Raw genomic sequence first — 58,009 nt, forward strand, 5'->3', positions numbered from 1 at the left:
ACAATACAGTTTCCTTACCAGTAAAGTAAGGATAACATTATGTCATAGGATTCTTGAGAGAAGTAAATGAGTCGAAAGGCCATCCGTTATTATTACTTCCCCCTCGTGGGTTCCTTCCTCTGGGAAGCCCTCCTGGAGTCAGGGTTAGATGACTTCCCTGTGCTTATCACACATTAGCACTCATCTTGGTGTACCATAACTGCCTGTGCACGTGGCTATCTTTCTTACAAGACCGTGAGCTCCTTGAGGGAGGGACTGCTGTATTGGTTTCAATATTCCCAGGACTGAGCATGATGCCTGGAGCCTGTGTCTGTAGGATAAGCTCATGGATGAGGTAGAGAGGAAGAAGATGGGCCAGGCATTGGAGTTTCCAAGGAAGGTGCCCAGGGAGGAAGAGAGCAGCGGGTAGATAGGTCCAGGAGCTGAGGTTGGCGGTGGGGGCAGATGCTCCAAGAGAGAATGTCTGAGCCCCTTTCCTGTTTTCCTGATCCGGAGGGAGAGGGAGTGAAGTTTACCCCGAGGATAGCCCTGCCCCATTTACTGTTCTGTGGTGAGAGTTCTGGCCATTGTTAGGTGACTGTGCTCCTCACTGTTGTGTAGAGAAAGCAGGCCTATGAATACAAGGAGTCCTTGAGAGGGCTCAGCTGGTCCTCCCTGGGGGCCCACAACCCTCTCTGGTCTTCATTAAGTAATAGGGCTTTGGGCCCTGGTAGTAGATCTGGACCTGAGGTGCATTCTGTTGCTCTTCAGTGGCAGCAGAGATTACTGTACGGCAGGCTCAGTGGCTGCCCATAAGCCAAGGTTGTTGGGGAGAGCAGGGCAGAACAGAGAGCCATTAAAACACCTTCCCTGGTGTGCCCCTCTTTCCAGCCATCAGATTTGGCTAAACCTGCTGGCCTCTGCAATAGCCCTTTCCCATCTGTGTTTCTCCGTTTCACCCTCCCTCTTTTCAACAAAGAAATCTTTGGCTCCAGTATCACCAGGCTGGCCTTGGAGGGCTAGGGAGGACCCCAAAGATTCCTTACTCTGGAAGGGATGGCTGGCCACCCAGGTGTGGCTCTCCACCTTGTATGTCTGGACACCACCTTCTGCTCATTGCTGCTGGTCCTCAGGACCCTGATGCTCTGTCATTGCAGAATTTGTCAATTAGCTTCCCACCAGCAACGATCTGATGCTATCTGAGATATTCTCCCTGCCCCTGGATGTACAGTCTCTCTAATGCTGTGAGGCTTATTGAATTGTATTCTGCTGCATTTGTCCTATTAAAGCCACAAGGTAAGTTTACACATATGTGAAAATGGGGGGTATTATCTAAAGATGTTGGACATTCTTTTTAACAATTACCTAGGGAAAAGGTGGATTCTCAGAAAGTATTCTGGCAGGTGGACCTAAGAGAGGAAAGAAAGGAGGCACCTGCCTACCTCTGAACTTCATTTTCTTTAGACTTCTAGGGGGGCGGACACTGAAATGTGGGTTCCTGGCACTGGAGACTCAGGTGGTGTGTGGGCCTAGGGCTGGGATGGAAGGGCCTAGGACACTGAGTGTAGAGCCAGACCTTTTTGTGGCTGGACAGGTTTTTAATGCCCTAAGTTACTTGCCCATGTCCTTTAGCCAACCTGGCAAATATTGAGGCTATGGTGCTGGAAAGAGGGTCATTTGTGATGAAATTCAAAGCTGAAGAGATGTGTTAGTTACCTCTTGCTATGTAATCAATCACTCATACATTTAGCAGTTTAGAACAGCAAACATGTATTATTTTACATAGTTTCTGAAGGTCAGAAATCCAGAAGCAGCTTCGATGAGTAACGTTGGCTGAGTCTCTCACAAGGCTTTAGTTGAGGTGCTGGCCAGGGCTGCACTCATCTGAAGGCGTGACTGGGGCTGGAGGTTCTGCTTCCACAATGGTTCCCTCCCATGATCGTGGGCAGGTCACTCCCATGCCCCGATGCAGTGTAGGAGGAGAATCCACAAGAATGGGAATGCCAGGAAGCAGGGATCATTGGGGGCCATCTTGGAGATTGGTCGGGTATCATAGAAATAGACATATTATTTTAGTACAATAAATGCCGAAGACCAATTAGTAGGAAGTTATTTTTGCTACGTATGGTTGTTTTCAGATGCATTAACCTGAAGCCAGAGTGCCGTTGGGGGCTCTGACTCTCTCCTTCACCTTAAGACCTGAAGGGCTCCTTCACTCATCCCCACCAAGTAGCAGGACCATACAGATCAAAGTACGACCTACAGGAGACCAAACACCAAAGAGGTGAGGCTTTGGGAAGAAAGCAAAGAGTTAAAAAGGACCAAGAAGCTGTCGAGAAGGAGAAAGGAAGAGAAGCAAGGAGAAGCCCTGAATAGAATGCTTTTTCCAACCTAAGGGACAGTAACCGTAGCATGAGTCTTAAGAATCTAGGACAATCTGGGGCGCCTGGGTGGCTCAGCCGGTTGAGCCACTGCCTTCGGCTCAGATCACGATCTCAGGGTCCTGGGATCGAGCCCCGCATCGGGCTCTCTGCTCAGCAGAGAACCTGCTTCCTCCTCTCTCTCTGCCTGCCTCTCTGCCTGCTTGTGATCTCTCTCTGTCAAATAAATAAATAAAAAATCTTTAAAAAAAAAAAAGAATCTAGGACAATCATCCCAAATCAACAGATTGTCTAAAGGGACAAGTTCAGAGGCTGGAGATTCCAGTTCCAAATCTCCCATGTCCCATGGGCTTTGTGTGGACTTTCAAGCCTGAAATAAAGTCCTTTAGTAAAGAACTCTTTAAGCATACTGTGTGTGTGCTTTGCTTGTTAATAGCAAGCCTGTTCTGCTGTCTTCTGCACCATCCCTTCCATCCACAATGAGTTGATAGGTGAGGCTGCATTTGTACCTCAGATAATTAACTCCTATATTACTCTCTGTTCTATTTCATTTTTGTTTTCTCCAAGACTTTCCTAAGCTCTTATTTTACATGGTTCACCTTTGTCCGATCTGTGCTACTCAGCAAGAACTGAGTGGTGGGGAAGCAGAACAGGGCGGTGAGTGGCAGCGAGATGGGGGTGGGCAACTTGAAGAGAGAGTGCTCTGTGATCTAGCTGTTCCTTCCCAGGTTGGGATTCTTTCTCCCGCGGGGGCCTGCAGGATAGACTTCAGTTACATGAAGGATGACAATTTCCTGACTGCTGGGTCAAGAGCAGGGAGCAAAGCTGTTCTAAAAACAGTGGGGGAAAGAGAAAGGAAGCCAAGGGGAGGCTGTGGGTGTGGAAGTCAAGATAGTCATAGAACATCGAGGCTGAACAGAACGAGTTCTGTGGCACAGAGAAATGAAATAATTTGCCGGAGATCACACAGCGAGGTGGCAATAAATGACTCCTCAAGTAGTGCTTTTAGCTCTGCCTCGCCTGTCTGCTTAGGTCAATGAATACCCACGGCTATTGTTCTGTGCATGAAGGAAAGAGAAGAGCAGGGGCTGGCTCTCAGCAGTCTTGTACAACAGGGGATGAAAAGGCCCACATGGGCAATACACACACCTCTACCCACACACTGTCCTCCGCGGAAGAGACATTGTGAGACAGACTCAGGAGGGATGTGCACGTTCGCGTGGAAGGAACACTGCCATTAATGCTGCCACGACCCTCCTCCTCCTGGCTCATCTGACGGTCAGCAGGGCTGCGGAAGCCCTACTGAGGCTTGAATGGAGCGGTTGCTGGGGCTTCACCAGTGCTCCAGGAGGGTCTGAAATATTCTGCAGGGGACCTGGGGCAGGTGGATGGAGGCCTCTCAGGCAAAGGGGAAGCATGAGAAAAAGCCCCAGGGCAGGGGTGAAGGTGCTGGCTGGTTTTGGCATCCATAGGCAAGAAGAGTGAGGACCGGGGTTGGGGGGGCGGTGCTCAAGGGAAAGCGGCCGCACCTGCAGCTGGCCACCGGAGGCTTCTGGAAGCCTAGTGGGCAGAAGGAGAAGTAGCCGTCCAGATTCCAGCACTGGAATGGCCCAGTCTGGGATGGCCCATTTGTCCTCATGGGGAGGAGGGGGACACAGGACAGAGGGAGAGGTTCTGGTTCTGGAACTCTGGAGTAGACCGATGTTTTATCTGCCTGAATAGCCAAGGGGAAGGTGATACTATCTCTAAATCTTTGGTATCACTGAGCACTTCGGTATAAATATAAGCCACTCCGTGACCTCAGAGGCACTGGCGGAGACGCCTTTTCCTTTGCTTCCAGTTAAAGAGAATTTCAATCAGCAAGTGAAGAGGTAAGAGATAACAAAACTAATAATAGCCAAGATTCATCAGTTCTTTCTCTATTCCAGGCATTATGCTGAGTGATTTTACATGGAATCGTCACAAAATTCCTCGGAGGAAGGAAATGCTCTTGGAATTGCTTTGTGTGACCAGCAAAGGTGTCTTTTTTACTGCAGTGGCTTAATTGGTGCTTGGAAGCTCATACAGCTAGTAAGATGGGGCAGTTTGACACCAGAGCCTACTCCCCTGACCACTGCATAATACTCCTCCCCAGTTTTTGGGTGTGGTTTGAGGCTGACCTAGAACTTCTGAGTCAAGTGATTTATCCACAAACTTAATGGCCTGGCTAGGCTGCTGACCCTCTCTGCTTAGGCACTGGCCATAGGGGACAGAAAGGAGGCTCCCAGGGCTGCCCCTCTTTTCAGGGGCCAGAACAAAAGGGAGGGCAGAGGGAAGTGAAATGTGGGACTGGGTAGGTGGAGGAAGGCAGGAGGTCTATCCCCAGTTAGGTGGTGGGCTGGGAAGTCCTGGAGAGAACAGTGGTCTCCTTGTTCTTTCTGGAAGGCCAGCTCCATCTCATGCAGAGGCCAATTAGAATTCAGATGCCTTTGGAATCTAAATGGCCTCTGGTGAGGGTGGGTGTATAGTGTGGAGCGTAGGTACCCACAGAGCTGGCCCAGAGTCATCCTGTTGGCAGAGACCTAGAGGAGGAGGGAGAGGGCCTGATGGGTACTGTTTCTGGCCCCTGGTCCGGCAGGGTCACTGCTTGCACTTTTGGCCTCAGTGGCTTTGGCTTGCTCCTTCCTTCCTTCCTTTCTTCCTTCATCCCTTTCTCCCTCTCTCATCCCTCCACCTCTCTCTCTTTCCTTCTTTCCTTCCTCTCCTCCTCCCTTCTTCCCTCCCTCGCTCCCTTCTTCCTCTTTCCCTCCCTCCCTCCCTCCCTTCCTTCCTTCCCTTGATGCAAACCCAGGTCAGCCTTTCAGAGTCCTTCACAGAGCTCCCTGATTTGGCCATCGAGTCCCTTTCACACCCTGCTATACCTACAAGGTCTTCCCCATCCTCACCTGTCCATAATCATGGGTCTAGCACTAGGATGACTCCAGATCAGTCCTTAGGGGCCCTGATGGCATGGGTCCTGCTGTGGTTGAGGGGCTTATAGCCCAGGAAAGTCAGGGGAGACATCTCAGAGAGCTGAGTGGCGGTGCTAGAGGTGGTTCCCAGGCTGGGTAGGAGCAGCACTCTCCAGAAGAGGAAGAGCCTATGGCACGGAGAGGCAGGAGGGAAGGAGCAGATCATCCTTAGCTATATTGGGAACTTCTGGCCTCATAGTAGCCTTTGGGTATGTGAACCTAGGCCAGACGTTGTTCCTGCCTTGTAGGGGATAACATTTGTGTTGGGGAAAGGGATCAACATGGCCAGGCCTCTGCTCTTTTTTGGGATCCCAGGATTTGCAGTGGCTTCTGAGGGTCCCCTGCTGCCAGTAAGGGGTCCAACCGTGTTATAGGTTGGAGCTCCTGGCTGGGATGGCCTTTGTGCTTTAGAGTTGAGGAATGTCCTCTTTTGCCTGAGTTTTCTTTTCAACATGCAGGACTGAGCATGTGGGGTGGGGGGTCACATGGGAGATCGTGGCTCAAGGGGGGAGGCGCAGTGGGGAGGGGTACTTGGCTAGACTTTGCTGCTCCTGCCTACTTCCTGGTTTCCTACCAGAATGTGGAGCCCGAGGCCTTGGGCAGCGTGCGGCTCTCTGCTTCAGCAGGCGTGCACCTGCTCTTGGTGCTTCCACCGTTGCTCACTTTCTTCTGGGAAGAGAGATCTGTAGTGACATAAGGAATCGAGACCAAAGGATCATCTGAAGTTCGGGCCAGAAGTTTGTGAGCATATGGTGCTATCTGGGCCTGAGGAAGAGGGAGTGAGGTAGGTGCCTGGTGTGGGGCTGGCTTAGAAGGGTGCCATTATTCCCTCTCACGTGGAAATAAATATTTTGGATCGCTGACCACCTCCCTGGGGGCTAGGACACTGGTCAACAAAGTAGTCAAAGTTGGTCCTGGATCTGCAGTGTGGGGTGCTCCAGGACAGGCTGGGGCCGGGGAGGGCTATTTCCCTCCCTTCTTTCCTGGCTGATGCCCTAGTAATCATCTCTTCTACCTGAGGACAGATGGCGAAGGCTGATTGGATGAGAGGTTGGGGTTTTGTCAGGGTGAGTACGCGGGTTGGGAACTGGTGGTGGTGGTACGGGGTGTGTGTGTGTGTGTGTGTGTGTGTGTGTGTGTATTGGTGGAAATGGAATATTCAAGAAGGTGGCTGGAAGGAGGATTAAACTTGGTGTTTCTTTGACTCCCACTGCGGTGATCAGCGCCCCCCTGCGGTCCACAGGGGAAACAGCAGCGTGGGCTTACAGGTAGGTCCTTGCTCCCACCCACCAGCTTGGTGATGTTTCTGAAGCAGCTCAGTTCTCCTCTAATTGCTTGTGCTCCTTTGGGGGATCTCCAGACTTCTTGTGGGACCCCGGCTCCTGAGGAGGTAAGGTCAAGTGAAGGATGTGGATTTGCAGTGTGGATGGCTTGATGCTCATGTCACGGGAGATTTGAAGGGGTTTAGATTGGATCTGACAGTCACCATGGGGGCCTCCAAGCTTCCGGGTCAGGTCCTCTGGCAAGACTGCATCAAGGAGCGCTGGGCCAACAAGAAAGGCACAGAGCACAGTCCTGTGGGGAGAGGCTTGAACTCGCCCTGTGAACTCAGAGGGGCGGGGACAAAGCATTGCCCTTGTGACTCAGGCAATGGGTAACTACACATGGAGCATCTTCCTTTGGCTTCATTGTGCCTTGGAAAGGGTCAAGGTAGGATCCAGCAGTCCCCAGAGCTCCTGCTGGGTGGCTCTGTCCAGAGGAGGGCTCTGTCCAGAGGAGGGCTCTGTCCAGAGGAGGGCTCTCTACTCCTTACTCCACTGGGAACATCTGCCGAGAGGCTGGCGGGGAATGAGCTATTCGGTTCCATTCTGAGTTCTTTTCTTTTCCTTTTCCAAACTCATTTCAGGGCGTCTAGTAAGATCAGTGTTTCCAAATTAGTGATTGTCTAGAACGTGTAGGGGTTTAGCCATTGCAGGAAGAGGAGCAGGGGTGATCATGTAATAAGCACAGGCCAGGGACTTTCCAGCAATCCCTACCTCCCACACAGTCAGGCTCTGACCCCATCCCGCACTGAGCCCTCTTCTCCCTGACTCTTGCCCCACAGGACTTGTATTCTGAAAGGACCAATGCCCCTGGAGGTGGGGAGGTGTCCAAAGGCCCTGACCAGAACAGGCCCTGCCGTTTGGGCTCTTTTCCAGTGTATTCTGGGACCCTTAGGGAGGGGCTTTCCTCTTCTCCCTTCTCCCTCTTATCCTCTGTTCCAGCCTTGCTGGCCTTCAAGCAGAGGGTCGCTATAACCAGGCATGTCCTTCTTCTCCCTGCTTTTGCCTTTACACCCCCATGTCCCTCACCTTCCTAGCCTTGGCCTTGTGTTTTCCATCTGTCTCTCCTTTCAATCTTTTCTAGCCTTCTTGCTGCCTACCCTTCCCAAGGCAGACACGGAAGCCAGGTCACTGTTCTGAAGCTTCATAACCTCCTCCAGCACTAGACAAAGGTCTCGCCCTGTCCCGTCCCACTTCCTCAAAATGTAGCATGGAAATACAAGATAGCCAGGTCTGTTGAACTCTGTGTGGGTGAGGGCTTGCCTTGGGCCTGGTTCTGCTGAGCACATGCAGCTTTCTTGAGAATAAGGACAGGAAACACACAAAAGATTCTACCAGTAGTTCCTGTTTAAATTCTTGAACCCCGGTCAGTTTTCCAAAAGTTCTACCAGGACTGAATTCTCACTTGTCCCCAAATGCTCAAAGCTCAGTAAGGGACCACATAAACTAAAGACAGTTGAGATCCTTGTTCTCGAGGGGTCTTTCCCCTTTGCCTGGTTCTTTCATCCAGGAGGCCACACCAGGAATTGGATCTGAGGCCATAGTTGGGCAATGGAGTGTGAGGAAAAGGACTCTGGCCAGGGGGCTGCAAGTTATAGATTAACTTGGGGAGGGGGGAGGAGGGACCCAAGGAAGGGACTGCTGACCTGGGATACTTTGGGCTTCAAGGGGTATGAGCAAGAGGAGTCTGGGGACCAGTGCAGTCTGGAGGGGCCCTCAGTGCCTCTCTGGCTACTTGACTTTCCTGAAGACCTGTTCGCACGCTGCATCCCTTGCAGTCAGCTCCTGGGGACAGAGTGGGAATAATGAGAGAGAGAAAGAAGTTTCTTCCCAGCTGGAGATCCTTTCTCAAGGTCCTTGAGCTCTGTTTAGTCCTTCAGGATACAACAGCTAGAGCATTTGATATATGGGGAATTGTATCATTGTCCCACACCTTCAACTTTTCACCCCAGAGGAAGGAAGGGAGCTGGGTCACGGAATGTGAAATGGCTAGTCTCCATCTCTAGTCACAATTTATGGACATTCATCTGACTTGTAGCCAAGGCCCACCTGGCCCCTGGATTTCCTCCTCTCTCTACTCTTCCCAGGGCTTTGTTTTTCCTTTCTTGGTTGCCCTCCTTGGAGGGGGGCAGGGAGTAGAGTGAGGGACTGATTTGATTTGGACAAGGGGATGAGTCCTAGGTGGAGGCCCCCTTCCCGGCCCTCACCCAGCTTACCAGATACAACTTCTCTCCCTCGAGCCAGTGTCTCCAGCCTCGGTTGGGGACCTCCCCTTTCTGCACACATACCAACTGCTCCTCCTCCCAGGTTATAATGGTCTATAGGGAAAGCAGGAATAAGGGAAGATTTGGGGGCTGAACACCCCAAATGCATCCAACTCACTCTGGCTGGGCTGCCCTCTTCACACCACAGCTGATACTGTCTAGCTCCAGCCCCTTCATTCTGAATAAGATGGCTGCTCTGATTCAGCAGGACTCCCCTCCCCAACCCCCAAAGGGCACAGAAGGGGGCCCACAGTTTGTCTACAGTGACTGCTAGGGCAGATACTGCTAAGTATCCTGGAGCAGGATAACCAGGGGTAAAACTTGGGGGCGGGGGCATGGAGGGTGATGAAGAACAAAGACCTTGTCCTTTGGATACTTCCAGCTGGACTAGAGGGTCTTTCAGGAAAGAAGAGGATTGGTTGGGAGTCCCACCAGGCAATCTCTCCTCTTTCTCAATTTCTTTTTTTTTTTTTTAAGATTTTATTTATTTATTTGACAGACAGAGATCACAAGTAGGCAGAGAGAGAGAGGGAAGCAGGGTCCCTGCTAAGCAGAGAGCCTGATGTGGGGCTCGATCCCAGGACCCTGAGATCATGACCTGAGCCGAAGGCAGAGGCTTAACCCACTGAGCCACCCAGGTGCTCCTTCTTTCTCAATTTCAAGGACAGCTGAAGTGTCCCTGAGAGTAAAAGATCATCACCCACCCACCCCCGAATCAGAGTGGGGTGAGCCTGGGCATTCCAACCAGCATTTATCAAACCCTCCCATAGGATAGGCCCTGCTAACCAAGGAGCTCCGAATCTTGGTCAGACAGAGCAGGAAAGAGGTGCCGGTGATGCCAGGCAAGGGTTGGGGATGGGAGTGGGAGGCAAGGGCTGAGTCTTCACGGAAGTGAGGAGTTAGTTGGATTGGAGATACTGGGCAATTTCTAGCAAGGGAAGGAGTAGCATAGAGGTAAGAAAGAAGGGCACATGGTTGTAAGTGGCTCTGAACTAGAGTGTTTGTAGGAAAGACCCTTGTATGCCATGGACCTCATCTGGAATGTAAAGGATTATCTCTGAGAGGGTTTGCATTCATGATCACTTTTACATCTTCGGTAAATCCTTGTGGCTACAGTATGCAGAGTGGGTTAGAGAAAGATTAAGTCTGAGGGGCCAGATTCGGGCACCAGATGAGAAATGAGGGCTTGAATGAATGTGGCACTAGAGAAAGGCTAGGAAGAATCAACAATGTTCAGTGGAAATACAATGGGCCATGAACACAAGGTCCATTAGAAAATGCAAGATCCCTAGTAGCTGTGTTAGAAAAGGAAGAAGAAACAAATGAAATTAATTTTAATAATACATTTTATTTAATGTGGAATAGCTAAAATATTATCTTTTCAGCATGTGATTAAAATAAAAATTACTGAGATGTTGTACATTTTTTGGTATTGTCTCAAAAGCCCATTATATCTTTTACGCTTATAACACACTTTATAAGTTTGGGTTAGTTGCATTTCAAGTGATCAAAGGCCGTATATGGCTATACTGGGAGAAGTTATAAAGACTTCCTGACCTACTAGATGGTGTGTGTGTATGTATGTGTGTGTGTGTGTGTGTGTGTGTGTGTGTGGTTGTTGGGGTGGAGGGGTAAGGGGACAGACCTGTGACTCCCAGGTCTGTGGTCTGGCTGGTTATTGCCATTCATGAAGACAGTAAATATACAAGCAGGAACAGTGTGGGGTAGGAAGATAATAAATTTGGCTTTGAGTTTGGGGCATGCAGATGGAAACATATAGGCAGATGAAAACTTCATCGTGGAGCTCAGGAGGCAGCTCTGGCTGGAGAATCCATGTCAAGGACAGTTTATAGATGGTGGCAGGAAGCATGGGTATAGATGATTTAGCCCATGCTTTGGTGCACAGACAAAAGAGAGAAAGTCAAGAACAAAACACTGGGGGAAACCCCAGTGAAAGGGATTCATAGGAGAGCTAGGGTCTGCAAAGGAGACCAAAAGGAAGGCATAAGAAGCAGAAAGAAATAGAGGAAAGGGGACTCATAGAAGCTAAGAGAATAGAGACTCTACAGTGACCAACAGGGTCACAGGCTAGAGGGTGAGCCATTTCTTCTTTGGGTTGGGGTGACCTGCCTTCTTCGTCCTTTTGGCTGGCAATGAGCGGTAGGGGGACTGTAACCTTGGGGACTTCGCAGCCTGCTGTAGCGGTCCCTCTCTCTGGTTCAGGTGGGGGGAAAGGGCATTTCGTTTTGCCCTGGATTGTTAAGAGCCCCCTGCCTGCTCGCCCACGTGCCCTCCCCCAAGCCTGGGGAGAAGTACCTGGCATTTTCGTCCATCCACGATCCTTAGATCCTCCTCAAACTCAACTCCCACCTCGAATTCCAGAATGTAGTTGCGGAACGTGCTGAGGGTCTTCACTATCATGTGGTTGCCCTGGTGGTCAATCTCCTTGTCTGGCTTGAGCAGCAGGGCTATCTTCCGCAGAGCTACGCTGATGTCTGTGGGGGCTGTCTTTTAGTGGGGCTCCTACAAGCCGCCCGGGGTGGGGGGGGGCTCCCCCACCGGCAGCAGCACCATGGGGCTGCGGGCCACCCCTGAGCTGGATCTGGGACTGTAGACTAACTCTTACCAATGCCCTGGCTACAGATGGACCCCAAGTCCAGTGCTACCACCCGAATCCTTCCATAGCATCCAACCCCAGCACCCCCTCTTTTCCATGGGACAGAGAGGCAGGGAGGAAAGGGGAAAAGGGGAGGGAAAGGGGTCTGGGAGAATGAGGCCATTACTTAGGGCTTGGAGGTAATCCTCCATGTTCTTCTGGGAGACAAAGCGGTAGTAGCCGGTGAGGTTGGGAGGCATTGTCTGGGCTTCCCAAGTTGGAGACGGAGCTTTCTGGAGACTAGAGCAGGCAGGGTGCGGAGGGAGTGGTGTTGTCTGGCAGGTGAGGCTGAGAGAGTCCAGGGTAGCCTAAACACACACACACACACACACACACAGAGAGAGAGAGAGAGAGAGAGAGAGAGAGAGAGAGAGAGGCTGTGTGAAGGTCTATGCTTACCAGGGTTTTTATAGGGCTGCATCCTGCTGCAATAAGAGTTCCTACCAGACTTCCTCCCTCCTCCCATACTGAGTTTGGGTGGGGCTGGTGCCTGGAGCCTGAGGGAGGGGTAGGAACTTGGCCACTTGGTGCCGACCTCGACTTTTCCTGAGGAAGGAACCTGGAGCAGAATCTGCAGCTGTCAGTTATCCAAGACCTGACCCTTTTCGAAGGTCGGTTTTGGCTTCCAGCTCATTTTCAGCAGGCTTGGGAAATGTCTCTGAGCTCTGAGGTCTGGTCTTGCTGTGTGGAGCGGGGGCTTCCGGGCTCCTCCAGGGATGAGTTCTAACAATATCCTGAGATCCCAAGACTGAGTCAGGATCCCGAAAGGTATCAGGGGGAAGAAGTGGAAAAAGATGGGGGATAGTCAGCTGGCCAGGAGCCATGGTGAAGGAAATGCTAGAGGGCTGCCTCGCACAACTCCCTCAGACAGCTTCCCTGAGCTGGGGCTGCAGCTCTGGCATTCAACTCCTTGTCCTGTAGGGCCGTTAGGAAGGAGGCAGAGCAACTGCTCTTCCCAAGCACAGAAGGGCTTGCCAGCATGACAAGGTGTTGAGTTCAAAGTCTGGAGTAGAAAGTGAGAGAGTTTTGTTGGCTATTCTGGAAAATTTTGGCTTGGACCCAGGGATTTCCCTCTCCCTCTGAAGTCAACGATGGTACCATCACCTCCAGTCCCCAGTCTTTGGACAGCCCATGCTTACCAGATGCATTACCACGGTGGGGGCTGCCTAAATTATTGTGTACCTTCCCTTCACCCCCCCCCCCACCAGACCCTTCTCTCTCTCTCTCAAACATAGCAACTTCCCTGGCTTCAGAATCAGCTGGGTTGGTTCATCATAGTTTAAGATGGGAAATTCGGGGAGAGGGAGGCAGGGAGCCTAGGCAGTGGAAAAAATCCCATCTAGGAGTGAATCGTCTGGACAGGTGTGTGTGTGTGTGTGTGTGTGTGTGTGTGTGTGTGTGTGTGTGTACACACAAATCTCTCACTCTTCCTCCAGTCCCAGAACACTTTCCACCTCTCTGCTGACCATCCCATGGCTTTCTCAGACACCTGGGGCTGGGAACGGAAACTCTAGGATCTCTTGGGTTCAGGCTGTGGGTGTTGCTTCTAGGAGGCACGCAGCAGGGACCTGCTGATGGGCTGAGCTGTGAAAAGAGGTTAATGCAGAGTTGGTTGTGGTGGTGGTGGTGGGGGGTGACGTGATACTGCCCCTCCTTGCCTCCCTCAGGTCTCCGTTGACGTCTCCATTTCCCTCCCCCGGGGCTTATAGAGCTTCTCTATTTTCCTGATGCCCCTCTTATTTCCCACCCCCTCTACGGTTTTCCAGCTTCCGCCCCAGCCCCCGCAGTTTCCTTGCTCCCCCAAATTGCAGTCTAGGGAAAAAGCCCTACCACAGTCTCCCGCCCCTGCTCCCTAGTCCCATTGGTTGCCTCCCCCACTGCAGCACCTGGCCCCTCCCAGCCATCCGATTGGCCAGCGGCCCCATCAGTCCTCGCCTGGCCGTGCTGACGTCATCCTGCAGTAGCGGGGATGGGGTGGGAATGAGGGAGAGAGTGAGGACGCCCGGCTGGAGAGCGAACGGGAAGCCTCTGCAAGTCCCCCACCTCAGCCACACAGGTTGGGGTCTGTCTAGGTCTGCTCTATGGACTAGTGTGGGCGGCAGGCTCTTTTCTGTCCCTGCCCTGCGGCCCGCTGTCTTCCCTCCCCTCCTTGGAGAGCCTCTGCATCCCTCCCCCAAGGTGGAATCAGCCGGCTGCAGGCTCCTGGGGGCGAGCGATCGCCTGGCCCTGCCCTGCCCTGCCCACACCACACCATGACCCTCTTGCTGTTGCCCCTCTTGGTGGCCTCCCTGCTCCCCTCCAGCTCCTGTAACAAAGGTGAGTGAGGTGGGGGAAGGGGGGCACTGAAAGAGGGGTATCCGGCAGAGCCATGTGGGGGTAGGGGTGAGCAGGGACTGTTGAGCTCTCTGGCAAATGACAGGTGTGTGTTCTTCGGACCATTCCCCTTCCCATCCGTTTTCTGAGAGCTGCCCCTTCTCTCCCTCACATCCGCTTCTCCACATCGTCCTCTCTGGGCTGTTTCTACCCATGTGCTTCTCTGGCTCCCATTTGGTCCTCATTTTCATCCTGGGGTCTCCATCTCCCCCTCCTCCAATTTCTGCCTGCGGGAGATATCTCAGGTCAGAAGGACTTGCCCCGAAGGGTGAGACACATCTCTGGATGGTTCTCCGTGTTCATTGGGGTGTGCCCGCACTCAGGGTGTGTGACAGATCCATCTGGTTCATCTCCATCCCATCCTGGAGAGAAACAGTTCCTTGCAGCTCAGCGATTCGGAGCACGTATGTTTTGGCGTGTTGCTCCGGATCCGTACCCTGCATACAGCTGGGCTGAGGGTTACCAGAGCTGCCCTCTCTGGCAGACAGCAGAGAAATTCAGCTGGGTGAGGCCATCAGAGGGACGAAGGCGGAGGAGGGCAGGGAGAGAGGGGTTGGGGGAAAAGGGCTCAGGTAGGTGGAGAAAGGCAGGTAAGAGCAGAAGTGGGTGTGTGGGGGGGACGCTTAATGAGTGATGAGAGGGAAAGCTGAGAAGGACGAGGGAGATGGGGCGTGGGAGGTGGTGAGACAGAGGGTGAAGAGAGTAAATGTGGAGGCAAAAAAAAGAGAGAAGACTGAAAGGGGAGGCAAGAAGAACAGGTGAGGAGAGGGGGAAGGGAAAGTCAAAGAAGGAAGGGCAGGGAGCCAGGAGTGAGTGAAGGAAATGAACACCAGGAGAGTCTGTGGCCCAGACAAGAGGAGCAGGGAAACCTGGGGGCGAGCTGTGGAGAGGGTGCCCAGCATGGGCCTTGCTGCTCTGCAGGCCTTTCATCTTGAGGGTCCTCGCCTCAGTCTCTGACCTCAGCCCAGCTTCTTAGCCTCCTGCCACTTCCTGTGCTTGCTTTCTGAGCACCATCTTGTGGCTTTCTCCTCTGCCATTAGACAAGGGGGTTTTGGTGGTCATCTGTAAGAAAGGGGCAGGCATTCCGGTACCAGAAGGCTTTTCTGTGGTGTGGTTGGAGGAAAGAGTGGAAATCAGGCTTTTTTATTCACCGTCACACACTGGGCATGTTTCCTTTTCGTGACTCAGTTTCCCTCTGATGATATGTCTTCCTCCACCCATGTTCCACGGATAGGCCATCATGAATGTGCTTTGGGAGCCTGGTGGTTGGCATGGTGGGATTAGATAGAGCAAGCAGTGGCAGTTGGGTTGGTGGGGATTAGAGGGGAAGGGAACACACTGTGCCTTCCCCGTAGCCCCTCACCAGGCTAGTGGGAATTGGGTCCTGGGGAGGAGACATGATTGAGCAAGCTGAGTGTGGCAGGAGATGGGGAAATCTAGAGGCTGAGTGGGTCCCGCATCCCTCCTGGTTGGCTGGTGGTTGAAGGGAAGAGGGGTGGGGTAGGCAAGAAGTAAAATGAAGTCATGAGTCTGTATAGGAAGTGGGGTTCAGGGAGTGTGGGGTTGTGGGGGGACACAGAGTTGTGCTGGCTGTGAGTGTGCTCTCTCGGGTATAGGGATGAGAAGGGGGGAGGGGATCTGTCCTGTTTCTAGGCCAGCTCAATAATCCCTTAGGATGTCGGCTGTGCTGGGTCTAGTCATTTGGCATTGATTCCCCTGCTCCATCCCTGCCCCTCTCTGTCCCCCTCCTTCTGTCCTATATTTTCCCTTCTCTTAGGTTGAATGGACTTAGGTTGGGGCTGGGCTGGGAGAAGTGCAGAGTGGAGGGATCAGGACTGAAATGGGATGATGGTGGCCATGGAGACCGTAAACACTCATGATCTCAGGAAACATCTAGATCTTTTTCTAATCACAACTCTGCCCTTAATCTATGCCTTCCCTTTCCCGGGGCCTTCCGATGGCTCACCACCGCTCCCTGAATCTCCAGTCTCCACTCTCTAGCACTTGAAATCCCTAAAGAAAATTCTCCACCCTCTGACCACATTTCCCAGGGGAGATAGTGGTCCCCCACCTCCCCCAGGGCAGGCCGTTGCCACGGAAACTACCTATTCTGCCACAGAAGGTGGCTGTGACCTCTCACAGACTCTGACTCCTTTAATGCTGATTTCTTGTCCTCAGCCCTTCCTTCTGCAGGTGCTTCTGCAGCGGGTAGAAAGGGTGATAATGCTGGAGTGTGTCTGAGTTGCGTGGGAGTGGAGGGTCAGCTCACAGGTGTAAGTGTGTCTGGCTTGCGTGGGAGTGGAGGGTCAGCTCACAGGTGCTTTCTGTCCTCATCCTGGATGGGGGTCAGCCAACAAGCACAAGCCATGGATCGAGGCAGAATACCAAGGCATCGTCATGGAGAATGACAACACGGTCCTGCTGAACCCACCACTCTTTGCCTTGGACAAGGATGCCCCCTTGCGCTATGCAGGTGATTGGGGTTGGGGGATGGCAAGGTGGGTAGGGCAGAGAAAAATGGTTGGGAAGGCAGAGGGCAAAGTAGGAGAGGGGAGGAAGTCCCTGGAGGGAGAGCAGTGGAAGCGGGGAAGAGGCCTTGGCAAAGTGGTAGCAGTAGGCTTAAGGATGGTGGCTGAGTAAAGGGAGCCAGAGAGAAGGAGGTGGGAAGGCAGGGGTTAAGCACACTAAGATTTTGTCAGATCTCAGACCCGGTAGCTCTGAGAGGTTGCAGCTTGGGGGAAGCTGGTGTTGGAGCTGTACATCTGATGGTTAACACTTTCACATGTACAAGAGAAGGGCTGGGTTTGGAGGGAGAGGTGAAGCCAAACCCAAGGCAGGGAGGTTGAGGCTGGGAAGAAGATGCTGGAAGTGGTGAAGGAGAAAGACCCTCATCATCCCTCCCCACCCTGGGCCAGGTGAGATCTGTGGCTTCCGGCTCCATGGGTCTGGGGTGCCCTTTGAGGCCGTGATTCTGGACAAAGCAACTGGAGAAGGGCTGATCCGGGCCAAGGAGCCAGTGGACTGTGAGGCCCAGAAGGAGCACACCTTCACCATCCAGGCCTACGACTGTGGCGAGGGCCCAGACGGGGCCAACACCAAGAAGTCCCACAAGTGAGGAAGCCCTTGTCTCCTCCTCCCTGCTGCTGGGCCCCCCTCTCTTGTCCCAAGCCCCTCACTGTCCTCTGCCCATGCTCTCATTGATACCTACCCCCTCCCTTGTCTGTTCATCGGGTCAGGGACAGGGGCCATGTCCTCCAGGAGCCCTCACTCAAGGTGACAGAAACATGTAGTAGACTCATGGGATCTAATTCTGGTTCTGCCTCTTATGACCTTGGGCGACTTACTTAGCCCTTCTGGATCTGCTTTTACTTCTCTGTAAAATGGGGAACATGATGATCCCTATTTCCCTAGGTTGCTGTGAAGGGTAAAGGAGATGGTTTATGTAAAAAGTGTGTAACAGCACTGATACATGAGAAAGGCTCAGCACATGGGAGGTATGATGATGAGGAGGGTAAGGAGAAGGACGATAAGCACCTCGGCCCACGTCCTGATTCCTTCCACCTGCCTCACCATATACTCACACGCATGGGAAACTCATGCATAGTGCTAGGCGAGGGTGGGCAGGAGAGGGCTCCGGCATGAATGAAGCCGGGGCCTGAGAATCCTATGACTGTGCCCGGCTAACTTCTCATCTGAGAATGGGAAAAAGATTGGTAGTCAGGGTTCCTGGGCCGCTAAGAGGCATTGGTGATAAAGGGCTCCTTGGGATTCAGTTTCCCATTTGGAGATAGGACCCTGCCTCTGAGACCTGAGCACCTAGATCTCGGCAAGAGGCAGGGCTCAGCATGAAGGGCAGAGGGCTGCTCGCCCCATGGGGCCCAGGTTGCGGGGAGGCACACTGGATATGCACCTTGCACACGGATACACAGAAGGCAGCACTCCTCTTGCGCTCATGTCAGATGATTTATGGCTTTTATATAAATACCACTTCCCTTTTCCTGGTTGGTCTTAAAGATTTTATTTTATTTTAATTAATTAATTTTTATAAGGATTTATTTATTTAGAGAGAGAGAGCGAGCATGGACACGTACAGCATGCAGCTGGGAGGGGCAGAGGGAGAGGGAGAGAGAAACTCAGGCAGACTCCGTGCTAAGTGGGGCACCCAGTGTGGGGCTCGATCTCAGGACCTGAGATCAGGACCTGAGCCAAAACCAAGAGTCAGCCACTCAACTGATGGCGCCATCCAGGTGCCGCAGAAGGATTTTTATTTTTAAGGAATTTCTACACCCAATGGGGGCTTGAACTCACAACCCTAAGACCAAGAGTGGGTACACCCCTGACTGAGCCAGCCAGGCACCCCATACCCTGGTTGGTTTTAACTTGGCTTTTATTCTGTGTCTTCCTTGATCATCCCATTGGATTTGATTATTGTGGAGGAAAAACCAACTGGATGTAAAATTCTGTTTTACCCTGTGTCTTAGCATCCAACCTATAGCATTCTGTACAGGAGTCCTCCAAGTCAGCTGCTGGTGTCCCCTGGTGTCCCCTTCCTTACCCCTTACATCAGTCACCCCTTCCCTCGTGGGGCCTGGAGTCCCGGGGGGTGGGATGGGCACGCCCGTGGCCCTAGGCTCAGGGCACACTGGTTCCTGCCAGCTCTGACTCCAGTCTGCATTCCTACTTGTGCCTCTCTTCGCATTTCGGGGCTGGCTGACTCTTCCCTGTCCCTCCGCCGGCTCTGGTACACGTAGGGCGACGGTGCATGTGCGGGTCAACGACGTCAATGAGTTTGCCCCCGTGTTTGTGGAGAGGCTGTACCGGGCTGCCGTAACTGAGGGGAAGCTGTATGACCGCATCCTGAGGGTGGAAGCCATCGATGGCGACTGTTCCCCCCAGTACAGCCAGATCTGCTACTATGAGATCCTCACCCCCAACACCCCCTTCCTCATCGACAATGATGGTGAGTCCATCCCCTGCTGCCCCAGCCGCCCTGTCCGGTATACCCCACATCCATCAGAATGCCCTGGCGCTGAGCTCTCTACTTGTGCCCCTCAGATCCTCATTCCAGAACCTCCTTCCCAGTGTAGAGTCCTATTCCCCCCAGACACCCCCTTCCCAACTTCCTGCTGCCTAATTCACCTGCTGCCCAGTTGACTCGTGAACCCTCACCTTGCCTCCCTAGGCTTTCCTCTAGTGTTCCTTACCCTCTTTGTCTTCCCCCCACACCCATCCCAGGAAACATTGAGAACACGGAGAAGCTGCAGTACAGTGGCGAGAGGCTCTACAAGTTCACGGTGACGGCTTATGACTGCGGGAAGAAGCGGGCAGCGGATGACGCCGAGGTGGAGATCCAGGTGAAGCCTACCTGTAAACCAAGCTGGCAAGGTGAGGAGCTCTGCTCTGTGGCTCTCCTTGTGAATCCTCTTCCCCTGGGTCTCCCTTCTTGTCCCTTCTGACAGTCAGAGGGCTAGCTTAGGAGCCAGGGCAGAGATATTTAGGGGCAGGCTTGCAGCTGTCTATCCAAGAGCATCAAGGGACACGACAAGGGCAGAATGGATAAGAGGGGCTGCCTTCCTTGCCTCTCTCTCCACTTCCCTCTCCCTTTCCCCTATGCAGGCTGGAACAAAAGGATTGAATATGCACCAGGTGCAGGGAGCTTGGCTTTGTTCCCTGGCATCCGCCTGGAGACCTGTGATGAACCTCTCTGGAATATTCAGGCGACCATAGAGCTACAGACCAGCCACGTGGCCAAGGGCTGTGACCGTGACAACTACTCAGAGCGGGCCCTGCGGAAACTCTGTGGTGGGTGTGCCCTCCCCCTTTCCAGACCTCTCCCTGACCCTCCTCTGCCTCCTTCCTAAGACTCTTGCATTACTCCTTCCCTTGCCCACCCGCAGGGGTAGCTATCTGCAGAGGTTATAGCATATGGTTAACTCTGTGGCCTCCAAAGCAAATCAATATGTCATTTGCAAAGACGTGTGATTCTAGCACAAGATCATCACCAGGTCCCTTGTGGAGCAATGGTAGGGAGAGACGAAGAGGTGCAGAATGAATTGGAGAGCCATTCCTAGAAGAGGGGTCCACCCTCTGGGGTCTTTGAAAGGCCAGAAGAGGCCATGGAACTTACTGGGGGCTATCTCTCTCCTTCAGTCCCTGTTGCCCTGGCTGCTTTCTGTCTTCCCATTTGCTGCCTCTCAGCTCTGACACTTGTGCCTTCTGGGGCTTTTGCAGGTGCTGCCCCTGGGGAGGTAGATCTGTTGCCCATGCCTGGCCCCAATGCCAACTGGACGGCAGGACTCTCGGTACACTACAGCCAGGACAGCAGTCTTATCTACTGGTTCAATGGCACCCAAGCTGTGCAGGTGCCCCTGGGTGGCACGGCTGGGCTAGGCTCTGGACCCCAGGACAGCCTCAGTGACCATTTTACTCTGTCCTTTTGGATGAAACATGGTGTCACTCCCAACAAGGGCAAGAAGGAAGAGGAAACCATCGTGTGTAACACCGTCCAGAATGGTGAGCCTTCCCCAGGGCACTGGTCTGAGAGTGAGGAAACTGGCTTCTTATCCTGCCTCTGTCACTGCCCAGTTTGTGACTGTGGACAGGTCACTTCCTCTCTCTTCCTCTGCAACTTGGCAGTGCTAGGTTTGACGATCCCTGATATTGGGTGGCTTACTGCCTGCGTAACTGGTTGAGACCCTACTGCTCTCCAAGTGCAATGGAACTACTCGCTGACCTTCTCACCTGCAATCACTGAGTCTCCCTGCATCCCACCATGTGGTAGGCTGTCCCCTAGTCTACTCCCATTAAGCCTGTCCACTGCAATGGAAAAGCTTGGATAGTGGTGTACCCCATTCTTTCGCTCCCACCACCATCCCTTCCTCCTCTTAGAAGGGCTAGTTGGCTCCATCTCCAAGTTCCCCTCTTCCCTCAACTGCAGCGGCACAGTCAGTCCCTCTCGGCTCCATCTTGTCCTGACCTTTTATTTCTGCTACTTCTCTAAGCTCACTTCTCTCGACCTGAAAAGGGTTGTCACACATGGAGTTTGCATCAACCAAAGGACCTATAGAAATCTGGGTGGGAGCAGGCTGGCCAGTGTTCCACCTTGGCCAATCAGAATGCTTGAGAAGCCCTAGTGATCCATTGGATTGGACTCTGTATGTGTGTGTCAGAGGGGGAGAAAGAGAGAAGACTTCAGGGAATACAGGAGGGAGAGCGCCTGAGAGAGTGATGAGAATCCTGGGTCCTCTCCCTCTGGGGCTTGGAACCTGTTCTTGCCTCAGGCCCTGTTTTTGACCCCGTCTCCATCCTCTCCCCTCAGAGGATGGCTTCTCTCACTACTCACTGACCGTCCATGGCTGTAGAATTGCCTTCCTCTATTGGCCTCTGCTTGAGAGTGCCCGCCCAGTCAAGTTCCTCTGGAAGCTGGAGCAGGTGAGGCCAGTGCCAGGTTCCTGGGAGAGCTGGGTGGGTGTATCTTACTTCCAGGGAAGGAGGGTCATGGGGCAGGGGTTGGCATTTTCTGGGTTGCCCTGTGCCCCCTTCATGCTGCATTTTCAGTTCCTGACCATTCTACCCCCAGGTTCTCTTGTTCTCCTTTTCCAAGGCTTGTCTCCTGCAGAAAGCACTCTGGGTTAAAAGGAAATTGGGAACACATTACTACTAACATCATACCCAACCAAACATCTTTTCTCCCTTGTTTTGTTTCATCCCTTTCTTACCTAGAAACTTCACAATACATATCCCTGACTCTCAAGCAGTTAGCATGTTGTAAACCAGAAAGTAAGTAATTCTGGGGTATGCAGATTGGGTTTGAGTCTGGCCAGGGCAACTAACTAGCCACAAAATCTTCCTTGGTATGTCTACATCTCAGTTTCTTGGCCTATGAAATGGGAATAATAGGAATTGTTGTTGCAGGATTGTTGCAGGATTAAGGATGTGATAGGCCTTATAAGTCAGAAGGAATGTTAATCTTCATTACTATTCTCTGCGATTATGAAGGATAAATAAAAACAGGCAAAAAATGTGTAAAATCCTCTCTTCAGCTGACAGTTGCCATCTGTGCTTTATTCATTCTCTAAGCTGACCACGAGAAACAGTGGAACTAATTTGAGTTCCCATCTCCTTTTTTTCTTGTAAGCCCCAGTGGAGCACCAAGTAAGCAAATAGCTGAGAGAAGGCAGGAAGCGGGAGAAAGAGAAGAGGAAAGGAAGGGTCTAGAAAATCCACAAATTGGATAATTGAGGGCTGTCTACAAAGGCTTTCGCTTTCTGTGGCACTCTTTGAAAGAGAGTCTGCCATTTGCTGCTCCTTGATCTTTCCCCCTTGTTGCTAGTATTAGTAACAGGACTCTGCTTTTCTTTTCTCTTCCCTTATTTATTCAACAAATATTTGTTAAATATCGATTAATTCTATCATTCTGCTTCATTCTGGGATACAATGGAGTATAAGATAGAACAAAATCTTTGCCTTCTTTGAGCTTACATTTTAGCTGGAGAGGTAGATTTTTGAAAAGTAAGAAGTCATATACAAATGGTAAATTGTAATACATTTTCTGAAAGAAAGGGACTTTCTGAAAGCAGGGGACTGAAGTAGAGAATGGGGGAAAGGCAAAGAGAGGGGAATTCACCTTAGATCAGATGTTCAGGGAAGACCTGATAGAGATGAAATTTAAGTTTTGCTCTAAAGGATGAGAAATGGGTGAGAAGAAAGTGCTTTAGGCAGGGAGAAGAACTGATGCAAAGGTCCTGAGGCAGGAAAGCACTCAGCATGTTCCAAGCATGGCAAGAAGGCCACTGGTGTTAGAATACAGTGAACAAGGGGGAAAGACTGAATATGAGGTTGGAGAGATGAGCAGTGATCAGGTTGTACAGTGGACTTTGACAGCTGGGGTTTGTTTAGATATTGTCCTATGAGAGGCAGGAAGCCTTTTGAAGGGTCTGAAGCAGGGAGGTGATCTGATCAGATTTACATTTTAAGATGGTACCCTTCTATGGGAGGAATGTATTGAAGAGACATAAAAGTGGAAGGACCCAGATAAGGCTGTGGCCACAGTAAAGGTTGAGGACTTGCCTGATGCGTGGCAGTGTAGAGAACTGCACAGAAACCTAGAGCTTTTAGCTCTGTTTGCACCTAGGATCAACAGCGCCACTGATGGATTGGGTGTGGAAGGCAAGGGAAAGAGAAGGATCAAAGCTATCCTGCAGGTCATCCATTTGAGAAACTAGATGGACTATGGAGCGTTTGTGCTGCCTCAGGGAGAAGTGAGGGGACTGGGAAGGGGTGTGGACTTCCATCTTGCATGTGTTAAATCTGAGAGACCTGTGAGACATCAAGTGGAAAGCCCGGCATTCACAGGAGAGCTCTGGGCTGGGGATGTAGATTCTGGAGTGATTGGCATAACTATGGTATCTGAGCCCATGGGAAACAGTTACTTCCTAGTAACTCCTAGGAAGAGCATGTAGAAAGAAAAGGGAGAAGAGTCTAGGTTGAATCTTAAGACATTCCAGCACTTAGTGGCTGATAAGGCAGAGAACTCTCTACACCTGATTCCTCTATCCCCCACCTTCATCTTGACTGACCTTAGGAGAAACTTCCAAGGGGAGCCTCTTTGTTTTACTGTTGGGTTACAAGCTTCTCTAGACCTTCCAGTGCATGCATACATACATACATACATTTTTGGGGAAAAATTTATTCACAAAATAGTGTGGTCCTCCTCTTAGGAACGTTTATAGCGTTAGAGATTTGCCTGAAGAATGGAATTTTAGATACTTACTTGGTTGGTGCTGATAGATTTTGGGTAGGGATGTTATTTCTGGAACTGGGTAGGCAGCAATTCACTAGTAAGCCTTGCTGATAGAGCGGGGAATGTGAGGGACTGTACCTTGTCTCCCAGGAGAAGGGGCAATACCTTGTATTGGCTCCCTGAAGATAAAGTAACTGAGGGTTCTTGCCCTTATGCTGCCCTTCCCCCAGGTCTGTGATGATGAGTGGCACCACTATGCTTTGAACCTGGAGTTCCCCACAGTCACACTTTATGCTGATGGCATCTCATTTGACCCTGCCCTCATCCATGACAATGGTCTCATCCACCCACCCCGAAGAGAACCTGCTCTCATGATTGGGGCCTGCTGGACTGGTAAGTCCCCTCGAGCTTCTCAGTGAAGACACTGAAGGTTGGAGCCTCTAATGGCTTAGAATTACCGGTGAAGGAGCAAGGGCAGCTTGACTTGCAGCTGGGCAGGATGATTCAGAGAGATCTCCAGGGGAGGAGACCACAAACCCCCCTGAACCCCCTCTCCCCAATCTGTAACCTATTCAACTAGTCATCACCTCAGGCAGCAATGGAATCTCTCTTTGTGTAACTTTGGGCAGTGCCCATGTTGTTTCATCAAAGGGATGACTTCTGCAGTACATTCCCTTGCTGGAGATCAGTAATAATTAAGAGAGTCACCAGTTTTCCTTAAACTATTTCTTTCATTCTTTTTTTCCTTATGGGAGCATGTGTGCATATATATGTGTGTGTGTGTGTGTGTCTGTGTGTGTCTTACCAGAGACCTCGTGTTTTCTCAGCAACATACTTGGGGGTTGGTCTCTAGCGGAGGTGGGAGAGATTAGATGTAACATTGGTGGACAGGTTGCCAGTCCTATGCAGACGGGGACAGAGCAGGGAAGACCTCTTCTTCCTCACTGCCAATCTGTCCCCGCAACCCTAAACTCATTGCCACTTTGTTTTTCCTCCAGAGGAAAAGAACAAAGAGAAGGAAAAGGGAGGAGACAACAGTACAGACACCACACAAGGTACTCTGTGATTAAGAACTGGAGAGAGTTCTCACCTTAACTTTCTGTGCTGTGCTTCTAATTCCATCCCAACCCTAAATCCCAGTCAGTCTCATAGTTATTACTGCCCAGGCCTCCAGGGAGCAGAGCCTGCACGAACTACTGCAAGGCAGGGCTCCCTTGGCGAGGTAAGGCCAGATGGAGCTTGGTGGCATCCTGGGTGTCCCTTCCTGCCCACAGAAGGAAGTGGAGGAGTTCTCTTGCTGGCTTTCCACATAGTGTATCAGACTGTGGGAGGCAGGAGGAGGTCCCAGGCAGGGAGATCTGGGCAACTGTGAAGCTCCACACGTCCCCCTGGGTCCCTTTGCATGCCCTATGACCATGCCCTCTCACCTTCTCTGCCTTTTCCTCCACTGGCTCCTCTTTCCTCCTTTTGGTTCCACTCCTGTCCTTCCCTTTCTGCCTCTCCTGGGAGATTTTCTCATTTCTGTGGCTTCTTGTTTTTCACCCTTCTCCTTCTCCTCTCCTCTCGGTCTTCCTTTCTCCTTTCTCCAGTTTCCCAGCCTCACTTCCTGGTCTCTTCTTTTCATTTCCATATTTCTTCTTCTCATGCTCTTCCTCCAGCCTTCTGCCCTTCCTCTCTGTCCCCTTTCCTGCTCCAGCCACCTCTCCCCTCACCCACTCTCACCTCCCATCCGCCCCTGTGTTCCTGCCCTAGGAGACCCCTTGCCGATCCACCACTACTTCCACGGCTACCTGGCTGGTTTCAGCGTGCGCTCAGGCCGCCTGGAGAGCCGCGAGGTCATCGAGTGCCTCTATGCATGCCGGGAGGGGCTGGACTATAGGGATTTCGAGAGCCTGGGCAAAGGCATGAAGGTATAGCCCCTTCCTCTAGCCCTGCCCTTCCAGGCATGCCCCCAGCCCCCGAGCCCTGCCCACCTCTCCTCCTCTGCACCCTTCCTCTCCCACGGCCCGCCCGGTCCTGCTCTCAGCTGTCTGTGTCTGGGGCCCAGGTCCACGTGAACCCCTCGCAGTCCCTGCTCACCCTGGAGGGGGATGATGTGGAGACCTTCAACCATGCCCTGCAGCACGTGGCTTACATGAACACTCTACGCTTTGCCACGCCCGGCGTCAGGCCCCTGCGCCTCACCACTGCTGTCAAGTGAGTGTTGGGTGGGGAGGGCAAATCTCAGAGCAGAGTCAGATAGTGTCCGAACTCCTTGGCCTTCGAGGTCCCCCAGGGCTAGACACCCCTCCCTCACTGTATGGATGGGGAGATTGGGGCCCCCAGGTTCAACGGATCTACCTGCTCAGTTGACATAGCAATATTTGTGGAAGAGCCTGGACTACACTCAGAGTTAAACAACGGATTCATTACTCCTTTCGCCAACCACCCTTCCGGGACTTTGGGGTTTTAATTTTCCCTATGCCTCTGTGCTGATATATAAAGTGGGACAGACAGGGTTCTGGATTGGGAGCTGGGAGATCTGACATTAATTCTGACTCAATACTAATTGCCTGGATGAACTTGAGCAAATAGCTAGGGCTGTTTCACCTAGTTTAGTCTTGATTCATCGAGTTCTTGCAAGGTCAAATAAGATGATCTAAATCTGGGTGTTGGCAACCTATGGCCCTGGGGCCAAATCTGGCCTACGGCCTGATTTTGTAAATAAAGTTTTATTAGAATACAGCCATCTTCATTCATTTGCATATTATTTCACACCAACATGGCAGAGCTGAGTAATTGGGACAAAGTCCGTACAGCCCCAAATGCCAAAAATATTTACTGTCTGGCCCTTCACAGAAAGTTTGCCGACCTTTGAAATCTAAGTAAATAATTTTAATTCTTTAAAATAAAAATTATACATTATTTCCAGTTTAAGTATAGTAGGTGTTTGAAATACAGATTGAGAGATAATGAAGGCATAATAGTAATGGACATAGAGTCTATTCACATTGAGCAAATGCTGTAAAGCAGCGATGACAATAGAATCTAAGTCACAGAATTGTTACCAGAGCTAAATGATACAATCCAGATCCAGCGCCTGGCAGAGCGCCTATTCCACCAATGGGGGTGATTATATGCAAACATTTTCACCCCCCCACAACCCCGAATGTTTGTGGGGCAGTTTTTTTTTTTTTTAAGATATTATTTATTTATTCGACAGAGATCACAAGTAGGCAAAGAGGCAGGCGGGGCGGGGGGGGGGGGGGGCGCGAACAGGCTCCCCGCTGAACAGAGAGCCCTGATGGTGGGCCGATCCCAGGAGTCTGGGATCATGACCTGAGCCCAAGGCAGAGGCTTTAACCCGCTGAGCCACCCACGCGCCCCTGTGGGGCAGTTTTTAGGACATACTGCCATCTAGTGGGTGGATTACACAGTGCAGGAGTCAGGATTCCTGAACAAGCAGTCCCTTCTCCCCAGCTCTGCCTCAGTTTCTCCATAAGCGATACGAAGATAAACATCTCTGACTTGTCCCTGTGCTGGGAAGGGTGGGTTGAGAGAGGAGAGAGGAGAGAGCTCTGAGCCCTGCAGAGTGACTGGGCATGCTTATCAGGTCTCACAATTAGAGCTCTTGGAAGGCAGGGGCAGCAGCTTTTGGGAATTGTGCTGCGGGCCTGTGGTGTGGTCACTGTGTGAAGCTGAAGGCAGCAGGTAGTTGGAGTCATGAGGGCATAGGCCAGAGCTGAGTGTTCTCTCCCCACCGCTCCCCCTCCCCATGTTCTAGCTGGAACTCTAAGCTGTTCAAGGGCAGTCACGTGGTTATATAAGGTTTAACTCACCAGAGATCAAGCAATTCGCTCATGCTCTTTGCTAGACTCAGGAACCCTGTCGGAAGGGAGGGCACTGTCCTCTGGCTCAGGGTGGGGCTCTGCAAGGGGAGGGTCCCGTAGTGGGAGGGGTTGACATCCTCCTGTGTTCACGGACTCATCTGAATTCCTCCTACCTCTTTCGCGCGTGCCTCAGGGAGAGGCTTATCCAAGGGCTGGGAACCTGACTTTGGTCTTTTAGTAGAGGGAAGAGGCCTTGTTTTCTGTAGGAGGTTGAGAAAGAGAGCTCACATTTTTGCATTTATGAGGCTACCATGGGGTTAGTGCTAGCCTAATACTTCTTTGAGGTCATTGGAGAAAATAGAGGGATGTGTGTGTGTGTGTGTCTGTGTGTCTCTCTGTGTGTGTGTTCGTGCTCCTGTGAAAGAGGGAGAGGCAGGGGCCTAACACTACCTCCCTTTCTCTGATACATCGCCTCGCCCTAGTCCGTGTGGCTTCCCTGGGTTCTAGAGTTCAGTTCTTGGATCTCTGTCCATTTAGAGCTGGATATTTGCAACTGTTTGGTCAATGCAGATTTTCCCTAAGGTTTTTTAACCTCTTTTTCTTGGAAAACCCATCTAGTTTGTGACATTAACCACTGAATAAATGGCTACCACATTTTTTGGTCTAACTTTGTCCTTTTCCCTTAGCCCTTGACTCTGCCTATATCTTGCTATAACCTCTATATAGAAGTTCTGCCAGCCCCTCCAACAGATGGAAGGTGGAATAATGACCTCTGATACCCAAACTAGGCCCTCTCCCTGAATTCTCTATTTCTGTGATGGTGTCTCCGCCTTTGCAATCACTCAGGCTGGAGACCTCTGAGTCATCTCGGACTTCTCCCTGTCTGTCCTCCATGCCCCATCAGTTGGCCAGGTCACCCTGATCCTGCCTGTGCTGGGTGTCAGGGAATCTTTCTCCTTTTTTCCTATTCCTGCTGTTAAGACTCTAGCCCCGACTCTGATTGTCTCTCACCTGCCCTATTGCCATAACCTCCTCACGAGTTGACCCATCTCTAGTATTCTAACTTTAGGTCACCCTCCCCTGGAGGCTGGGTTAGTAGTGGTCACGCATGAGAATTTTCACCCTTCTATTTCCCTGATATAGAAGATATCTACGGCCTCTTGTCGGCCAGTGCTCAGAAACTGCACTCAAAGCCCTCAACCATCTGACCCCAGCTTTCCTGCCACATGTTCCTCTATTCCCCTTGGTACACTCCTCACCATCCACTCGAGGGTCTACCTTCTTTCTGGTGAAGTCCTACCCTCCCTCCAAGGCAGCTCAGCCGCTACTTCTTTTGACTCTTCACCGCTCCCTTGCCAAATGCCCTAGTGCCGTCCTAGCCAGAAATCACGTCTGCTTCTCTAAACTCTCAGGGGTTTTTGTTTGTTCCACTTCCCTGATGGTGACGACGTTTGCCATTGCTTTGAGGTTGTGTGCCATAGCTGAGCTCTTGACCAGATCATTAGTGCCTTTGGGTCAGGGCCGGCCCTCTGTTGCCCTTTGGGTCTCCTTTGGATTGCTCACTACGAGGTGGACATGTCTGTTGGAGTCTGAGCTTTCAGGGTCAGCTGATGTTTTCCAAGAGGCTCTGATCTGGGCTCCTTGGGATGACCATGTAGATTCTTAGGCCCCACTCCTTGTGGCGCAGGAACTCAGCAGGCTGTGGACACTGGTGACATCATGGGCTCTGAGTTCATCTATCTGCTGGGGTTGCCCTTTTCCCTTCCCCTTTTGGCTCCCGCGGTTGAGCCAGGCATGCTCAGTAGCACTCCCTCAGTTAGCACAAGCATACGGACCATTGGTCCTACTTTGAATTACCAGCTCCCTTGTGAAGGCTGCTTGTTCAAGGGGTGCTTCTTTATAAACAAATTTGGTGCAAACGCAGACCCCAAATAGTGGGCTGTGGTTCAGTGAAAGGAGTGTGACCTTGGAATAAGAAGAGTAGGTTTAAGCCTTGGCTCTGACACGTATTTCTCGTGTGGCCAAGATGCTCGATCTTCTCTGGTTTCTTACCCTGAGTCCACCACGTTGCAATAAGGTGAATGAAATAATGTGTAAAAATGCTTCAGAAACCAGTGAGTGTGATGAGAATGTGTGGTGTCATTCTTACTGATTGGCAAAGCATGGGGCTAGAGGTGACCCTGGGAACGCCTTCCCGAGGAGCTGTCCTGTGGGTTGGTTGGCCTGGCCGAGTGCTTTAGGAAGTCTCTCCTGGCACCAAGGTCAGTGATGCTGGTCCAAGATTGTCACATTAGCTCACCTACCAGAGTAGGTTTCTCTGATATTGAAGGGAATGGATGGAAGGCGCACCAAGGGAGGAGGACATCCTTGGAGATGCTCCCCCACCATATCCCTGCCCTCCACTTTTGTTATTGAGTATTTCTTTAAAAAATTTTATTTATTTTATTTGAGAGAGAGAACGAGAGCACGCATGATCACGAGCGGGGTGAGGGGCAGAGGGAGAAGCAGGGAGCCCAACGTGGGGCTCGATCCCAGGACTCTGGGACCATGACTTGAGCTGAAAGCAAATGCTTAAACAACTGAGCCACCAAGGTGCCCCTGTTGAATATTTCTGGACATGTATCTGCCACATATTTTACTGAACACAGGTTTTAATTTAAATCTCCTGAGTAAAGCACTGTGTATGTGTAAACATTTTTGTAGGTTCAGCTTGTAGAATGAAGTTTGATAGATGTTCCATAATCTTGGGTGAGGGCATTGACGATGGGCTCATCCTTGCAGGTCGGGGTTGCCTGATCTGTCCCTGACCCTTTCCCGCAGTGGCATCCTCCCAGGAAGGCTGTCCTCCCTCCAGCTCTGCTATGGAGGGCTAGTGATGCTGCTGCATAGACACTGTCTCTCTCTCTTCCCTCGCTCTCCCTGACGTGGGGGACTCTGTTGTAGAGATGGAGGCCCAGAAGGATGAAACAGAATATGGATCATAGGGGATGAGATATTGGGGTCACAAGGTGCCTCTCTCCCCTCTTGTCATACAGGTGCTTCAGTGAGGAATCCTGTGTCTCCATCCCCGAAGTGGAGGGCTATGTGGTGGTTCTTCAGCCTGACGCCCCCCAGATCTTGCTAAGTGGCACTACTCATTTTGCCCGCCCGGCTGTGGACTTTGAGGGACCTGAGGGGATCCCTCTGTTCCCCGATCTTCAAATCACTTGCTCCATTTCTCACCAGGTGGAGGCCAAAAAGGATGAGAGTTGGCAGGGCACAGGTAAGGATGACTCCAGGGAATGATGTCATCCCGAGAAGTGGCCCATGTCTGGAACCAGAGGGAGGGAGAAAATCTGGGGCTAGAAAATGTGAATGACTTCATCCTGCATTTTGCTTGCCGAGAACCATTTACACGAGGACAGAGAGCCAGGAAGAGACCTGTGGGTGTGAGGAAGAGGGGGTAATGGCATTTTTGAACATGATGCTGACTGCTCTTGGGGCTGAGCCTGGAAGGGGAGGAAGAATGGCCACGAGGTGGGCCCTTTGGCTGTGACTTATATGCTGACTCTCTCCCATCCAGTGACAGACACACGCATGTCAGATGAGATCGTGCACAACCTGGATGGCTGTGAGATTTCCCTGGTGGGGGATGACCTAGACCCCGAGCGGGAAAGCCTGCTCCTGGACATGGCATCCTTGCAGCAGCGAGGGCTGGAGCTCACCAACACGTCCGCCTACCTCACCATTGCTGGTCAGTGGGGACTGAGAGCTTGTCTTCTTTTTCTGTGGGTGCCCCTCCCCATGATCAAGTCCAGAGGGTCCTCCTTCCAGGCCTAGGGACATGGCCAAGTGCTATCTTGCACCTTTCCAGCTCGGAAGCTCCTCTGGCTTCCAGACTGCCTCTGGAGGTACCAGGGTATGCTGGGGTTTGGGCTCCCAAGTGGTTCTCTCTCCCTGCTTCTCTCCACACCTTGGCTCCCCTCTCTTCCTGGTTTCCCTCTCCTGTGGCTCAGTCTTCCCTGATGAGCTTCCAATCCTCCAGCTGTTCAGTCCTAGCTACCTTCTCTATGTCTTCCACCTCTCTATCTCTTGCGCACACCAGAGCTTTAACTTATGTGCTCACATCTTTGTGAATAGTAGCAATGACTTGGTAGCTTTGAGAGGAAGCCTGTTCCTCTCTGCAGGACTTCCCCTAAGGGAGGATGGGAGAAGATTGTCATAACTGGTTCCCTCCCATTTCCATCCCCTTCCAGAGCCTTGCCGAGGAGAGTATTTTCTACTCTCTCCATTTCCCTCCTGCTTGCCTCCTCCCTCTGTCTTGCAGGGTGTCCTTATTGCCGTCTCTTCTGCCCTACCCAGAAGCCTCAGAGCTTTTGGAGAAGAGCAGGGCAGGAAATGGACCCCAGTCACTCTATCCTAGTCAGGCAGAGCCGGGGTGGGGGCAGAGGGGGACATCTCTTGGGAGAACTCAAGTCATACCCTTGTGGAGGAGATGGCACAGACCCATGCTGTGGCTGTGTGTGCTGTCAGCTGGTCTGAGGGAACGGGTCCTGCCCTGAGCTGCTTCCTCCTCCCGCAGGGGTGGAGAGCATCACTGTGTACGAAGAGATCCTGAGGCAGGCTCATTACCGGCTAAGACACGGAGCTGCCCTCTACGCCAGGAAATTCCGGCTGTCTTGCTCAGAAATGAACGGTCGTTACTCCAGCAACGAATTCATCGTGGAGGTATTGAGAGAGTCTCCTTCCCTCCACAGCTCCCTGCCCTGCTGTTGAGGAGCAGCCTGGGTGTAGTGGACTGAGACCCAGAGGTGGTGGGATGGGAGTGGGCCTCGAAGCATGGAGGAGCCCCCTGGCAGTGGCGGAGAAGAAGATGCTGTGGGGCAGGCTTAGCGATGGGCTCTAGAAAGTGGAGTGGGGCGAGCAGAGAAGCGGGTGCCCACTGAGCTCTCCCTCCCCAGGTCAACGTCCTGCACAGCATGAACCGAGTGGCACACCCCAGCCACATGCTCAGCTCCCAGCAGTTCCTGCACCGTGGTCACCAACCTCCCCCTGAGATGGCCGGACATAGCTTGGCCAGCTCCCATCGAAACTCCAGTACGTAAGCCCGAGCCTGGCCAGGCAGGGTGGGGTGGTGGTGGGGAATGGGCTGGGCTCGGGCATCTTCACCACTGGGAGGGGAGGAGGCTAGCGGAGCTATGGTTCTATTCCCTGTGCTGCCTGACTTTACTGACCACTCTGTGGTCCGCTAACTTTCCACCAGGGAGACTATGAGCCTGCGTCATTCATGGCAGGGTTCGGAGGGGGACCTCTCATGCCCAGAATCATAAAGTTGGTGTGAGGTTTGGGTGCCTTTGTTGTTCCTGCTGCCTCCCCCCAGCAATGTCAAAGTAGCCTTGCACCTAGGGACCTTCTGTAGTGAAGCTATCAAGTATTTATGAAGCACTTACCGTGTACTAGCATGGTCTTAAAGTGCTATTAGGAACATAAAAGAATTATATGCTGGATACAGTTTCTATCCTCAAGGAGAAGGTTGGTGCTATTACATGTATTATTATGTGCTATCTGGAAAGTCACGAGTCTTTCTAAACCAAAATGCGGCTCAGCAAAGTACTAAATCTAGATGGACAGCTGCCCTTCCAAACAATCTTGTTTCCTGGCTGTCGTCCTTTACCAGTGAGGCAAAGTTTAATTACCAATTTAAGAGTTGCTTAATTGTAGACAAACTGGAAACTACAAGTATAAAGATGAAAAATCAGCCATAATTCCATCGCAGAGAAGAAGTCATTGTTAATGTTCCAGTTTTTTTCCATGCCTATTTTTTTTTTTCTTTTTACAAAGGTGAGATCAAACTATTTTATAACCTGGTACTTACACCTAATATAAAATGATTTTCTTCCACATTATTAAAAGCTGCAAAATGATTCTGACGATGCTGAAAATGATTTTTGGAATCCCTTTTAGAATTGCTTTCAAAGCCAATTTATGTGATGCATTTATTTCATTTGTTTACTTTTTAAAGATTTTATTTATTTATTTGACACAGAGAGAGAGAGATCACAAGTAGGCAGAGAGGTAGACGGAGAGAGAAGAGGAAGCAGGCTCCCCACTGAGCAGAGAGCCCGATGCAGGGCTCGATCCCAGGACCCTGAGATCATGACCTGAGCTGAAGGCAGAGGCTTAACCCACTGAGCCACCCAGTGCCGCTGCATTTATTTTTATTTCTTCTTAGGTACACTTTGCTTTTGACCGGTTTCCGTTTTACCCAGTTTCATCAAACACTTTTGTCAGAGTTGCTCTGGATGTCATTTGAAGTTTTTAAGCATACAACCTACTCTCAGAGGGCCCAGATTTGTCACTTCTGAAGAAAGTCAAAAGGTGTATCATGGACTCTGAAGGCAATTCCCTAAGGAATTCTGAAAATATTTCCTTGGAAGAAGTCCATGGTCACCAAACATGACTTTGAAAGTTACAGAGCTCCTAGCAATACGTTTAATAAGAATAGTGAACACATCGATGTGTACCAGGTACCACGATCACGGACTTTTACACACATTAACTTTATCCTCACAAACAACAAATGAAATAAGTACTAGAGATATCCCCTTTAAAAAAGGCAAGGGAGGGGCACCTGGATGGTTCAATGGGTTAAGTCCTCTGCTTTCGGCTCAGGTCATGATCTCTGGGTCCTGGGATCAAGCCCTGCATCTGGCTCTCCGAGCAGCAGGGAGCCTGCTTCCCCCTCTTTCTCTCTTGTGTTTCTGCTTATTTGTGATCTCCCTCTCTATCAAATAAATAAATAATAATAATAAAAAGGCAAGGAAATGGAAGCCCAGAGAGGTTAAGCACTTTATCCAAGATCACACAGCTAGAGAGTGGTAAGAGCCAGGATTCAGATCCAGGCAGGAGGAATCCTGAGCCTGTGTACCAACCATTGACTTCCATATTTTTTCCGGTTATGTTTGATGCTTACTTGCTTTTTCCTTTTCCTTTTTTCTTCTTTTTCTCTTCTCTTCTTTTTTCTTTTTCCTTGCCTTCTCCTTTCCCCTCCCTCCCTCCCTCCCTTCCTCTTTCTTCCTTCTTTCCCTTCCCTTTCCTTCCCTTCCCTCCTTCCTCCTTTTTTCCTTCTTCCTTCCTTTCTTCCCTTCTTTTCTCATTACTTTATAGTTTAATCTAATTTGGAGGAGCTCCAAGGGCTTCCTAGGGCTTTTTTGACTGAGGCTCACTCCCTCGTACCCCCAGGGATTCTGTCTTGTTTCTCCCTTAAGTGGTGGCCACCACTAGAGTCTCTTGTGTTCCCTTCCCTGGGACTGGCTCCCTTCTTCCTTACTCTTTCTGAAAACAACTGCAGGGGCCTCTCTAAGTGTTCTTACTCACTATAACAAAACAATTGGAGGTAGGGGTGGAGGGAGAAGGGAAGCAGGAGTGAAGAGGGAGCTTGATGCATAACCAAGTTGCAAAGGTTCCTAGAAACTTCACAAAATCTTTAGAGACCTGTGAGCAAGTTAAACCCATTTTTGTTAAAAAGACACTTGGGGGGGCACCTGGGTGGCTCAGTGGGTTAAGGCCTCTGCTTTCGGCTCAGGTCATGATCCCAGGGTCCTGGGATCGAGCCCCGTATCGGGCTCTCTGCTCAGCAGGGAGCCTGCTTCCTCCTCTCTCTCTGCCTGCTTCTCTGCCTACTTGTGATCTCTGTCTGTCAAATAAATAAATAAAATCTTAAAAAAAAAAAAAAAGACCCTTGGGGCCAGCTTCTCCACTCCTCTCCCCCATTATGATCCCCTAGCTCTTTCTCCAGTTCTTTCCTTGGGAATCGTCCCACTCAACCTCATCTGGGCTGGATACTGGGTCCTGCTACTCAGTTTAGGCTCAGAGTAGATAAGGATTGGCATGGCTGCTGGCTGGCTGAGATTCTCAATCCTCATTTTCTTCGAGGAGGGAATCCTTTCGTAACCACCGCAGAACTTTGTGCCCTGAGCAGCCAGCTGCCCCACACTGGTTGGCCTGGCAGGCCGTGTTTCTTACCCCTTATCCCCTGAAGCTGCCTGGGGGTGCTCCAGGGTGTGAGTGAAACCCAGCTTCCCTCTCCGCTCTTCTGAGCCGATGTCTAGGCCAACCACACTTCCTTATGAGATTTCAATTGAGAGAGGCAGCTTGCTTTTGCTTTTCCCTTTATTTTGGTCTGAGTAGGATGCCGAGTTCATAGCTCACCTAAAGCCACTGGTGACAGACATCTCCTGAGTGTACCTGTTCCACACGCCTTCTCTGACTCTTCACGGTGTTCCTTCCCCTCACCTCCTGACTGTCCCCGAACCCTCCCAGCTGCAAGTGTGGAGTTACGGAGTCGTGGCTTTGCCATTTCCAGTTGCACTAGCCAGGGGGAAAGCGAAGGAGACATAGTAGTGCCTTCCCATGGGATGGGGGTTCATTTCTCTGAAGCTCCTAAGATCGGCGTGAATTGGGCCAGTCTGGGAAGGTTTTGGGGCGCAGGTAGAGTTTAAGCTTGGACCCTGAAGTGTAGAAGGGATTTTGGCTGGGCAGGAGAGAGAATGAGAATTTGAGAACTGGGGGCGGGCAGCTGGTTTGGGGTGTTCATGGTTAGGGAGAATAAGGTTGTCTCTGAAGGGTGAGGCAAGATGATGAAGTCAATATTTATCTAGTTATCGTGGATTTTGATACACATCAGATTGGCTGGGGAGCTGTAACAGTGCTTGGTACCTAGGTTACTTTACGCCCCATACTAGTTAAATCAGAATGGAGGTGGGAGCCAGGCATCAGTGGGTTTTAAAAATCCCCAGGGGATTCCAATGTGCAGCAAGTTTGGGAACTGTTTCCCTGCTTTGTTTCCTACAAGTATCTGAAGCTTTGCAGGAAGACACTCAATGAAGTAGGGTAAGTGTAGGGACACCTGGGTGGCTCAGTCAGTTAAGTGCCCGACTCTTGATCTCAGTTCAGGTCTTGATCTCAGGGTTGTGAGTTCAAACCCCACGTCGGGCTCCGTGCTGGACATGGGGCCTACATTAAAAAAAAAAAAAAAAAAAAGGAAATAAGGGAAGTATAGAAAATGAACTAGGGAGTGAACTAAGGACAGTTCTGAAAGAAGAATAAGGTGCCGGGGGGAGTGCAGTCTGTCACAAAATACATACCCTGAGATGTATGTGGTTGCTAGAGTGGGCTAGAATTTGGTCTCTGAGCTTAAGCAAAAGGAAGCCTGAGCAGTTATGAAAGTCATATGATATAAGCCGACCAGTATCTCAAGGGAAGTTCTGGGACTGAGAGCAGAGAGAAGTTTCTACCAAGGATCTTCAGAAAGAGGGCACCAAGCGGGGCTGTGGACAGGGCTTTCAACAGTGTCCTCACAACCAACTGAAACCAGAAATTTCGCAAGGACTGTTTGATAAAACAGCTCTTCCTGCTGGCTGTGCGGGTCATTCAAGGCCAGAATTAACTGCTTGGATCTAAGGCAGCAAGGAAGGTTGATTGCACTTTTTATAAACTCTTGATTTTTGTCTGTTGCTAATTTAAAAATCCTGCCATCCCGCTGGCTTCCAGGCTCATTTTAAATTAATTAACTCTACTTGTTTGCCCGCAGACACAGGGTCTGCGTTTTGTCTTTCATGGGGCCATTTTTTATTCCTGGCAATCAACTTGTCGTTTTCTTCACCGGGCTTTGGGCTCAGAAGAACAAATGCATTTGATTAAGGCACAAACCAGAATCTTTGGCTTGTAATCATTGGGCGCCTAGAGCAACTTTGCCTGCGATGGCCTCCTCTCTGAGTCAGGGGAGCATTCTCTGCTCCTTCTGGAGCCTGGGCTTAGCCACAGGGGCCATCTCTTGGCAGGATTACTGCTCCTGGATCTTGCCCACTGATGTGGAGACCTGGCCTCCCAGGTCTCCCATATCCTGCAGATGGCCAGAAAAAGCACCTCTGTCCCCTTCTTCCCTCCTACCCCATCCCTAGGCAGTTGAGAAACGCTGAGATGGCCATCTCTGCCCTAGAGCCAGTACCCAGGGAGCCTGCCTGCCCTGTTTAGCAGGATCGGCTCTCATTGGCAAGTGGCCCCAAGTGAGTTATGGGTCGGGTCAGAATGGGGACCAGCTTGGCAGAGGGCCATCAGGGTGGCCTCCCGGAGGTGTGAGGCTGGCGTGTCTGCTCAGGTGGGACATTCTCCACACTCCTGGCTGGCGCTGGAGCTCGTGGCAGTCTGCAGGTGCTGGTGGCTGGGAAGGAGGGGTTTTGCAACAGTCGGTGTGCGCGGCCCCTTTGCCCTGTGCTTTGTGTTCTGCTTTGTCTCTCAACATGTGAGTCTTAAAGGCTGTGGGTAAATTTGGGACTGGGAGATCTACCTGCTGGCTGTATGTGTGTATGGGACGCTTACATGTAATCATCCCGTAGCCACGGGACAGTCCAGATTCTGGGCCTCACGGAGCCCCCTGCGGTGGGCTGGGCTTCTGGGCGCATGAACCGTGAGCAGGGGGTGTGCGCCATGTGGGGTGCAGTGACTCAGCAGCCCATGCGGGCCCTCCGCCTGGGGACACGTGTGGGGGCTCGCCACCTTCACGTGCTGTCTGAGGGGCTGTGGGCTCTCCTGCCGCTCCGGGTGTGTGTGTGGGAGGGGGCTAGGGCCGTGCTCTCGGCTGCTAGCACTGCGGCGGTCACAGCCCGTGCCTGTGCTGTTTACACCTGCCTTCAGGGGGTGGCGTGGATTGCCCAGCTGGTGGGGGGCTGGGTGGCGCTGCACCTATGGCTCTGCTCTGCCCTGCTGGAGACCCTCAGATGCATCCCTTTGCTCCCACTGTGCGCGCAGGCTGCCAGGTGGCTGGTGCGCATGGGGGTGTGGGCCGGCGGAGTCCTGGCTCAGGTGCGGGGTGTGGCGGCTCTGGTCCAGCTGTGTGCCCACACGCTCTTCCTGGGTGCGTGCTTGTGCCTCCACATCTGCTTTGCCGCCATCAGCTCTAAGGTCCGCGTGTGGGTACACGCGCCTCTCCCCATCTCACTGCCCTTCAGGGTTCATGCTCCCCTGAGCCTAGGCGTCAAAGTGAGGCTGCCTGGCCAGAGGCGCGACAGGGCCCAGGGGGAGGTGGGTATCCCTCGGGGGGAGATTTGGGAAGAGCAGGAGCCCCAGATGCCCAGGAGCCCTGAGCCCACAGGAAGAAGAGAGGTGTCACAGAGCAGGAATGAGCTCAGTCCAGGTGGGTAAGTGAAGGGGCTGCTCTTTGCCCCTGGGACCTGTCCCCCAGCCTAGGGTGCTGCTTCTCCTCTTATGATGCAGGAGGACTTTCTCTCCTCTTGCACCACTGGGCGTGTGTGGCTGCCTCTCTCCTTTCCTCACTGGGCACCAGGTACCTCTTCTCTAAGCTGAGTGTCTGTGTGGCCCCTGGGGAAGGCAGAGGCAGAATGACCTGGGTAGGTGCCAATCCTTGCTCCCTGTCTGCGGAGAATAGGGCTGCTCATGAGAGCATTGGCCTGGAGCTCTCCTCCCTTGGCCTGTGTCCCGCTTTGGACACCTCCCTCCCTCTGTCTCTGTCCCTCTGGCCTCAGCAGCTCTTCGACCCCCTCTCCTCCCTATCTCCTGCTCTTCTCAGTAGGGCTCTATTTCTCCTCCAGCTTACACAGGGGATTCCCCCCTTCTGGGCCATCAGGTTTCCTGTCTTCTCTTACTCTAGGACTCCCTCTTCCCCCGGGTGTCCCCCCCCACCATCGCCCACTCCCTGCTGCGTCAAGTCCCTGCAGGTGTGCCTGGCCTGTGCCCTCACCGAATGCTTTCCCTGCAGTGGTCCCTAGTGCGGCGACTCTCATCATCGTGGTATGTGTGGGCTTCCTGGTGCTCATGGTCGTCTTGGGCCTCGTGCGCATCCACTCCCTCCACCGCCGTGTCTCCGGGGCTGGCGGGCCTCCAGAGGCCTCCAGCGACCCCAAGGACCCTGACCTCTTCTGGGATGACTCAGCGCTCACCATTATTGTGAACCCCATGGAGGTGAGTGGCACTGGGAAGTGGGCAAGTCCACAGTCAGGACGTGGCTGGAGCATTTGCATGGCCAGGCCCTGGGCAGGAAGCTCTAGGCTGAGCTGCCCTGGGTGAGAAGGAGGAAGGTGTAGAGGGGGTGGAGTAGAGGGCCCGAGGGAGTGCGATCCTCGCAGGAGAGGCTCTGGGCTATGTGCAGATCCCTGAGCTCCGTGCTCTCTGCTCCCACCTTGTCCAGTCCTACCAGAATCGGCAGGCCTGTGTGGCGGGGGCTGCCGGTGGCCAGCAGGAGGATGAGGACAGCAGTGACTCAGAGGTGGCGGACACCCCCAGCAGCAATGAGAGACGCATCATTGAGACCCCTCCACACCGCTACTAAGGCTGCACCCATCCCAGAACAGAGAATTCTGCCCCGGTGAGACAGAGACACCCCCAGAAAAGAAACAAGGACATTCTGAGAGAAGAGACCAAGAGGGAGAGAGCTCTTCAGAATGAGTCGTCCTTTAATCCCCAAATCCCAGTGGCCCCGCTGGGATCTGCCTCCCCTTGTGCCCCCAGCCCACCTCCCTCCTGCACCTCTGGGCTCCTGTTCCCCGGAAGACTCTGGCTGCCTTCTCTGCCCCCAAGACAGTGACGCCCTAGCTTGCCCAGGTCTCTGTCTCTCTCCTACCAACCATGCTCTGTATGGGGGCTGGGGATGTCACTAGTGGCCAGGGGTGGGATTGAAGGGAACCCTTCCCTACTCTCCTGTCCATGGAGGCCTTCCTTCCCTGGGGCTCCCTCAGCGGGGCCTTTATGGCTTCTCTTCTGTTCCCTCTTCTCTCTGTCTTTCCATGTCACTCTGGGGACCCCTTCTTCTTCATCTCGCCCACTCTCCTCCCTTCTCTGTCCTCTTTCCTCTATTCCCCTTGCCTGAGGTCCTACAGCCCCTGCCCCTTCCTGAGTGACCCGGCCATGGCCAGGTTGTGGGGATGGCGGAGGGAGAGTGGTGGGGGGGCCCAGGTATTATATATAATGTATATTTTTTCATGTTGCTGTGAGCGCAGCCCCTGTGTTCTGTGTGCAGCTCACAGCCTTGTGTGTGTGTGCGTGGCATCGTCATGTCCTGGGGTGGGGGTAGGGAGATGGGTGTGGTGAGGGAGGGGATACACCCTAGGGTTTTCAAATAAAACAACCAGAAAAAACTCTTTGAGCTGCCTCCTGCCTCATCCTGTGTGGGCGCTGCGTAGGTGGCAGGCTCTCTGGTCCCAGGGCCTGCTCGGGTTTCTGAGCAGGGCCAAAGTGAGGGGACAGGGTATCAGAGCACCCCCCAGGTAAATCTCCAGAATCCAGGACACTGGGATGTGACATGATTGGCCCTACTGCCTTCTTCCTCCAGCACCCCCTAGAAAAGCATAGACAAGTCAGGGAATGCCCCAGAAGCCTGGGCTTCAGGGGAGACACTGTCAGCCCCTCCCCATCGCTTGGAGGTTCTGCCTGTAGCTTGTAGCCCAGGAGCCCAGGGTGAGAGGGCGGGCGACCCTACTATCTGTATAAGAGAACAGGCTCTGGTTCATGTTCCCAGGTAGTGGGGAACAGGAACAAGATGGGCTTGTTTCAGAAGAGGGAACTGTATTGGGAGCATCCTTCTGGTCCCCTCCCTGTCCCAGGAAATACCAGGGATCCACATCTTAATTCCTTCCTGTCCCATGAGGAACTTTAAGCAACAGCGATTCTTTATGGTTCTCAGGAACATAGTTCGGGTGGAGATGGAGCTCACTGTCCCAGCCCAGGCTCCATCCAGGCCTGGTCTGACCCCTGCCGGGTGCCCTGATCTTACCTATGGCTTCCTCCACCAGCTGTGTTGATGTCTCCAACCTGTGTGTCTCCCTCCCAAACCCTTTCCCCACCCCTGTGTGCAACTACACATTGTTGTCTCCCCACGCCCCCCCGCCCCACCAGGCAGCTGGTGCCTCAAAGCCACCCTTTCCTGATTTCTGCTCTCCTTACTCCCTGTGGCCTATCCCTTTCCCCTTTTGCGGAGTACCGGGGAAGTGGGAAGCCTGGGAGTCCATCTCTATTCCTCCCTCTCCCTTAACCTCCTGTCCAAATGTGACTAGACCCTGTCAATTTTACCCCTTAAAATCTCTCAGATGTGTCTTTCTTTCTATTTCCTCTATTGCTGCTGCTGTCTCAAATCCTACTTCTTCAAGATATACATGTTGCCTATCTGTTGAAAGAGCCTCCCTCCTACCTGTTCTCCTGGTCCCGGGGTGTCTTGATCTAGTCCAGCCCAACTCTGGGTCTGAGTGACCTTTCTAGAGTGCAACTCTGGTTACACCGCTCTCCTGTTGAGTGACCCTGTCACTGCCAGGGTCAAGTCCTGAAACCTTGGGAGGTCCTCTAACGCTGGGGCTCCGGCCCTGCCTTGTAGGGCCTCCCCCACCCCCTACCCCTGCGCTCCGGTCGCAGGAACCACTGGCGCTTCTCCCAACTCGCCCTGCTCTTCCGGTGCCATCCTGTCTTTGCACGTTCTGTTCCCGGTGCCCAGTGCGCCCTTTCCCCTTTGCGCGCCTCACAGTCTTCCACCTATCCCTGGAGACTCCATTCAGATGTCTACTCTTCTAGGACATCTGTGCTCCCTTCCAGGACATCTGTGCTCTGGTGCCCCTTGATCGCGACTTCATCATGGCACTCCCTCCTGCACTGTGGCACCCATCTGCCTCCCCCGCCAGCTTCTGCTGTATCCTCAGCACCTTGCGCAGTGCCCGGCGCAGGGGCAGGAGCTCCATGAATATGGAGCAAGGGATAATGTGTGGCTCTCAGACTGAGAGAGGACTTTATTAGCAGGAGGAGGGGCTCTGGTGGCCTCTGGCCTCGGGGGGTCCGTGCACAGAGCACCCAGCAGATGCTCCCCAGCAGCCTCCTGGATGCCAAGCTGATGGTTTGAGGTCTGTGGGAATACCAAGTGGGAGGCAGCTGGACCTGGTCAGCCAAGAGGCCCTCAGAAGCTCAGGTGGTGGCTCCATAGGTAGAGCCTTCAGACATCTGAGAATCTTCGCTCTCAAAGGGGTAGGAGAGAGAGTTTTAGTGAGTTACCTCCCTCTCCTCCTTGTTGCCTCCTTCCAGTCCTCCCCTGGCCCTGGTCTTGGGGACTACTGCTTCCCATGCAGTGGGTCCCCTTTTTCTTGTGTTGGTCCTTGGAGCCCCCCCAGTGGCTGAGGCTTGGGATCTTTATTCACCGCTGGCTCAAGCCATGGCGCTAGGGAGCAGGTGGAGGAGAGGGTAACCTTGTTGTGAACTCCACCCCCCACCCCCACCATCCCCGCCCTTGACGTACAGACTCCTACAGCCTGCAGAGCAAGTGGTGACATAGAGTCTTTCTCTTAACATCTGCCCAACCTTGGCCTGACTCTCGGTCTTCCCAGATCATGTCTCGGGGACTGAACAGGGGTTTCTCCTGAAATGTATCATTCTGCATTTGTTTCTTGGAGACTCGCTCCGTAATTAGAACATGGATCACCGATTAGTTCTTATAGGTGTGAGCTTTCCTGTCTCTCCTCTTCGCCCTCCCTCGTTGTCTGACACCACAGATCTCAGGCCTTGGTGACCACTATCTCCCTCTATGACAACTGGACAGGTAGATGTGTCATGTAGTCTGAGGGTAGAAATAGGAGACTGGAGGCCTACAGAAGACCTTGAACTCCCTGGACCGCCACCTGCCCCAAACTGTTGCTCTTGCTTGCCAGCCCACCCTACCTCTCGCAATCTCTCTGTTCCTGTCTCTTTGTATCTCTCTCCTCTCCACCTGCCCCACCCACTTCACACACACACACACACACACACACACACACACACGCACACACGCACACACGCACACACAAATAGGAATCAGGAGTGAGGCAGGATGCCAACTACAATCATGCGGAGAAAGGGCACCAGGCAGGAGTTCAAATGGGTTTTTATTTTGTTGCTCAAGATCTCCTAGAAGTTTGCTCTCTAACCTCTCTCCCAGCAGCTGGTAAAGCCTCGGGATGCCAGGCCTTGGACAGGGTTTCCAATTTGCCTGTTCTCAAGTTCATTAGAAACAGCGAACACATATCCCTTGGCCTTACTCAGATCTTTCCTTCTGCATCGGGAGGCTATTTTCCCGTTAGGTCCATTCTCTGCAGTGTAAATTGATTAGCTTGCTGAAGGGTGTGTGATGAAAAAGCTATGCCTTGGGAAAAGCCATGCTGTCACCACCAGTTCAAGAACAGAGTGTGTCCTTCTTCCTGTTACCAGACCGGAGACCTGAAAACTCACCTGTGCCTTCTGGGCAGGTGGACACAGACACACTGGTGGTGTGTAAACACAGCACGCACCCTGACCCTTCAGGAGTCTCTAATTCCACTCTGCACCCTTGGGGCTGATGCACTAATCAGCAACAATAAGGAAGCCTCCATTTCCCCACCTACCAGCCCCCACCCCTGGGGCTTTGTTGGGAGAGGTCAAGAATGACGAAATTGCTCCCGGTCTTCTAGGAGCTATGGAAGATCTCATATTCCCTTTAGATTTTGATCTCCACTCCTGAGAGCGTGTCCCCTGGATCCCCCAAACTTAGGACACCTCAGGGCTCCTCTGGACTGTGTGTTGATCCATCCAGTGAGTCCCTTGGACACTGGGGTGTTTCATGGCAGTGTCTGTAAGTGTGGACCAAGGAGGAGTTTGTGTGCATTAGGTCCCTCTGTGGTACTGCTGGGACCTCTGTGGTACTGTGGGTCCTGTTTTCCCAGACTTCACCTCCTGGGGATCCTCTCCTCTCCCAGTGTCCTGCTGAGGGCTCCTAGTGAGGTCCCTCCTGGGAAAGAGTCAGAGAAGGGGTCAGGGGGATAGATGGGAGGTGGATGGGGGAGTCCCTGATGGGCGGGTTCGTCTGACAGACAGAGGGGAGGAGCTGGCATGCTTATTTTCACAGCGCTGGTGTCACTGTCTCTCCTGCGGCACCACGCTGTCACTCCCTTAAAATACTCGCATCCTACAGGAAAAGGACAGATGAGGGTTTAAATATAGCAACAGTGGGTGGGAGGAGGGGGGATAGAGGCGCTGGGATGTGGTGGAACTGGCTGTGTCAGAAAAGGAGTAGGAACCCCATGGGGCCTGGTGAAGATTCTAACTCACAAGGATAAGGGAACCAGTCTCAAAGACCTGACCCCAAATTTTGAAGTTCTCACCCCAACTCTATATCCCTCTCCCACCTCCACAATCACATGCAGTCTTTTCTCCTCAAGTGTGTGTGTGTGTGTTGGGATTACGCTGCCCTTTTTCCATGGGCTGCAGTGTGACTGGCTCTAGGGGGTTGTTAACTGGCCAAAGCAACATTTGGGAAGACCACTGGTTTTTACTCAGGCCACTGGAGGGGGACTAGTCTTCCTTCATTCCATGTCATTACAGAGAGAGTAGAGTCCAAAAGGCAATGAAGAGGGGGTAATGCAACTTCCACCCAACAATTGGGCAAGGCACCAGGGTACCAGTCCCAAGGTGGACTTGGGCTGTTCACACTACCTTGTCCCTGGAAATCCAGCTGGCCCCTCATAGACCACTGGTAGTCCTGAGACTACCTCAGGACTCTACTCTTGAACTGCCATCTTGTTGTTTTGAGAAAGTCCTAAAGCCCAGAGGGGCACCTCTTGCCAGGGGAGGCAGTGGGTGAGAAGGAGGGGTTGAGATGGGCTTTGCTGTCAGGCTTCTGTGTTGAGATCCCAGCAACTTAGGGTCCAGTCTTGGTCTTTAATTTCTCTGAGCTTTGGTTCATCACTTAACAATGGGGAATTGCTTACTCAAAGGATTGAATGAGGCTTAAATAAGGTGACTTTTTCCTGTAGTGACTCAGAATCAGGATATTACATTAGTTATCATTATCATTGATTATCGGGAGATGGGCAAAGCCATCCCAGGCCCCAGTGGCAATGGGGTCTTCAGAAACACAAGGTCGTGGGGATTGCAGGATCCCTGAAGTTCCTTTCACCCAAAGCCCAGGCTTGTGGTTTTGAACACATACTTTGGAGTCAGGCACACTTGGGTTTTCTCTCACCTTGGCAGCTCACAGAAGCTTATTGTGGCTCATGCCCATAGGAGAGTGACTCTCTTTATAGCTGCCAGGCTGTTTTAAATGGGCACAGGGTAATTTTTTAATAGGTGGGAGCTTCAGCAACAGGAGTTGCCAGGGTCTTAGTAGTCAAGAGCTCACGGGGGCTGACTCTTGCAGTTGACCTTGGGCTAGATGGGCAAAGGTGACCTGGAGCTTCCGTTAAAGCAAATATAGAGATTAGTTCACATAGAGATGGTCTTTTGATCTCACTTCAAAATAAGCAGAATTTTAGCTATGCAGTCTTTCCACAGTCAGATGTTGGTGGATGGAATAACTTTTTGTTTTGCTATGTTTTTCAGTCTGGTTTTCAGGCTGGGCCTCAAATGTCAAAGGAGCCAAGTGGCACTCCCCAGCGTACTTGTGTGTGAACTTTGTGCAGGCCTAGGTGGACCAAGTGTCACTTCCCAGCATGTTTGTGTGTGATCTTTGTGCAGGCCTAGGTGGGCTGTGCCTGGTCAACCTCTCACTGTCACTGGGGACTGTGTTATGCAACAAGGGAATGGGGTGTGGGGAGGCCTGGAGTTTCTTCCAGTCATCTCAAGGTGGCTCTGGAATTGTATCCTTTATACTCCTTTGGTTAAGTAGATGGTCCTTGGTCATGAATTTGAATCTTGTAGACCCAGACTGCAGCTTCACCTACCAAGGTTGGCATACTTTTTCTTTCCAATAAAGAGATCAAAAGAAGGGGGGTTCCTTTATTATATATAGGGGATATACCACTTTCCTGTTAAGATAAATAATTGAACTTACAGCAAACCCAAAGGCTCAGGAAGGTGATTAAAAAGGTCTGTGTCTGGAACTTTCTGGCTCTAAGAATCATGTTTGCTCAAGAAGTTGGGAAGAACTGCTTAAGAACAACAACAACAATCACTTCTCAGCCTTTTGGCTAAGGTCATTACTCCTGGAACAGGAGAGGTGGGAAATTGAAAGAAAAATAGAAGGCTGATTAAACTAGAGGAAGGGATAGATTTCACTGGAAGGAAGATTTACAGTCTTTGAAGACAGGCTAGACACATAGGAAAGGAACATGGGGTCTCAGAGGTCAGGCCAGGTGGTGCGAATGGGAAAAGATTAATGTGAATTTGATGCCCCTTAATTAGAGGATTAGAAAAGAGGCCAGTGACAGGGCTAGAGAATCGGGTAAGACAAGCAAAACAGAGAAGGAATGGAAGACCTAATAAGTGAAGGGAAATTTGCTGAGAGATTGATGGGGTGCAGGAGGCATTCAACTATCCAAGATGGGAAAAGGTAGCATGTAAGAGATGCTCTGATTTGAACTCTACATGAATTGTGAGCTGGTCTAACTGAAAGCCCAGCCCTACGGTCCACACAGGAGGCTCTGCCAGGAGGATATGCAGTGAGTTCACTGGGGAGAATTATCCTGACTACATGCAGCCCCCGTCCGACTACATGGTGTCCCCGTCCTGCTCTTCAATCTGATAACTAATGGTTTCATTGGCATTAAATATTTGAACTAATAACCTCAGCCTTCCTGACGTAGTCCAACCGACCTTCTAAGAAGGTATAAAATTTGGTATAGAGATAGTGAAGTAAATCATAATATTTTGATGTTAAGTTTACGGTAAGTTTACAAATCTGAATTTAAGTTAAGCTTTGCATTTTCAACTTGGAATATCTGTTGATTTTAGAGTTATGACTTTTAGTTGAAAGTTATAAGATAGTGCTCAAGCTTATAGACAGTATTAGAACATTTAAGACAAATCTAACATCTGAACAGGGTAAATTAAGTAATGCAATTTGTAAGAGTCACTTATGTTATAAGAAAGATTTTTTTTTTTTGGTAAGAAAGATTTTGCACGTAAGGATTTTAACCCTACCTTGCCAGGCCATTACAATGAATGAGGGGAAAAAAATAAAAAATCAAATGTATTAAGCATATGAATGCGGTCTAAAATGGAAATTTTAGTAAGTTTGTGGATGGGACTAATTGTTAAGGAAATTTACATCTGTTCAAGTTGAGTTAAACACCAATCAAAGAACAAGTGGAAGTGATTAAAATGTACCATTCGTCACATTTATAAATAGAATTTCAGGACTTGTAAGTTGAATTTAAAGATTAAAGCAAAACCAGATTTTATATTTACAATTTTAATAAATTAGCTATTAAAACCCAGGTACCCGGAAGTAGTCGCTTCCACACACACGGGACATTATAGCTCTTCACAACAATGTGGCGTATGTCAGTTGTTGAATCAGAAACAGTGGTGGGACCTAAAGAAATCCAAGATGGAGGAGACATGTCCCAGAGAAGACCAGATATCTCACGAGAGAGCTCCTGGCCAGGGCACAGCTGAGAGGTGGCTCCTCAAAGTGCAATAGAGACCATGATGGGACCACTGAAAATCAGAAGATTGAAAGATTGAAGATTGGCAGATTAAGACTGTGACACCAACCTCTTGACTGGCAAATCCTTTCAATGGAGTTTAATTTCATAGTCACTGACATAGCCTGATACTGGTGAGCAAAAGGGTAAGTGGTTCACATACTATATTTGCCTTATTAAAATCCCCAAAGTTTTGAACATGGAGACACATCGAGCTCCAAGAGTTTAAGATGAGGGACTGTGGACCTGAGAAAATGTGGGTCTGGGTTGTATATGTATTGTCCTAGATTCTAGGATATATCTTGCTTGGGCTAATCAGTTTTGAATTAGAATCTCAGGCTAATACCTTCTGGTGCCTCTGCCGTTTTCGACACATGATTTCCAAGGTCACTAGGCATGGATGGCTGCACCACGATGGAAAGAGCAAGAGCCCAAGACTGGCACATGGCGGGATTTCAGGCCAGACCTGGAAGTAGTGCCTATCATCCTGCTCAGGTTCTGTGAGCTCATGTTTAGTCCCCAGGCCATCTTAACAGCTGAGGATGCTGGGAAATGTAGTTTGGCTGCATGCCCATTCCTCCCGTGAGGAGGAATGAGGCTTTGTAATTAGCTGGCAGTCTTTCTACGACAGTCCATTCTTCTGGTATTTTTAGCAAAATATCCATCTTATCCTTCTTCCCATATAGGGAAAACACTCAGCCCTTTCCCAAGGGACACACCCAAGTCCCAACCAGACATTTCTGGATGGTGTGTGGTATTCTCTAGGTCACTCTTATGGGTTTGGTGACTTGGGAGCTAAAAGACAAGTTATCTGAACACTGCTAGGACTGCACGGGAGTTCAGCTTCTTTCTTCGCTCACCCTGCTTTCTTTGCTCCACCACACATGTTGATCCTAGAGGCACTCCCCAATAAACCTTGAGCATGCAAATTTCCACATTCAAGTCAGCTTGCAAAGGAGTCCAACCTGTGACAAAAGAGATATGCGAAGTAGTCTCATAATTAAAAAAAAAAAATTTCCTGTTTTTTTAAAATTATTTTTTCCTTGTCATTTCTTGTTTTGTGCATTTAAATTTCCCCTTCTGCCTCCTTGACTAGGTTTGCTAGTAGTTTATGTATTTTCTTAACTTTTCGAAGAACCATATATATATATACATATTTTTTAAATATTTACTTATTTGACAGAGAGAGACATAGCGAGAGAGAGAACACAAGCAGGGAGAGTGGGAGAGGGAGAAGCAGGCTTCCTGCTGAGCAGGGAGCCTGATGCGGGGCTCGATCCTAGGACCCTGGGATCATGACCTGAGCTGAAGGCAGAGGCTTATCGACTGACCCACCCAGGTGCCCAGAACCATATATATTTTTTAAAGATTTTATTTATTTGGGAGAGAGAGAGAGTGAGAGGGGAGAAGGTCAGAGGGAGAAGGTCAGAGGGAGAAGCAGACTCCCCATGGAGCTGGAAGCCCAATGTGGGACTTGATCCCAGGACTCTGGGATCATGACCTGAGCCGAAGGCAGTTCCTTAACCAACTGAGCCACCCAGGCGCCCCCAGAACCATATTTTTTAATATATTTGTTTTGCTATTTATTAATTTAAGAAAACTAATAGACTTTAATTTTTAGTGAAGTTTTAAGTTTATAGAAACACAATTTCAGGTTTTACAGAAAAATGAGCAAGAAATACAGAGTTTACATATACCTTCTCAGACCCTCTTCCCCCTATTATGCTTTAGTGCGATTATGTTCGGTATAGTTGATGAATCAATACTGATATATTATTATCAATTGAAGTCCATGGTTTACATTGGAGTTCACTCTTTGTGTTGTACATTTTATGGTTTTTTTTTCCTAAAGATTTTATTTATTTATTTATTTGACAGAGAGAGACACAGCGAGAGAGGGAACACAAGCAGGGATGTGGGAGAAGGAGAAACAGGCCTTCCCACCGAGCGGGGAGCCCTATGCGGGGCTTGATCCCGGGACCATGGTATCATGACCCCAGCCAAAGGCAGACACCCAACAACTGAGCCACCCAGGCACCCCCATATTATGGTTTTTTTTTTTTTAAGATTTTATTTATTTATTTGTCAGAGAGAGAGAGAGAGAGAGAGATCACAAGTAGGCAGAGAGGCAGGTAGAGACAGATGGAGAAGCAGGTTCCCTGCCGAGCAAGGAGCCCGATGTGGACTTGATCCCAGGACGCTGGGATCATGACCTGAGCCGAAGGCAGCCGCTTAACCGACTGAGCCACCCAGGCATCCCCATATTATGGGTTTTGACAAATGCACAATGTCACGTACTTGCCATTATAGTATCATATAGAATAGTTTCACCTTGTTCTCCATCTAGTCTTCTCTTCCTCTTCCTGTCCCTGCTGGAAAGCACTGATCTTTTGATCTTTTTACCCTCTCTGTAGTTTTGTCTTTTTCAGAATGTTACATAGTTGGAATCATAGAGTACATAGCCTTTTCAGTTGATTTCTTTCACTTAGGGTTCCTCCATTTCTTTTTTATGGCTTGATAGCTCTTTTTTTTTTTTTTTTTTTTGAGAGAGAGAGAGAGAGAGAGAGAGAGAAAGGAAGTGCGGGTGTGCATGAAAGCTAGGGGGAGGGGCAGAGGGAGAGGGAGAGAGAGAATCCCAAGTAGGCTCCACACTCAGCAACAGAGCCCAGTGTGGGGCTCAATCCATCTCACAATCCTGAGATCATGGCCTGAGCCCAAATCAAGAGTCAGATGCTTAACTGAGCCACCCAAGCACCCCGCATTTCTTTTCCTTTTTAAGTTTTAGCACATTTCTTTTTGTCACTGAATAATACTCCATTGTATGAATGCATCACAGTTTATATATTCACCGACAGAAGGAATCTTGGTTGCTTCCAAGTTTTGGCAATTATGCATAAAGCCATTATAAACATTCACGTACACGGTTTTGTGTGGACAAAAGTTTTCAGTTCATTTGGTTAAATACCAAGGATCACTATTGCTGGATTGTATGGGAAGAGTATGTTTAGTTTTGTAAGGAACTTCTAAACTGTCTTCCAAATGGCTGTACCATTTTGCATTCCCACCAGCAATAAATGAGAGTTCCTGTTGCCCCACATCCTTGCCAGCATTTGGTGTTGTCAGAGTTTTGGATTTGGGCTATTCCAGTAGGCGTGTAGTGGTATCTCTTTGTTATTTTAATTTGCATTTCCCTAAGGACATAAAATGTTGACCATCTTTTCATGTGCTTACTTGCCATCTGTACATCTTCTTTGGTAATATGTCTCTTCAGATCTTTTGCCCATTCTTTAATTGGGGCTGTTTATCTTCTTATTGAGTTTTAAGAGCTCTTGGTAAAATTTTGCTACCACTTTTTTTTTTTTTTTATATCAGGCATGTGTTTTGCAAAATTTTTCTCGTAGTCTGTGGCTGGTCTTCTAACTTCCATGAATTAATACTTTTTAGAATCAATAAATGTAGAAGAGGTCTCAGTGGAAGTCGGGTTGGGAAGATGGGTGGGATGGAATGTTCCTAAGGGCAGGAAGTGTTTGTGTGTGGTGGTGAAAGAGGGATGTAAGTTTGAACCCTGGGAGGGGATTTAAAGGTAATGTAAGTATCATGGTAAATGCCCAGTACCAGTGTCAATAATAAGGAATTAAGGAATTAGCATAGGGATTTGAGCTCAGTACATACTTGCTGACCTAGTGAATTAACTGTCTGTCTCTTATACTGGACATTTGATACTACTCACTGCAAGATAGTCACAGATTTTAGAGATGGAAGCCTTTTAGAGATCTTATGAATCCTATCCCGTCCCTGGTCATAAATGAGAAAATGAGGTTACGGGCCAAAGTTACTGCAACTCATAGATGGTGAATATAACTAACTAGTGGGAGAGACTAGTGATTCAAATCCCAGGTTTCATGCCTTTACCTAATGCTTATTCCAAAAAACAAACAGTGGTATAACATTGCTTCAACTATCAAACATATTTTAGAAAACTCAAGCACACTATATTTGTCCATATTTTTGCTTAATGTATTATTTTTTTTCATGATGTTGCAGGTTTTTTTTTAAATTTTATTGTTTCCCTTCTGCTCAAAGAACTTCCTTTAGCCATTCATTTAGGGTAAGTCTGCTGATGACAAATTCTCTTCATTTTCTTCCATTGAGAATGTCTTAATTTTTCCATTCCTGAAGGATATTTTCACTGGATATGGTACAGAACAATGTCCCTCAGAAGATGTCCATGTTATAATGCCCAGAACCTGTGATTGTTTTAGGAAAAATGGTTGTAGATGAATTAAGAGTGCTAGTCAGCTGAATTTAAGATAATCTGAGGGAGCTCAATATAATCACAAAGGTCCTTATGAGAACCTTTAGAAGAGGGAGGCAGAAGTGAGAGAACCAAAGGAATGGCAGGCAGCGTGACAAGAACTTGGCCCGACCTTGCTGGCTAAAGATGGAGGAAGGAGGCCATGAGCCAAGGAACATGAGTAGTCTCTAGAATCTGGAAAGACAAGGAAACAGATTTTTCCCTAAAGCCTCCAGAAGGAATATAGTTCTGTTGACACCTCAATTTTAGCCTGATGAGACCAACTTCAGACTTCTGATCTTCAAAATTGTAAAATAATAAATCTGTGTTGTTTTAAGCCACCAAGTGTGTGATGATTTGTTATAGCAACAATAGAAAACTAAGGTTAATATATTCTAATAATATAGGATTCTGGGTTGATAGCTCTTTTCTTTGAACACTTGAGAAACATTGTGCTGCTTCTTCCTGGACTTCTTGGTTTCTGAGGAGGAATCTGCCCAGGTTTTCCATTTGGCCTCCACTGACATGGAGAGGCTGAGACCGCTCTTAACTGAAGGGCTGGGTAGGGGTATTAATTCCAACTCCCTACTTTGTGTCCACCGACACTGCAGGAGATGGAGGAGAGCCTCATTACTGGCCTGTGGGAATGGGCTCCCTACCTGGCCTTCTTTGATTTCATCCCACGGTTGGTATTAGGGTATCCTGTAGGTATCTTGATATAGCCTCACGAGGGTGGAGATCTTGGCTCCATCTCTTGGCCTTTGCTGGTGTGAGTGTGAGTAGGGACACAGTTTTTTATTTAGTGTTTTGCTGGAGCAGAATTGTTGTCTAGAAGATTCTGTCTTTGCAGGCTAACCCTTTCCTGTCTTTTGGCTAGAGAGAGCAGGGCTTTTACTGGAGCTCTTTTTTTGTCTGTTAATGTTGGTGTTAATAGGTTGCTGACCTTTCCAGTGCCCAGTCTGGGATATAAGAGGCAAAAAGAAAACCCATAAAACTCACTACCATGTTGTTTCTGGGTTATCGAGGTCCCTAGCTAGTCTGCTTTCTTTTTTCCACCTTTTGGAATCTCCTTATATTTATTTTACATACAATGTCCAGGATTTTTAGCTGTACTTAAGGGGGAGGGATAGAGAAAACATGTCTACTCCATTATTCTGAGAGCAGAAGTTTTCCTGAAAACAAATACATTGCTTATCTATGTAAGCTATGGATATTTGGTGAAAAATCCTGAAGAAGGAGCAAAACTCATTTCGGGAAAGACTCCCAAATCAAAAACCTTGACTTCTTTTTTTTCTTCCTTCCACTCTTTGAGGGAGAGAGGATCAAAACTTTCCCAATTGGATTTGGTAAGAGTGACATATTCTGAAACTTCTCTGGATTTCTAAAGGTGGTAAAATTCCGCTATAAGCAGGGGTAGAGGGAATGTGTACCATAGTCTTTATTGCTATCTGGGGTAATTCCCTGCTCTGCGTCCAGGAAATGGAGTACTTTGCACCTAAAGCTAGGTTGGTAGTGTGGGCTACACCTACATATCTATATCTAGATATACCTACACTTAGGTACATCTAGATCTCACTATTCTTTTTATTTTTTTTTTTAGTTTAAATTCAATTAGTTAACATATAATGAATTATTAGTTTCAGATGTAGAGTTCAGTGATTCATCAGTCTTTTAACATACCCAGTGCTCGTTACATCACATGCCCTCCTTAATGTCCATCACCCAGTTACCTAATCCCCCAACCCCTTCCCTCCTGCAACTCTCAGTTTGTTTCCAATGATGAGAGTCTCTTAAGGTTTGTCTCCCTCTCTGATTTTGTCTTGTTTTATTTCTCCTTCTCTTCCCCTATGATCCTCTGTTTTGTTTCTTAAATTCCACCTATGGGTGAGTAGATCTCATGATTCTGAACACTTAAAGCAAACTGAGATTTTTGTCCAGGTATATTTACACAGGGCAGCTTTGGGATTTGCTGCATTTCACTGCACATACAGCTTTCTTTCTCTACTGAGTTATCCCTGCCAGTGATGGTACTGAGGCTGAAAGGCTGGGGAAATCATAACCCACATGTCTTGCCAAATGTACGGGTATAAAGACAGTACCTTGATATGCAATTTCCAGAGCATGGACAGTTCCATAATGCTACATCTCATGTCATTAAAAATTAAAGAATCAAACCAGATAAGATGGTTCCCTATTTCAACTCTGTCCCCCCCAAAAAAAGAAATATAGAAGTCAACACTTCTACAATAATTTGTTTGCTCCAGTGAAGTTGAGTAAAGAAATTAGTTGCACCTAAATGGGACAATAAAAACTGGGTAAAATTGAAACCTATGAGTCAGGTATCATATTAGTTGAAGGACATGGCCTTAGGGACTATGATACAGCAGAAAGAACTCATCTTTAAAATTGGGCTTAGAGTGTTTGCTTGTTATTCAGACAGCACTGTCTTGCGAATATGTAGCTCCTAAGTCTTGTGACTTGGTCTCAAATCTCTGACTTTTAAGGACCTTTTACTACGGTTCCAAATTTAGCCTAGTAACCTTGACCTACCCGAGCCAGTAAATTTACTTTCCAGAGGTATAAGTAAGTGACTTTATGAATTAAAATATTTGATGTTTAAGAGAACCTGATGTATTAGCCTTCAATTTGGGAAGTAAAATTTTAGGCTTGAGAATTTAAGAGGACTAAGGGAATTGGACAAATATTTATAAGTTTGATTTTTTAGATGTACAGGGTTGGGTTAATTTAGAAAGGTTTTGCCTGATAGGGTTGTTGGCCTTGGCATTCAAAATACTTAAAATATATATATATTAAATGCCACGTAGTTAAAAATATTTAAAGAAATGTAATTTTTATTTTTAAAAAGGGGAAGTCTAGTGTCATGTTTAAGAGCATGGCCCCTGGAACCAGATTATGTAGGTCAAGGGTCATTAAACTATGGCCTGTTGCCTGTTTCTATACAGTCTGCCAGCTAAGGATAGTTTTGACATTTTTAAATGGTTAAAAAAGATCAAAAGAATACTTTTGTGATGTGTGAAAATTATATAAAATTCAAATTTCAGTGTCCATAAAAAATGTTATCGGAATATGACCATGCTTGTTCGTTTGTATCTTATCTTTGGCTGCTTTATGCTATAAGAGCAGAGCTGAGTGGTTGTGACAGTATTTACTGTTTGGCTCTTTACAGATAAAGCTGGGTGATCCTGGTGTAGGTTCCAAACACACCCTAGCTACTTATTAGTATGAGGTTGGGCCAATCATTTAACCTCTCCATGCCTTGATTTTCTCTTCTGCAAAATGGGTAGAATTATAGTTGCTATTATGAAGTTATTTTGAGGGACACCTGGATGGCTCAGTTGGTTAAGAGTCTGCTTTCAGCTCAGGTCATGGTCCCAGGGTCCTGGGATCAAGTCCCCCATCAGGCTCCTTGCTCAGTAGGGAGCCTGCTTCTCCCTCTGCCTGCTCTTCCTGCCTCTTCCCCTGCTTGTGCTCTCTCTCTCTCTCTCTCTCTGACAAATAAATAAATAAAATCTTTATGGAGTTTTTGTGAGGATGAAATAAATTGATAATTGAAAAATGCTTGGAACAATGCCTGGCATACAGTAAATATAGTCTATATCTAAAAATTGGAGAACTTTAACTCGTTAAACTTGAGTTAATCAATCATTAGTTAAAACAATAAGAAGAATTTGGGGCACCTGGGTAGCTCAGTTGGTTAAGCGTCTGCCTTCTGCTCAGGTCATGATCTCAGAGTCCTTGGATGGAGCCCCATGTCTGGCTCCCTGCTCAGCGGGGAGTCTGCTTCTCCCTCTCCCCCTTCTCCTCTCTTCTCTTATGCTCCCTCTCTCTCAAATAAATAAATAAAATCTTTAAAGAAAGGAATAAGTAGAATTAAAGTATGAAATGAAATTTTCATTTTATAAAACTTATTAGGGGGTGCCTGGGTGGCTCCGTGGGTTGAGTCTCTGCCTTCGGCTCAGGTCATGATCTCAGGGTCCTGGGATTGAGCCCCAGGTCTGGCTCTCTGCTCAGCAGGGAGTCTGCTTCCCCCCCCACCCCCATGCCTGCCTCTCTGCTTGCTTGTGGTCTCTCTCTCTCTGTCAAATAAATGGATAAAATCTTAAAAAAAAACATTACTTTTATGAATAGAATAAAAATTTGAAGTTGAACTTAGTATTTTAAATCTAGAACTTCAATAAATTGAATGTTAAACACCCAACTAGGTTTATTCGTCCTTTCTTAGCCTTGAGTCCCTGTTGGACTTGTAAGCCAGGTTCTGTGCAGAATTCTATGGCCTGGGAGACAAAGCTCTTTGGGACTTATAAATAGGGCTTCCTTAAGACTGGGAGGCAGTGTTTCATAATAGGTAGGTATTTGGAGTTATGTCTGGATTGAATTTTGACTTCCTAGCTGTGTGATTTTGGGTGTCATCTGCAAAGTGGGGTCGGAAATACCTATTTCATAGGGGAATTATGAAGATTAAAAGCACCACAGCCCATAAAGTATTCAGTGCAATGCCTGGGTTTTAGTAAGCATCAAATAAACACCAGTTATTATCATTATTGTCATCTCCTAGGAGGTGAGCACCTAATGAATTATTGATAATCAGTTACTAAACTCCTAGCAGAGCAGGTGCCTATGTGTGTGGTATGGTTTGAGTGGTACCGGGAAGTCATTTCTGGTTGCCTTGATTTTCTAAAATTCTACTATATCATGTGCTTTCAGTTAAATATTCCCCTCTGCAGGGATCCTTTGCATGCTACAGAGTGTCCCTTCCTCCTCGGCATGGTTTAGTTTACTTGGTACTAGTTATTTTCTTTACAGTGGCAGCCTGAGAAGTGTGAACATGCCAGGGCTGGGATTTGTGTTCTCCTGGGAAAAGGGGCGGAGTGGGGTGGGGGTTCTGAAGGATGGTGAAAAGGTAAGGAAAAGGAGAAATTCTGCACAATCTCCAGGTTTGCCCTGCCATTCTGTTCCCCTGAGGTGTCAGAGCAGCTTCTTTATTTTCCCAGGGAGGAGTTTACAGAGCCAAGCCCCTCTGGTCCCAGGGGGCCTGAACCTTTGAAATCTGCGGGACAACCAGGAAACAAGTGTGGCCCAGGGCGCCACCTGCTGTTTACCTGTTTCCTCTCCTGCACCCTGGGATGGGATGGTGCTTCTTTTCCCTCTGGTACTAACCTGTCCTTGCTCAATGATCAGCAGCCCCAAGCCCCTTCTGCCTTTCTTTGTGGCACCAGGACTCCCTTGGTCTTGGGAGGTGAGATATAAGGAGCTAGGTGAGATATAAGGGTTTCTTTCCTGGAGACCTTGAAGTTTGACATCAGAGCCAATGCTGTGGCAGATGGTGGGGCCTGAGGCTTATCCCGTGATTAAAAATCATTTCTTGGATCATGTCTGGCTTTCCCAGTCTGGAGAATAGGGCCACCATGGTGACCTTGACCATGGGTGAAGGAGGAACGAGGGGAAAGGAGTGATTCACTGTGCACCTTCCCTGTACGTTACCAGTTTGAGAACTGTGGATGCGTTGGACCTTATTTTAGTCTCCGGAATTTGTCATCATCTAGTGCTATTTTCCCCACTACGCAGTGGCAGAGGGATTGGGGGCAGGCCTCTGTCTCCAAGGAGACTGTGACGATGTCCCACTAGGGGCAATTTGGAAGTGGACAACCTTAAGGAGAGCGCTGAAGAACGCCTCGGATTTGACCCTTGCAATTCCCGTGTGAGGGCCTTTCTCCTACCTGCTTTGGGGCTTAGGAAGACTAGCCAGCCCCTTTTAAGAAGGGGAAACTGAGGCCAGAAA

The 58,009-nt window shown here is 49.8% G+C and overlaps 2 protein-coding genes across 2 annotated transcripts; one reads left to right on the forward strand and one right to left on the reverse strand.

Annotated features, from left to right (window-relative positions):
* Positions 1–8,046: 8,046 nt before the first annotated feature.
* On the reverse strand, positions 8,047–11,937 carry LOC111159810 (retinol binding protein 5). Its single transcript, XM_022522427.1, has 4 exons — positions 11,720–11,937; positions 11,253–11,431; positions 8,889–8,990; positions 8,047–8,457 (listed from the first exon to the last, which is right to left on the reverse strand). The coding sequence occupies exons 1-4, from the start codon at positions 11,790–11,792 to the stop codon at positions 8,404–8,406; spliced, it is 408 nt and encodes a 135-aa protein (XP_022378135.1). The 5' UTR covers positions 11,793–11,937; the 3' UTR covers positions 8,047–8,403.
* Positions 11,938–13,542: 1,605 nt separating this feature from the next.
* LOC111159809 (calsyntenin 3) lies at positions 13,543–40,643 on the forward strand. Its single transcript, XM_022522426.1, has 18 exons — positions 13,543–13,908; positions 16,316–16,438; positions 16,881–17,076; positions 18,717–18,925; positions 19,201–19,350; positions 19,582–19,767; positions 20,197–20,478; positions 21,284–21,396; positions 23,938–24,100; positions 24,706–24,762; positions 25,460–25,617; positions 25,755–25,903; positions 30,552–30,778; positions 31,079–31,249; positions 32,078–32,223; positions 32,457–32,592; positions 39,272–39,474; positions 39,701–40,643. Exons 1-18 carry the CDS (start codon positions 13,845–13,847, stop codon positions 39,839–39,841), a joined length of 2,874 nt encoding a protein of 957 aa, XP_022378134.1. The 5' UTR covers positions 13,543–13,844; the 3' UTR covers positions 39,842–40,643.
* The last annotated feature ends 17,366 nt before the right edge of the window (positions 40,644–58,009 follow it).

This window comes from Enhydra lutris, unplaced genomic scaffold, assembly GCF_002288905.1.
Source record: "Enhydra lutris kenyoni isolate GAN:26980312 unplaced genomic scaffold, ASM228890v2 scaffoldscaffold69, whole genome shotgun sequence".
In the NCBI taxonomy this organism is placed as follows: domain Eukaryota; kingdom Metazoa; phylum Chordata; class Mammalia; order Carnivora; family Mustelidae; genus Enhydra; species Enhydra lutris.

Excerpts from the sequence above, each read along its gene's own strand:
- LOC111159809 (XM_022522426.1), top strand. The coding sequence starts at position 13,845 with ATGACCCTCTTGCTGTTGCCCCTCTTGGTGGCCTCCCTGCTCCCCTCC. Across the intron at positions 21,397-23,937 it reads TCCTCTGGAAGCTGGAGCAG|GTCTGTGATGATGAGTGGCA; the intron begins GTGAGGCCAGTG and ends CCCTTCCCCCAG. Across the intron at positions 24,763-25,459 it reads CAGTACAGACACCACACAAG|GAGACCCCTTGCCGATCCAC; the intron begins GTACTCTGTGAT and ends TTCCTGCCCTAG.
- LOC111159810 (XM_022522427.1), bottom strand. The coding sequence starts at position 11,792 with ATGCCTCCCAACCTCACCGGCTACTACCGCTTTGTCTCCCAGAAGAAC. Across the intron at positions 11,432-11,719 it reads GGATTACCTCCAAGCCCTAA|ACATCAGCGTAGCTCTGCGG; the intron begins GTAATGGCCTCA and ends CAGCCCCCACAG. Across the intron at positions 8,991-11,252 it reads TGGATGGACGAAAATGCCAG|ACCATTATAACCTGGGAGGA; the intron begins GTACTTCTCCCC and ends CTTTCCCTATAG.